The sequence below is a fragment of the Asterias rubens genome, chromosome 16 (genome assembly GCF_902459465.1).
Source record: "Asterias rubens chromosome 16, eAstRub1.3, whole genome shotgun sequence".
In the NCBI taxonomy this organism is placed as follows: Eukaryota; Metazoa; Echinodermata; class Asteroidea; order Forcipulatida; family Asteriidae; genus Asterias; species Asterias rubens.
The window spans coordinates 7,264,360-7,330,547 of NC_047077.1; the positions used below are offsets into that span (position 1 = coordinate 7,264,360).

At 39.2% G+C, this 66,188-nt stretch overlaps 4 protein-coding genes and 1 long non-coding RNA gene across 5 annotated transcripts; 1 reads left to right on the forward strand and 4 right to left on the reverse strand.

Moving 5' to 3' along the window:
• Positions 1–3,967: 3,967 nt before the first annotated feature.
• On the reverse strand, positions 3,968–10,627 carry LOC117301070 (nucleoporin NUP42-like). The gene is made up of 6 exons (XM_033784950.1): positions 10,475–10,627; positions 9,404–9,767; positions 7,963–8,134; positions 6,895–6,981; positions 6,066–6,151; positions 3,968–5,942 (listed from the first exon to the last, which is right to left on the reverse strand). Exons 1-6 carry the CDS (start codon positions 10,554–10,556, stop codon positions 5,339–5,341), a joined length of 1,395 nt encoding a protein of 464 aa, XP_033640841.1. The 5' UTR covers positions 10,557–10,627; the 3' UTR covers positions 3,968–5,338.
• A 56-nt stretch (positions 10,628–10,683) lies between these two features.
• Positions 10,684–23,408, forward strand: LOC117300799 (germinal-center associated nuclear protein-like). The gene is made up of 11 exons (XM_033784610.1): positions 10,684–10,825; positions 13,476–13,578; positions 14,252–15,475; positions 15,763–15,962; positions 16,724–16,844; positions 18,180–18,347; positions 20,014–20,112; positions 20,527–20,669; positions 20,911–20,961; positions 22,218–22,429; positions 23,198–23,408. The coding sequence occupies exons 1-11, from the start codon at positions 10,790–10,792 to the stop codon at positions 23,406–23,408; spliced, it is 2,568 nt and encodes an 855-aa protein (XP_033640501.1). The 5' UTR covers positions 10,684–10,789.
• Positions 23,409–25,815: 2,407 nt separating this feature from the next.
• On the reverse strand, positions 25,816–47,646 carry LOC117301071. Its single transcript, XM_033784951.1, has 3 exons — positions 47,468–47,646; positions 36,039–37,872; positions 25,816–29,146 (listed from the first exon to the last, which is right to left on the reverse strand). The coding sequence occupies exons 1-3, from the start codon at positions 47,560–47,562 to the stop codon at positions 27,320–27,322; spliced, it is 3,756 nt and encodes a 1,251-aa protein (XP_033640842.1). The 5' UTR covers positions 47,563–47,646; the 3' UTR covers positions 25,816–27,319.
• Positions 47,647–54,844: 7,198 nt separating this feature from the next.
• On the reverse strand, positions 54,845–65,711 carry LOC117301076. The gene is made up of 3 exons (XM_033784959.1): positions 64,601–65,711; positions 63,884–64,524; positions 54,845–56,785 (listed from the first exon to the last, which is right to left on the reverse strand). Exons 1-3 carry the CDS (start codon positions 65,709–65,711, stop codon positions 54,869–54,871), a joined length of 3,669 nt encoding a protein of 1,222 aa, XP_033640850.1. The 3' UTR covers positions 54,845–54,868.
• LOC117300579 lies at positions 62,559–63,455 on the reverse strand. Its single transcript, XR_004520176.1, has 2 exons — positions 62,798–63,455; positions 62,559–62,686 (listed from the first exon to the last, which is right to left on the reverse strand). It is a non-coding gene; the product is annotated as an uncharacterized LOC117300579 (long non-coding RNA).
• Positions 65,712–66,188: the final 477 nt, after the last annotated feature.

The following is a 66,188-nucleotide window of genomic DNA, read 5'->3' on the forward strand; positions in this document are numbered from 1 at the left end:
TATTTATCATTTGGGTATTAATATATGGGATATGGCAGGGCTAGTATGCTTCGTTTTTGAAAGAGCAAGGGCACCAAGGCATCTTCTTCTTGGTAAAGGGCACCCTATGATGAAATTGCAAATTTGTACTGGAGCATTTCTAGGGCCAATGACCAGGGGACACAGAGGCAATCGCCTTCATTGCCTCCGTGAAGTATCAGGCCTGATATGGGTATGATTTGTCATACCTTGTACAGAATGTCTGAGTGTCATTTGACTTTGGTTTTGATTTGGTTCTGACAAAGTTGTTTTGGTTTTACTATTATTTGTCAGGGTTCTCAATGTGTGAGTGTGCGTGTGTGAGTGTGTATGTGATTAACCGTAACTGGGGACGATTTCACAAAGAGTTAGGACTAGTCCTACCTTAAGACTAGTCCTAGGAGATATACAAAATGTATGCGTAGTCCTAAGTTAGGATGAGTTGCTCGTCCTAACTCAAGATAAGACTAGTCCTAACTCTTTGTGAAATCGACCCCAGCGTGATTAATTGTATAAAACATCAAATTTATTTTATTTACAATCAAGGTGTAAATTATTGGGATATTTTATGAGAATGTGATTACCTTAGAGTTTGTATTGCTGGCTTTTATGTAGAATTGTTGTCATGCAACAAAAGGCACCTTTGAGTGACAGTGAGAAAACTGACTGAGGGGACATTGTATTGAAGAAAAATGAAGGTTAGTGCTGAACAGTTTTGTCTATGGTTGTAGATAAACCCGATGAAGTATTTATGAATTTAACTTGTAATATAGCGATACATTTAACGTATGCTAATATATTGGTATGTAAAAAGTTCAGAGTAAACTATATTGGTAGAATTTACATCCGATCTTGGTAAACAAAATCTAACAGATCTAAGAATAGTTGAGTACTTTCTCTGTACTTGTGCGAGCTCACTTAAACTGGTACCAACAGGAAAAACAAAAGACAATATATATATTTGACTTAAACCTGAATTGTGGCTCTTACTCAAGAAAAATGATTTGGGCTCATATTCAAGAAAATAATTTTGGCCTATACTTGGGAGAAAATAATTTGGGCTCGTACTCAAAGAAAAATTATTTGAACACCGTTCATACTCAGGAAAATAATTTGGGCTCATACTCAAGGAAGGAAAGGACTACTAGTTTTCTTGGGAAAATACTTGTAACATAAGACGATTACTTTTATCGGTACTAGCACTTGAAATCATAGAAAGCACTTGCACTATTGCACACCAATAATACTTGTATTCACATATTTTTTGTTAAAGGTCTTGTTCCAAGACTTGTATTTTTACTCCAGCAAGTACTTGTACTTGTACTCGTGGAACCCAGCTACAATTCTAGGCTACTCACAAATATTTAAAAAATCACAGACATGCTTGGCCATGACTGCAACTTTTAGAAGTAAATGAAAGAATGAAAGAAAATTTCTGTTTTTGAAGGTGGGTTTGGGGCATAGAGTTATATATAAGAACTAGAGGGCACACTGGTGATGCTTCTTGCACAAACGCATCGAGGACCGCAAGGATACACGCGCGCGCCATTCTGTATGCATGGAACACGTTGGAGTTTGTGTTTATTGAATGCTGACGCGATGCTGTTTTGTCAATTTAAAAAATGGCTGCACAAACACACACTGTGCGATGCCTGTTTTGTCAACTTATAAAATGGCCGCCTGCGTGCATGCCGGGTCGCGTATATAGGCCAGTGCTCCCTCTAGTTCTTATATATAACTACATGTATGTTAAGTCATGGCATTTTAAAAAGGATGAACACAAACACAATATTGCAAAGTATAGATTTCAATTTTTTGCCTTTTATTTGTAAAATCTCTATTTATTTTACACTTGCAATCTTTGCATTATTTATGGAGAGGGCTCTGATGTGCATATATAATGTATGGTACTTGAAAGGTAAACCAGTACTTGGATGCAAAGTATATGATTCCATATTAAAGTTCGGGTTTAGTTATGGTTCCAAGACCATGGTGTTTTTTGAAAACACACAACCAACGTTTGGCAGATTATGTAGTTAATGAGTAAACCACAACAACTGGCTGTTTGTTCGCAAAAACCGCATGGTCTTGATGGTCTTGTAACCAAAAACTAGTTATTTAATGCCTCAAGAGAGGAGTGTCTATAATCAGGCTCCAATGTCATAGAGCTGCTTAAAGGCAGTCGACACTATTGGTAATTACTCAAAATAAATATTAGCATAAAACCTTTCTTGGTGACGTGTAATGGGGAGAGGTTGATGGTATAAAACAATGTAAGAAACGGCTCCCTCTGAAGTAACGTAGTTTTGGAGGAAGAAGGAATTTTCCACGAATTAGATTTCAAGACCTCAGATTTAGAACTTGAGGTCTCGAAATCAACCATCTAAACGCACACAACTTAGTGTGACAAGGGTGTTTTTTTCTTTCATTATCTTGCAACTTTGATGACCGATTGAGCTCAAATTTTCACAGGTTTGTTATTTTATGCATATGTTGAGATACACCAACTGTGAAGGCTAGTTTTTGACAATTAGCAATAGTGTCCACTGCCTTTAAATGTCTCAAGAGAGGAGTGTCTATAATCAGGCTCCAATTTCATAGAGCTGCTTTTATCACAAAAAAATAGCTAAGCACAACAAAATTATGCTCGCCAGATATGGCCGTTACCTTGCTGATTTTTGCTAGTTAGAAAGTTGTGAAGCAATATTTTCTGCTTTTTGGGCCAAGTGTATGATTTAATAATTCAGGGACCAAACATGGGTTTGATATTTAAGGTTGTAAATTGAGTACCTTTTGTACCTAGGTGGTAATCTAGCCTTGTCCGCACACACCAAGCAATGACAAAATGTCACTGCCAGTGCATACATGCACTTGTTTATACTTTCATAATGGGCTCTTAGGAGCAACCGATTTTACAAGGTGTCTCTTTTTCAGGGGAGCAAAGAAAAGGAATGCCCGTTTAGTGTTTTCATAAGAATAATCAATGGATTAAAATCAAATTACGAATTTAATCATGGTTTGTATATTGTACAGATAGTATGAATTTTCAATTACATTATTCGTATTTTTTTCTTCTTTTTTTCTTCTTCTATGAACACAGTGCCTGATTTTATAGAGCTGCTCGAGCAGAACAAAATCATGCTTACACCAATAAGGTAACCAACTTAAAATACCCTGCACATTTACCATCTGTGACTGGTATTGTGTTTGTTTCTGCTTAGCAGAAATTTAAGCAGCTCTGTAAAATTGAGCCAACGGGCTGATTTTATTGAGCTGCTTAAGCATAAATTAAAAGTAGCTAAGCACAACCAAATTATGCTCCTCATCACTAGAATAAGGTATCTAACCCCCAAAAAGATGCTTATTTCCGTAATAGTTGTAAAGCAATATTTTCTGCTTACGCAGCTCTTTAAAATTGTGGCAAGACACTAATTTGAAAAGTACACGAGAGCTGATCAACATGCATTCATCTTTTTCAAGACACAGTATTCAAATGGAAAACAAAATAATTGTAAGACAACTTTCACACTTTATGCGAACTGCGAACCTGATTGTTTGCGTCGTATAAGTTGATTTGCATTTGCTTAACCGGGTGAAGTATGAACTAGGCTTTATGCGTATAAACATTTCACAAACGATTTTGCTGCTTCTGACTTTCAAAGCTTACATATTAAAAAGCCTGGTTGATAATTCACATGTGAATGCCTATTCTTCTTATAGATTGCCTGGAATTGCTGTGTTGTGGCCCTTAAAGCCATTATACACTTTCGGTAAACAGTATTGTCCAAGTCCCACACTTCGTGTATCACAACTTATATATAAGATAACAAACCTGTGAAAATTTAGGCTCAATCGGTCATCGGAGTCGGGAGAAAATAACGGGAAAACCAACTCTTGTTTCCGCACGTCTCGCTATCGAGAATTGATATTGTTTTAATGTTTTCTCAAAAAGTAAAGCATTTCATGGATTAATATTTCAAGAGAAGTCTTTCAACACTACCTTCTGTAAACCCTGTAAATTATTTCAGTACCGGAAGTGTATTATGGCTTTAATGCGCACGTGTAATGTGCACATATTTCATGAGATGGGTATGTTGTTGGTAGTGAACTCGAATAGATCAGTCCATTAAATTGAGCCCTACCCACCATAGCAACTGTCAATCAACATCACCAACATGCTGGACTTTTTGGACGGTGTTTGTGATTGGTCAATGCATTAAGGAAGCGGAGCTTAATTTACTCTGTCACACGTCTTCCTAACACAATGCATACAAAATAACACTCTGAGCATGGATGTAGAAACTCATACAAGATGTATTTAAAATCAGGTTACTTGTACATAAACATAATATTATAATATCTGCCAATAACTTTAACTGAGTATTTTCAAATTTTATCAAAACTATGTACCAACAAATTGTATTTATTTTGCGCCAACTTTTGTATCTTGCAACAAAGGTCGTTATTTCTTCAATAAAAATAAATGTGTGATTTACCCCAATATTTGTTTTCCAGAGAAAATATTAAGTTAATTGAAAAATATTTGTTGATGATATCCGCATGCCATATCCAACTTGCCCTTTGACCTTGATGGATATGGGATGCAGAAGCACTAAAAGTTTCTGTACTTCACTCAAACTTAGGTGAAAACTTAATAACATGATTTATCAAATGTATTGGTTTACGAGTCTTGCTCATAATGGTAAAGTGTGACTTGGTGTCTTTCGGAAACAATTTTAAAAAATTGGACATATAGATATGACGGAAGGTTTGTATGGCAGGGGTGAGAGCTAATGTTGACCAAAAGAGTTTGAAACTGGGATCCAAATTTCAGGAGGTACGTTGAAATGATGGCATTTTTCATCTTTTAGTAACCCCCGGAGTCAAATATTTTGATGAGCTTTAAGGACCAGTGCTAGAGAAGTGTGTCCAATTAGGAGCAAGATTTCTATATCTTTGTTTGTCGTGTCTGTAAACCAGGCAGACGTATACACAAGTCTGAATTCTGGTTAAGTCTACAATTTCTTATCCCTGGTACGGTGAATGTACAATGAGATGAGGGTTTGTGTAGACACTCACACTATGTAATCTAACCTTTTGAGCAGTATGCTGTTTGGCCGTCTCCACCGTTGCTTCAAATACATGATTGTCAAACAAGCATTCCACTATTTTATTTACATGAATACGTTGACCCTTTTAAATTGAAAATGTCACCATTTGATAGCGTCTTTGCAATAACTCATGAATATTTTACATTTGCAGTCTAGTGTGAGAGCTATACTCTTGTTGTATAGACTTCACTTTCAATAAAGGACTGTCATCATCTACACAATTCCAGGGGTGGTGGCCTTGTTGGGATCTTTCCCAGTGTAAAAGAGTTTGCCTGGAACTGTTCCTTCTCCTCTGCGGTGAGTTCCTCAAGAGGTGTGTACACACCCACTTTGTTGCCTGACGATGCTCCTCCCGATGCACCGCCCGATGCACCCTGCGTGTTCTTCCCAAATAAACCTGGTTGGGCGTTCGTAGAAGACGCAGTGTTCCCAGCTGGAGCAGGCTTTCCAAAGAGACCTACATTGCCTGTGCTGTCAGTAACCGTCGCACTGTTGCTACCGAATATCCCACTGCTGCCACTGAATGGCGCTGCAGCAGCTGTCTGTCCAGTAGCAGGTTTACCAAAGAGTCCTGTTCCTGTTGGTTCACTCGGTGCTGCTGGCTTACCAAACAGTCCTGTACCTGTGCTGGTTGCATTTTGTGTCTGCTGGTTTCCGAAGCCGCTACCGAAGGACCCAGGTGTAGCACTTGCAAAGGCATTGCCACCAAAACCTGTTCCAGAGGCGGTTGATGTAGACATGGACCCAAAGCTGGAAGGTTGGGTTCCAAATCCACTGGCTCCAAAACCTTGACTTGTTGACCCGAGTGAAGTGCTGAGGAAAGGATAAAAACTAAAGTCAAATTTCTACCTTTCGAAATGGCAGCTGTAGTCTGGTTGTACAAGAAAAAGAATCTCCTTTTAGATAATATAAATATATAAAAAATTCTTAACCTACCTATGATTGTACATAGCCATGACTGGCGACTCGGTGATCCCAAAGATCGATTGTGGCATTTGACCACCCCCGTTGAAGATAGCCGTCTAGAATTCAAAGAAAAGATACAGAACTTGTTTTCATCATCATTCTTTGAAAAGCATTTTATTACTGAACCAATGAACTACTGAAATATTGCAGGTTGTTGCAATAGTCCAATGCAACAGACTGAAGTTTTGATGGCTTAATCACCAGAATGTCAGTTTGAATCTTGGTCTGGCCAACATTTTTATCTTGGAGCAAAATACTTGACTATTGCTTCTCTGCACACAGGAGTATATGGCGCCCTTTGGGGGCAGAGATGGTTGTTGTGACTGGTTCAGCTTAATGGGCTACAAACTTTGCAGCACATGGTTTGAGGCATGTATTAACCCAAGCGACAACAACCATGTTCCATGAGCGCCAAACTGCACTGACAACAAAATACTTTATTATCATCGTCCAATAAAATTTATTGCTTGGACTTGAACTGAATAAATGTCCATTCCATCCTCAATTTGAAATTATTGAAACGGCCCAATTTCATGGTGCTGCTTACCGCAAAAGTCTGCGCTTACGATCACCTTTCTCTGCTTACAGGGCAAGCTATGTAGCCAAGAATGTCTAGTAATGTGGAGTCACATGGGGACCAGCACTAACTCCAGGAACATGCTTGACGTAAGCATTGAATTCCCTGCTTTCATACAAGCACAGATTATTTGCCTACAGTAAGCAATGCCATGAAATTAGGCCCAGAATAGGAGCAGACAAGATGGCTTGACCACGATTGTGGACTTTGGTCTAAACTTACCAGTTGGGATGTGATTTCTTGCGAAGGGCTCATTAGCTGGTCTCTCTGCCTCTTGTAAATATCAGCCATAGCAGCAAATGATGCTTTCTTGAATAGTGCAATTTCACAAAAATGAAAAGATCAATTAGGCCTTACTCAATATATATTTGGTTTGCGGTAACACCATGTGGGTATCTACTTGCCAGGTAGAGTTTGTTCTTAGAGAACTGTCTTGCTTCATTCTACTACCTGCTTATTAACTATTACCTGGGCGGATGGTATAGTCGTCAACACTACCGAGTGGGTCCAGGTTTAGTGAAAGAACCAAAATCTGTCTACTCTTAGTAACATCATTCAACCATTTTAACAGCACAGATTGTGTATGGTGGCACAACTGTGCATAAACTTAATATGTATATCTGTACTGTTTAAATACACTCACATGAGTCATAACTATGCGTAAAACCATGGAGGAATAAGCTCATGATAAAACTTAATGTGTATGTTTTGTTCACCACATATCATAATAACAGACTGGCATAGTTTGTCCATCATTCAAAACCGAAAGTGAATGATATTGAATGGTCAGACAGTAGGAGGGTTGACTGCATACTATACACTCGCCACTAACATTTATTGCAGGATTACCAATTATTCAAAAGCAGTGTGGATGGTATTAAATAGTGAGAGGGGCCCTATGTTCCGACACCCCCAGGGCATTTTCCTAACCCTATCCCCAACCCCAACAGAAACCTTAACCATAACCCTAGCGTGTCAATCGTCGGGGGGTTTTCGAACATAGGGATGTCAGAATAAAGAACAGTCACCAAATATACAAGCTTTCTCAAATAAGAATCTCGCTGCAAAAACATAGGATTCGAACTGCCTCTAGCTACCGGGCAACCTTGGTAGTGTAGTTGGTAAGACACTGCTCTAGAATTGCAAGGGTCGTGGGTTCGAATCCCACCCGAGTAACATGCCTGTGATATTTTTTCACAGGACTCGGGAAAGTACCGAGTATACAGTGCTATCGCACATCGGTGTATGGGTAAAAATCCAAATTAATAATCTTAGGAGTAGTTCTCTTACATGTTGGTCAAATTTACTCTCCTTCACTGCAGTGTACGCAATGAACCGGATCTCTTCAGGCGAGATGTCCTCAAACCCTGGTACGCAGCCTTGAGATGTTTTGGGTTTGTAGCTGGAAAATGGCCACATCTTACTGCCCTCCCACTCTTCAACGTCATGCTTGATTGTATCTCTGTAGGCAGAGACAAATATATGGTTTTGGATTAGCTAAAGGGTTTTGGTACCTTTTTGTACATCAAAAATGATCAAGTTCAGGGGCCAATTTCATAGAGCTGCTTAAAGCAAAAAATTTGCTTAAGCACGAAAACATCTCGCTTATTTTACACATGTTACTGGCCAAAAATTTCATGCCATATACATTGCTTGTGACTGGTATTTAGCAGTTGTTTACTTATCATAACAATTGAGTGGAGTCTTGGCCAGTAATCTGATTTTACTAAGCAAGGACTTTTTTGCTTAAAGGCACTGTACACGTTTGGTAATTGTCAAAGACCAGTGTTCTCACTTGGTGTATCCCATCATAAGCATAAAATAACAAGCCTGTGAAAATTTGGGCTCAATCGGTCATCGAAGTTGCGAGAAAATGATGAAAGAAAAAACACCCTTGTTGGACGAATTTGTGTGCTTTCAGATAGGAATAAAAGACTTCTAGCTAGAAGTCTTTTGTTATTTTAGTAAGAAATAACCTCTTTCTCAAAAACTATGTTACTTCAGAGGGAGTCGTTTCCTACAATGTTTTATACTATCAACAGCTCTCCAATGCTCGTTACCAAGTCAGTTTTTAAGTTAAGATTTGTTTTGAGTAATTACCAAGCGTGTACCTTCCCTTTAAGCAAAATTTTGTGCTTAAGCAGCTCTATGAAATTGGGCCCTGGTCATGATATGAAGCCCTACTCACCGTACAAGAAGATGTACATAACAAAATTTTCCTGTGGAAGTTTCAGCTTCATTAGTCGTCACATTTTTGAGAAAACCAGTGAAAATCACAGAGCAAGTTCATAGACACTGTGACCTATGTTTACATTCAAACCGCCCTCTGTTGAAAAAACACTGTATCACATGTTTCGCCGGGCAATAAGCCCCTAGTCATGGTAAGATTGCATACACTTTCTAGCTGGCTGCCAAAACACAAAGGTTTTGCCCGGCGGTATGCGCGCGAATCATGTTATGGTTTTCGTGTGACGTCAGAGGTCACATCCTCTATAGGAGAGTCATATAAATCCGTACATGCTAAAAAATAATTTTTGTATCACTGAGACGAAAACCCATTTCTCAAAACTTGTAACACATTCGAGTGATTTACCTGTGGATGTTTTTCATAGAACTTGGGAAAGTACTGAGTACAGTATACAGTATTACACTGCCATGAGTGTCAGGATAAAAACCAATTATATGATCAAATGATACGGAAGGAGGTATTTGTGCAAAGATGATATCTTACAGAACATCGCTGTGACTCTCAGCCAATCCCGAGGCGGCACCCAGAGCGTTAAAGCGGTTCTGGTTCTGGTTCTGGCTCGTTCCAAATGAGTCTTTAAACTGGACGCGTTTCTTCCCTCCGCCTCCCCCACCACGCCCATCATCGTCCAATCTTCCTTGCCTATTGTCATAGGAACTGCTGTTTTTGTTGATGTAAACAAAAGGGTTATTTTGTTGGTTGTAACCACCTCCACCTCCCCCTCTTTGATCATAGCCCCCGCCCCCTCCTCCTCTTTGATCATAGCCCCCGCCCCCTCTTCCGTAGCCTCCACCATCTCTACCTCCTCCACCGTCTCCGTAACCCTGGTAACCACCTCCTCCTCCTCCTATACATGATCAAAAAAGGTACAAGTTTATTTAACAGTTGCATTAAAAATACAATTTTAAGAACATTTTTACCAAGCACACTTACTTCTGTCTGATCTTGACAATAACAGCTAGACTACAAGTACTAGAGAACTAAAATGCTGATATGTTTTTGATCGACCATGCGTTTTTTTATTCCAGGTTCCCACAAGACAATATCAAGATTCACAGTGACCAGTAACCACCCAAAAGTCTGTACAAAGTCTAATTAAATAAAGTTAACACAGTCCTAACAACACTGTGTCTGCATGCGGAGTGCCAACTGCCATGACTGCTGGGCCCAATTTCATGGCTCTGCTTACCGCCGAATTCTGTGCTTACGATCACGATTCACCGCCTACGTGCAAGCGCCGAATTTCTGCACTAGCGTTGAAATGAATGCCTAGTAACGCGGAATACGCACGCGCAGAAGCCAAAATTCACCGCTAACCCATGAAATACGCTTGCTGTAAGCACAGAATTCCCTGCTTCAGTAACCATCGATTCTGTGCTTACCCCTTACACTCACAGTGAGTTTACAGTAAGCAGAGCCATTAAATTAGGCCCTGCTGTCGTGCTGATCTGCAATTTTGCAAAAAAAAAAAAAAAAAGTATTTATTTCTACCTCCTTTTTTAGTTAGTTAGTTCATGATCAATCAAATTCAACGGATTAATTATTCTTTGTTACCTTGACCGCCTTTTGTGTGTTCAAAACGACACCGATCACCAAATCTACATTCACCTCGAAGGAAAAATTTACAAACAACCATTTTCTGAATCAGAGATATCGTGCATGGTCATGTCGTGGGGTGGTGAACCGTTTTTTGTTTTCCAAGTAGTCATCTAGAACAGCGCCACCAATTGTCAGTAATAGGAAACGGACAGAAATGAGCATGTGACATTGACCATGCATTGACGAAAGGACAGAAATTTCCATAACTTTGTTTCACCATGGTTTCACAGTGTCAATTTCTTTGAGAAAGTTCTCAAGCAAAATATAAACATGAACCCCAACAGGGGCTCATACAGCCAGAAAAAGGTAAGGAACAAGTGCTTAGCCATTTTCGTTTGTGTTAAGTTTTATAGCTCCGAGTCCATGGTTGTGTTGACTTTTTAGTTTGAGTTTTAATGCAAGTCTGAAAATGTTGTTGTGGTCGTTGGGCGCAATCTTTGAAGATGGACTTTTTTCAAATTCGCGCAAGCTACCATGTTTTTTTTACGCAAACCTTGTCCTTTTCTTACATGATTTTAAAGTTGCGCAAGAATAGCTCGCTTGCGAAAACTTTGAACACCGCGCGAATTAGTAAGATCTGTATGTATCCTGGGGTCAATGGGTTTTCAGTAGGATAACACAATATTTACAGGAAAATGGTTCACAATCAAAAACTAAAAGATTTTTTTTAAATCGTCTATCCAACCTTTTTACAATGACCCCAGGATACATACCAAAAATTAATCATTTTATAAATGTTTGCGCATATGATTACCTACGACAGGAAACTTTATTCTCAGCATGATTTAGACCGTGAGTAAACAGCAGAGCTTCTGTCACCGGTGGAGCTTGCACAGTCTCGCGGTAAACGGGAATCAAAGTTGGGGGTCGAAAACATATGACTATTGAGGGTTGATAACATATGACCCTACGATGTGTAAAGTAAAAAACGGGGTTCCCACTCTCAGCCCAGTTAAAGTGTGAGAGATGCCAAGTCGAGAGGATCAGATTCAGATTATAAGCGTCAGATTTTTCAAAAAAAATATTTATTTTATTAAAAACGGAATTATTTAAAACGGAATTATAGTGTGTTTTCAGTGGTTGAAACGCAGTCAGGTGGATTTGAAATAACAACTTAATTTATAATGGGTTGGTGTAGTTGATGTCATAAACTATACAGCAAAACAAGTTTACAAAAATAAACTACATGTACGTACAGTGTGAGTGTCGCCCTCTTCATTATACAGAGAACCAATCATTCCATTTCCAATGATAAAAAATGGTGCGATACATTTAATAATAATAAATAATAATATTTATAAACTTATAACGCGCACATATCTGTCTCAATAGAGACACCCAAGGCGCACAAAAAGAAAATTAGAGTAACATTTAACAGAAACACTTGGGCAGGTGGAATGCACCCTGGGTGAGACTTGGTAGGTCTGGCTTCCTAATTTCATTTCACAAAGGATGCTTTGCAGTTTTGTGCCTTTGTACAAGTACGTGATCGTGGTACGACATTCCCGCATACATGTACACCCCAATAAACTAAATAAACTCCTGCGACATGCTGTATACAGTAAAAAATAAAAATTACTGTTCAAAGTTACACTTACCCTCACAGCTTTTGACAATGTAAAGGAAATATTTTTCATATCATGATTGAGTCTTGAACTTTTATTATCTGCTCAAATTGATGTGGAGTGCCACCGTGCCCAGGACCCGTCGATTAGGCCATCGATTATTCTTCCTCCAAAGTCCAAAGGTGTAACTTTCCAAACATCAATCTTGAAAAATGTCTCTATACCTCTCATCAAACTGGACGGATGTCAGACAACTCGTCCCTCGAACAACTAGACCGTTCGGACACCTCTCGGTGTAACTTTCCAAACATCAATCTTGAATAATGTCTCTACGCCTATTAGCAAATTGGATGGATATCAGACAACTCGTCCCTCAAACCACTAGACCGTTCGGACAACTCGACGGTTGAGACAACTCTACTTTACCTTTTTTTAGTGAATACAAAATTATGGCTGGACTTGGACAGCTCTATTAGTAGATTTACTCAAAACATATCATTAGAGTCGTACGTACAAATTATGTTTTATTTATTATACTTTATTAGCAACAACATTTAAGTACACATGGTAAGTGGCTCGGGATATTCAAGCCAACTACCAATTTTGTGTGTGAAACCTCTATTGTGTCATGTCCCCTGGCCTGTGAGCCCAGCACAGACAAAGTCTTTATGAGATTGTAGACCTCAGTTAGCATTGTCTAAACATACAACAAAAATGAGAAGGGAAAAAAAAGATCGTCAGTTCAAGGTGTTGGTGACAACATGCCTGTTTCAACCTGAATAAGAGAATAAAAGGGTAGCGACGAGTTCTTACACGGCCATTTAAAGCCAGCAGGGTCGAATTGCAGTGTGATTTAGCGCCTGGCATCGACCCTGCAAGGTTTTAAACAAACGTTTAAGAACGAGTCACTACTCTTTAATTCCCATTCATAAATGCCCTTTTGTTAAAAAACTTTTAAAATATACAATTACAGACACTTTGACAGTTGAAAATTTGAGGTTTGAAATATTTTTTTCAAAAACTTTGTTTCACGTGGGTTGCTTAGAAATAGATTACGCGCGTGCGCTTAGATGTAGGTTACGCGCTGTTACTAATAGCTATGAATTGTGTTCCGCATGATAATCTTGCGTGCCTGACATGTGGAAGCCAGCCGGTTATAAACACTGTTCATTATCAACCGTTTAAACACCCCCCCGTGACGCACTCTCCACCAATAGGAATAGAGAAACTGTCTGGGGTATTTATGAACACAAGTTTGTAGTCGAACAGCAAAGTATTGAAGGGCAGACAAAACCAGGATTGGGAGAAGGAACTTTTTCTTTGTTAATACCTTCATGTAATAATAATAAGAAAACAGTTTCCTGGACACTTTTATATATTTTGTTTTTCAGAAGAAAGAAGCAGTTCGTCGGCTTTCTCAGGGTGGACCACGGGGAGGAAGGGGGAGACGACAGGCCAATCCTGAGGACTCCAGGTCGTTTGGGCGTGTGCCAAGTAAGTCTTCAGTAAATATATTGTCAAGTGCTTAAAACCTCTTGAAGACTAATTATTTCTGTATAGGGCCTTATCATCACAAAATGCCAAGACACGTGTTACATTTTGGATTTAAAGGCAGTGGACACTATTGGTAATTACTCAAAATAATTATTAACATAAAACCTTACTTGGACACAGGTAATGGGGAGAGGTTGATAGTATAAAACATTGTGAGAAATGGCTCCCTCTGAAGCAATGTAGTTTTCGAGAAAGAAGTAATTTTCCACGAATTAGATTTCGAGACATCAGATTCAGAATTTGACGTCTTGAAATCAAGCATCTGAAAGCACACAACTTCGTGTGACAAGGGTGTTTTTTCTTTCATTATTATCTCGCAACTTCGACGACCGTTTGAGCTCAAATTTTCAAAAGTTAGTTATTTAATGCATATGTTGAGATACACCGAGCGGGAAGACTGGTCTTTGACAATTACCAATAGTGTCCAGTGTCTTTAACAAATTTGGTTAACAATTTTTGGTGAAATTAATTGAAATGGCTATTGTTGAAAATGAATACAACAGTTAATATGGCATTGCCGTCTCAAAGATAAAATTCCAGGTCTGAGGTATTGAAGTTGATTTCAGACCAATGACCCTAATCCCGGAACGCTATTATGATGATTTTATTTCAGGAAGGGCAAGGCGCTCTCGCGACTCACTGGAAGAAGATGGTCAAAGCTCAAGTAGAGGGCTGTTCAGTGGACGTACAGTCTTCGCTACAGATTCCCCGTCGTCTGGTACTAACCTGGTCATCCAGAGAACAGTAGAGGGCCTCTCACAAGGAAGTGATAGTAGTCCTGATCTGGCGAAAACCTCCCAAAGAAGGATCGTAGCTGCCGCAGACAACTCCAGTCTGAGTGGTACTACTTCCCTGTTTGGGAAATCCACTGAAGCTGGACAAGGTGCTTACTCGGGAGCTACTTTCTCCTCAAGAATGTTTAGCTCATCACAGAAGCCTTCAGATGATTCTGCTAAGCATGAAAGTGGACACCCGTTCCGGGGTGTCTCTCCTCCGAAGAGTTTGTTTGGAAAACCAGAACATGTCTTCGGGCGTGTCTCCCCATCATCCAACAATCCATTTGAACGTCTGACTCGAGGAGTACCTTCGACAGGTTCCATGACATCGGGGATTCCTGAAACACTTTTTAAGACCCAAGAAGCTGTTCCCGGACGAGAATCAGTGACCAGAAACCTCTTCGGGAAGGCACTCCAGACAGCAGATACTGTTCAATCCAAGTCTGCAAAGCCGGTGACAACCTTCACAGACCAACCTTCATCCAAAGTTGTCTTCAGACGAGAAGGTCCAGCTTCGGGGAGTGCGCCGCTTGAAGCTACTGCAGCGGTTCAGGCAGAACAAAAACCGCCATCACAGACACTTTTCGGAAAGGTAAACGAACCTTCAGCTCAGCGCGAGGCAAAGAGGCAACTCTCTCCTAGTAGAGCAGAAGCCGCCCGCAAACGGACACTCACAACTTTTGATGACCCTTTCTCATCAAGCTCTCAAGGTGACATCACTGATTTGGAGACCTTTGGCGCCTCTAAGAAAGAACCCAAGCCTAAGAAGCCAGTTATCAAAAGAGCTGGGTTATTCGGGAAAGCGCTCGCCGAGGCTAGCGGAATGGATCGTGACCCTCGGTCCAGGACAAGAAGCCGCAGCCCGGATAGGAGACAAGGACACAGTCCCGACGAAAGAAAGCGTGTCGACGAAAGAAAACGTGTCGACGAAAGAAAGCGTCTCGACGAAAGAAAGAATCTCGATGAGAGAAAGCGTCACAGCCCTGTTGAGCGGAAACGACCCAGCCCAGAAAAGCAGGCTGAAGATGTGAGGAAAAAACATCGGGATGAAAATAAACCAGGTAAGAATGCTTCTTCAGACTGAAACAAATAGGCGGACAGCGTCATTTTATCTTATGGGGGACTAAGTGTTATTTTTAGACTGTTGTCATCTTGAGATTGCACTGTATCTACAGCTGTTGCTGCGGTTTATTCGCATGTTTAGATTTCAAAATACACAATGTCAAACTTTGAAGGCGGGTGGGGGCGGTATGCGCGTAATAGGCAGGGCGCCTTCGGGTCGTATGAGTGCTAAAGGGTTATACGAAATTAAAAGTCTGGAAGTAACCTTGCTTTTTTTCTTCCACAGCTCGAAGGACTTCCACATCCTCACGGCGATACACCAGTCCAGAAGAAGTTAAACATTTAACTTCTATTCACATTAAGGGAGTGCCCCCATCGGTCAACTCTAAAGAACTTCTTCGGGGGATTTTCACCAAGTTTGGTTCTGTCAAACGAGTTACACCAAACCCGAGTAAGAATTCTGCCACAATCACGTTCGAGAATCACGTAAGTGTATTTCCCTACAACATTAATAATAATAATAATTAGTGATTAAGAACTGACTCCGCAGTAGTGCAGTTAATTACGATCCTCCATGTATAAGCTAAAGTAGTGGTCCCAGCCAATTTTCTATACCTTTCACCCCAGTAGTAGTTAAAAATCAAGACAGTTCTTTTCAGAACTGAGAAGTCTCCCGATCATCGGATAGTAGAATAAAGAAAGACAGTTTTCTTAGAACAAACTCTATCTGGCAAGTAGATACACACATGGTGTTACCGCAAACCAACGATATAATTGATACCTCGCCATGCAATTCCTCAAATCACATATATCTTTGTATTGTATTACTTTATTTTTGTCTATATGATTCTGTCTTTTCTCATTGTGAGTACAGAAATAAACTTACATTTTCATTGAATTGAAAAAAAGAAAAAATTGTGCAGGTGGATTGCACCCCAGGCTTAAGAACATGATATGGATAATCTTAACATGGGAGAACATTACGCATCTCTTTGGAACTCCTTGCCTGGTGCATGTTTCCCTTCATCCTATGATCTGCCATGTTTTAAGAGGAATATCAATTCATACATTCAGCTCCATTGAGTTTCTGCATTAATTTCTATGTTTTCTTCCTTGTAGCCCTTTACCTAAAATTTTTTTTTTAATTCACATATAATTTGTTAAATATTGTAACATGGTTTTACTAGTTCAGAGCCCCCAGTCACCTCTATTTGTGCTATAATGTAAACCTTTTGATGTTCCTATAGGATGCTGCTGCCAATGCAAAGAGGAAAGTTCGCGTAATGAAGCGAGGTACCGATCCTGTCAGCATATTCTGGAGGCAAACTGAGCAGGGCACCAGATTGGAGAACAGACAATTAGTGGATGGTAAGTCTAACGGAATTGTTCCTTAAAGGCAGTGGACACTATTGGTAATTACTCAAAATAATTATTAGCATAAAACCTTTCTTGGTGACGAGTAATGGGGAGAGATTGATGGTACAAAACTATGTGAGAAACGGCTCCCACTGAAGTGCCATAGTTTTCGATAAAGAAGTAATTTTCCACGAATTTGATTTCGAGACCTCAAGTTTAGAACTTGAGGTCTCGAAATCAACCATCTAAACGCACAGAACTTCATGTGACAAGGGTGTTTTTTCTTTCATTATTATCTCGCAAGTTCGATGACCGATTGAGCTCAAATTTTCACAGGTTAGTTATTTTATGCATATGTTGAGATACACCAACTGTGAAGGCTAGTCTGTGACAATTACCAATAGTGTCCACTGCCTTTAAAGGGTTTGGGTACTTTTTGTACGCCACAAAAACATGTCCACAGATTTACATTAAACTTACGGCCCGGTCGCACAGGCCTCGATAATGAGAACGAAAACAAGAACGTTAAAAATGCACACCCTCGATTGGTTGAATAAGCGTGGGCATATTCTGCGTGGAGAAATTCAACCAATAGAATACGTTCTCTTAGAGTCGTGAACGTTTTCGTATTCGCTGCAGTGTGACTTGGCCTTTACACGATTTGAAGAAAATGATGGTAGAGAGCTTCCCTTTAAATATCACTTGCTGAGGTGCTGTAGATTTTGAGAAATGAGTGAAGCAATGTCAAACATTTTTTTTTACCCAACTCTCCTGAAAAAATTGCTTTGTGATTTTCACCTTTTTATCAAAAACCCGACGACTAATGAAGCTGAAACTTGTACAGGTAAATACAATTATATTACATACACCTTCATTCACCGTGAGTAGGGATTCATCTCGTGGCAAAAAAATACAAAAGGTATCGAAACCCTTGAAACAGATAATGTCACTTAACAATTTACTGCTTAGCAGAAATTAGCAGGGCACCAGTCACAAATGGTGCATGTGACATGGTGTTTTGGTAGGTTACCCCATTCTAGTGAGCATATTTTGGATGTGCTTCGCTCCTCTTTATGCTAAAGTAGCTATGACATTGGGCGCTGTTTCTATGGTTTTACCCTAGCACTGTATACTCTGCACTTTCCGCAGTCCTGTGAAAAATACTACAGGCATACTACTCGGTTGGGATTCGAACCCTCGACCCTTGCAATTCTAGAGGCTCAGTGTCTTACCCACTAGACTACCAAGGTTGCCCGGTAGCTAGAGGTAGTTCAAATCCTATTTTGTGGCAGCGGGTACCGCAACGATACATAATAGATATCTAATTATCAAGTTTTCTTGTTTTAGACGAACCATTGTCAAGTGTTAGAAGACCACCGACCAAGCGAGATATTCCTAGACAATCACTGGTACCCTTCAATCGCAAAAAGGATGCGAATCTTAACCCGGAAGATGGAACCAGCATCATGCGGCAGGGTGCAGGGCAAGCCAAAGTGAGCAGCCAACAGAAAACAAGTGAGGAAACCTTATTCAAGTTACTAAAGCATTGACTCCCCACATATGTCTGTGGTGGAACTTTTTCTGATCACCAGTTCCTTTGGAGTGAAAAATATCTCTGTTTTTGGAACTGTCTGATCGTTTTTATAGATATGCAAGAAAACTAATCTTTGAAATTTTCATTTCAAAAGGTGTTTATGTTTTTTAGATATCACCGAAAATCCAGAACAATTATGTCCATGCAGGAAGAATAATCTGTATTTGTAAAACACAATCTGGGTAGACATTATTGTCAGTAAAGCCTCTCGGATTTAAATTTTGAAATTTTTGTTTTGTTTTATATCAGCCACATTACCTTTTAAAGGATTTGTCTACTTTTTCAAAATGTCCATTGATTTACATTAAACTTACAAGGTTTGAAGATAATGATAGTGGAAAGCTTCCCTTCAAATATTACTTAATGAGGTGCTGTAGTTTTTGAGAAATGAGTAAAACAATGTCATAAAAATACGTTTGGTAATGCTTTAAAAAAAATTGGGTCTCATGAGACCAAAATTATTTTCATGCCATTGTTTTTACTCATTTCCCCAAAACTACTAATATTTTCAGGGAAGCTTTGTACTATCAATATCTTCAAACTGTGTAAGTTTGGTGTAAATCTGTGGACATTGTGTTTTTTGTCCTACAAAAAGTACATACACCCTTTAAAGTGAAATGTTTCTCAAAATTTGTATCCTACAAAAAGTTGTTATCGGTATTAGTTTGACTAAACCTTTCCTTGAAGGGTACAACAGACTGCCACAAAGTACTATAACTGCAAGGCTAGAACTTGGTGCATGTGTGTTTCTCCTGTTTGTACGGCCGGTGTCCCAGGGAATTTTGTCCGCTGAAGATTTGGTCCCCCTCATGGGAAATTAACATGGGCTTAGGAGGATGATTCAAAAGGGGGCGCTATCGGAAGAAGTTTGTACACAGTTTGCCTAATGGGGGGACCGAATCTCTGATGGGGGACAGAATCTCCGGGGAAACAGAATCTCCTGCCACACCGGTATTACATGGAAACCCCATGGCTAGTGTATTGTGCATTTGGTTTCCACAATGGTATTTGTTATATGTTCAGTTCGCATAACAGTTACTTTTTAAACAAGTCAAAATCAACTAGTCTAATTTTGCAGGAACTTGTTAAACTTGGGCCATTGACTGCTACTACACAAAATAAATTTCATAGAGCTGCTCAAACCCAAAATGAGCTAAGCACAACAAAATTGTACTTACCAAAGTAAGTACATGTACCATCCAACATGTACCAGCTGTGACTAGTATCCTGCTAATACTTGCTTAGCAGAAAACTGTTTAGCAAGTTTTATAAGCAGCTATATGAGATTGGGCCTAGCGCTTGGTGAAAACCCACAAGACTGCAGGCTTGCAGCTAGAAAAGTGTTTCTGGACAGGAAGTTTTTGTACAACACCAGAGTAAAAATGCTACACAAGTGATGATCCTGATCATTGTTTGCTTAGCAGAAAACTGTTAAACACTATTTGCGGTCTAAGCTGCTGTAGGAGACTGTACCAGGGCTTGGAGCAAATCCATAAGACTGCAGAGCTTGCAGCTACGGGTTTTACTGGTCCAGATTTGTTTGTATAACAGCGGAGTACAAATGGATTTGATTTTTTCATTATAAAGCCCTGGCTGTACCTGCGCATCTGCTGAGCAAGACAGTGGGACTGACGGCCCAAGAAAGATACGACATCTTGGAGAACAGAGATAAAATAGCCAGACAAGGTAAAGTAACCCTGCCATGTTATTTTAGTGAAATGAGGTCACACAATCCTTCAAGGCACTGGGCCAATTTCGTAGAGCTGCTTAAGCACTAAATTTTGCTTAAGCAAAAAAATCTTTGCTTGGTAAAATCAGATTAACGGCCAAGACTCCACTCAATTGCTATGCTAAGTAATCAACAGCTAAATACCAGTCACAAGCAATGTATACGACATGAAATTTTGGCCAGTAACATGTATAAAATAAGCAAGCTATTTTTTGCTTAAGCAGCTCTATGAAATTGGCGCAAGTTTACTTTTTATTCATAGTTTCTTCCTAGTTATTGTTATTGGTAAACATGAATGATTCAACTCTTCCAAAGACTAAAGATGTATTATCCTTTTAATGGAAATTCTCTTCTTCTTTTTTTTACTCCAGGACTTAAGAAACAATCTAACCTAGCCTCAACCAATGCCATCAAGGGAACCTGCCCAGATATGTGCCCAGAGAAGGAACGTTATATGAGGGTGGTCCAACGCCGGCTACACCCATTTGAAACCTTATCAGGAATATCCGACAAGGTAGGAGAAACGATACATTAATTAACAAAATTAACCAATGCTTCTGCATTCTCCAGAAGACGATCAGAGCATACTGATCGAAACGTCGAGTTAAACCAACGGTTCTTTTCAGAACCACCTCAACTCATTAGAGATAGTCATTACATGGTGTTACCGCAAACTCTTCTATATCTTATTTCCACCATGCAAAGTTTCAAATCCTACTCATTATCTTACTGTTTTCTGTCTTATCCTTTCTAAGGTCAACCATGAAACAGCAGTCAAAGAATACAGCAGGTCCTCTGCAGATCAGGTAGGTTTCATTTCCAATTTTGTAAATTGCTTCTCTACACCTATTTTGTTATATATTTTTTTGTATGCAAGTCGCCAGACACTTGAAGGTGTGGGTTACAATCAATTATTTTTCCAGGGGCCATTGCCACATACTCTTGGGGCTGAAACAGGGTTATCAAACACCATTGTTTGAATTCGGTGGTCTTGACCACTAGGCCATGACACGACACAAATGGTAAAGGAGCTACAGGGGTGTCATATGTCTTGACTGATTGGTCTAGCGCACCTCACTCGAGCTCTGGTGTTTCTTATCAGCAGAGTGTGGGTTTGAGTCCCAGTTGTGATACTTGTGTCTTTAAGCAAGACACTTTACCATTATTGCTTTGCTGTTCGGATGGGTAGAAAAGCTGTAGGTCCCTTATAATGCACATAAAAGAACCCACTTATACATTTATCGCTAAGTAAAGGGATTTGCCCCAATAATTCTGTAGGATTAAATAAGATTTCTTTGGGGAGAAAATGGTCAAGATGAGTCAACTTGTTCCATAATGTAAGGTGTCTTTGTGAGATAATCAAGACTTGGCGACATTGCTGGAGCTATGCTTTATGGTATTATCTCCATTAAGATTAACTATTATTGAGCATTGGCGCCCTCTATATTTGGATTTGGGAGAACATTGGTGCTTTCCCACATACATGTACAATGTACAGGTATCAGTCTCAGCATTGACATGTTCCAACCTGTCGAAGTTTCACTTACACGGAGACCATGAAGGCCATGGCCTCTGTTGTCCCTGGTCTTTTGGCCTTGGTGCCCCTCCAAAAGTTTCCCATAGACTTCAAGATTTTCCCAATGGAAGTGCCCTTTACAAAAAGGAAAATGGCCTTGCCCTTTCCAAGATGAAATTCCAGACCTGCTAATGTGAATGTTAAAGCGTTAGAAATGGTTTTATCTTGATAATTTTTGTAAAGTATTAGACAGTGCATACCAGCCGAAATGTGCGCATATTGACAAGCAATTCGCTTTAATCAGCCCAATACGCTTGCTTGTACATGGAGAGAACCGCGACTGCTACTTTCGGGACGCTTGGTGGCAGCAGACTTACCAGGTAAAATCCATTGTTCTCGGTAATGCGTGCATGCTCAGAACTACGTGAACAATGACAACTTACCTGGTATAAGTCTGCTGCCACCTAGCATTCCAAAGTCTCCCAATCAGATACGTCTTTACTAGTGCTGTACTTTATCTGAGCCGTGTTGTATTCTCCTTCTCAGGAAGAACCCTTGCCCCATGACATGCGCCCTGCCCCAGTTCTCACCATGACTATGAACTACTTGATGCGCTACATCATGAATAACGGACGGGACGGCCATTGGGAGGAATGGTTTGACTTCCTCTGGAGTCGGACGAGAGGAATCCGGAAAGATATTACCCAGCAGGATCTGTGTAACCTGACGGCCATTGATCTCATGGAGAAATGTGCAAGGTGGGTGAAGTTTGGTTTGGAAATTTGTGTTGAATTTGCAGAGGGGATAAAGAACATTATTTGGTTTTAACCTTGGGAAACTCTCATCTCTATGGTCTGCCTAATAATCAAATTAAACGTTTGTGTCGCCTTCAAAATATTGCTGCTGGAATTGTAACCCGGTTTTACACTAGAGAACACATCACACCAATCCTGAACGATCTACATTGGCTACCCATTAAGGACAGAATTATCTTCAATGTCCTTGGTGTATGTCTGTCGCTCATTAATAAATCTTTTAGAAGGACTCCAACCCTATCTTTCCAACCGTCAGTTTATGAGATCTTGTAACAAACATATTTTAAGGAAACCTATGGCCAAAATATCATGGGATGAAGCATTGCTGCCCATTCCTTTTGGAACGACTTACCATATCATACTAATCTTTCTCTATTCCAATTTGGGATTGAACAAAGGCAAAATTTCCTAGAAGATGAACCAACGACCTCTGGTTCAACATGCCGGTGTTTTACCAACTGATCAATCTATCCCTATTTTGTCATTTCCCCTATTTAGTCAGTATCTTAATTTATTTTAACAGAAGTGCCCATTGCAATGTGAAAATGTACTTGCCCTCTCAAAGATGAAATTCTAGGCCTGGCATTCTTGTGTCTGCCGACTTTGAAAATAATCTCGGAGGGGCAAGCTGTAAATGGCACACTTCAATGAGACTCGCCCAAATAAAAAAGGTAAATTCAAATAAAATAAAAATTTCCACCGATCTTTCAGATTTCATATCTTCTGTTCACATCGTCTTTGCGAGGAGGACCGCAACACAATCGACCCCAAGATCAACAACGAGAATCTCACCAAGTGCATGCAATCCCTGAAGCAGTTCTACCACGACCTGGCAGGCGAGGGAACTGTTTGCCCGAACGAAGCCGAGTTCCGAGCGTACGACATTCTCCTGAATCTGAACGATAGAGACATTCTCAGGTAAGTGATGTTTCAATTTTTTTTCTGCCAATAGACCTTATGCATATTGGCGTCATCCAGTCAATCTTAGAGGTAAAATATCATAAACAATTATCAAAATGAATATGATCGAAATGCACAGATTTGTACACGCGGCGCACAGGTTACTTTTTTTTACCTCTAGGTGAGGGCGCTCTACTGATATGACATCATGTGCATAAGGTCTATAGGTATTATTTGCTTTGCAGATTTTGTTACTACAGAGATAGCAAGGGCTGTAATGTTAAATTCATTGGCATTTCATAGTTAAGCGATCCAGCAACGCCAATGTTGTTCTGGTCATCATGAGGTTGGTTTGAATCCCGCCAATGAGGCCTATTGGAGTGAGTGGTGTAGCTCGTTGGACTCAAAGTTATAGTGGTCTAGTCACTGGATTGTTTGTTTATTTGTTTGTTTGAAGGTTGAGATGATCTTCCCGTCAAGGGAACTCGGCAAACTCCCACAATGGGAAATAAACACAAAGCTGTCAACGGCCAATCTCTCTCATACAAACATTGGTTTAACTTCTGTTATTATGAATTGTACAAATCAAGACATTGTGATTCAGTAACTAGACAACAACAAGTCATTGTGAAATCAGCAGTTAGTTTGGTAGGGTTCGAACCCTCAACCTTGTGATTGCAAATTGTGTAAGTTATGCAGTCTAACCTTACGACCACCTAGACGAAAAGAAATTGTCAGTTTAAATCCCTGTCCCTGTCGTAACACATGTGTCTTTCAGCCAGACATTTAACCATAAATGGCTTCTCTTAATCCAGGTGTACAATGGAATCCAGTAAATGCTTGACAGTTTTATGTGGAATTATATAAATAGCTTGAGGTCGTATGCTCCCAAGGGAGTTGAGAAATTTTGTGGAATAGCATGATTAAACAGGGAATGTGAAGTGTCGTGAGCTACAGTGATCTAGCTTCTGGAATGTGTGAAATGTAAGAACCCGAAGTATTAGTATGATGATGCTTGTGTCTCTTCAGGAACACACCTAACAGTAACTGCTTCTAGTTACTAAGGCGTTTCACTGGGGACCTTATAAGGACTTCATGCTATCATAATTTATGTACCAAAGTACGAGAACCATGTTATCATTGTTATTGAGTACATCAATCAATCAATCAATCATTCAATAAAACATTTATTTCCACATTCATATCACATGGAGGCATCATCCTAAAAGCCGAGGCTTGTGGCGGATGTGCCTGCTACAAGATTACAGAACAAAACAGGAAAACAGCACTAAATAGATAACTACACAAAGGTTTAACCATGGTTAAACAATGTAAATATAACTCTGAAGCAGAACATGTATGCGAGGTAAACAAAGGGACAGCAATTAAACAGACAATACAAATTAGAAAACATAGACGAGTAAGTAGGTATTAAGTAAGTAAGTAACGGCTAAGCCAACTACCATTATAAAAAAGCAAATCGATCAATTATGTTGGGAATTTAGTTTTAAAAAAATTTAGTCGGTATTTAAACAAGCTAATTATTTAAGTTTGTTGGTCCAGTATTAGAAATTGTGTGTTGGGAAAGAGTTGATCTACATACAGAAGCTTTGCATTTCAAATGCCATAGCCACAATCCAACACTATGGTGACATGAGAACATATTTCCAATATGGAATCATTTACTTTTTTGTTCATACCAGCGCAACTATAGTCCAATTATTGTCCTTGCCTCTAGCCACCGGGCTAGCTTGGTGGTCTAACGGTAAGACATCTGCTCTAGAAATGCAAATGTTATGGGTTTGAATCCCAGCTAAGTGATTTGCCTGTGGCTCGTTTCACAAAACTCAGGAAAGTATACAGTGCTTGTACCACATTGATGTACGGGGAAAACAATTTACTGCAACCATTGCTTTTCAAACCTGTTTAATAGCTTTTTTCCCCAAAACAGTTTGAAAAAATGGCTTTCATGTAGTAAGTCCAACTGTTTAATTCTCATATTTTTGTTTTTATGGTACATAAATCAAGCGGAAACTCCCACGAAGTTGTTCCAGTGATCAAACATAAAGTTGTAACTTCCCCTTGAAACGCCCATGTTTTGTGTATGTACTATTTTTACGCCTTTGTTATTACCAATAGTGTCCAGTGTCTTTAAACCATTGCACATCGCAGGGGAATTTTTTAAGCACGCAATTTAGATGCTGGTGCCTAATACAGGTTGAAATGACCTGAATTAGACATTTTATGCTGGCTGTGCTGAAATTTTGTTGATAATAAAACCTACATAAAATATATTTGGTTCGTAGGATTACCGCAGAGTTAAGTTAAAAGCACTGGACACCTTTGGTAATTGTCAAAGACCCAACATATGCATAAAATATCAAAACCAAAGCAAATAATGTGATAAAAAACACCCTTGTTGCACAAATTTGTTGTATTTACATGCATGAGAAAGGCTTCAGGCCTGAAGTCTTTCTTAAATTCAATTATTTTATTGAGAAAAAACCTCTTTCTCAGAGGGAGCTTGTATCTCACAATGTTTTATACTATCAACAGCTGTTCTATTGCTTGTTATCTTGTAGGTTTTTATGCTAACATATATTTTAATATTACCAAACGTGTCTATTGCCTTTAAGAGTTATGTTTTTGTAAACCAAAAATGATGGACTGTTTTCCTGGTGCTCAACGAAGCAATTTTTTAATTTTTGTTTGTTAAAGTTATACATTATGGCCTACCCCCACACATTCTCAAAATATTTATTGACAAGCATCACTTCCGAAACATAGAGCTGTCAACCCCACAGGGAGTTCAATTTTGAGGCCAAACCCATTGTATTTTTACCCATTATTTGTTTTAGCAAAAACCCCAAGTCTGTAACAGAATCATGGTTAAGTTTTGATCTGAAAGCTATTTGATTATAAGCTACATAAGCTACATAAGCTATTGTAAATTGCTACATAATTGGGTTTCAGAATTCAATACTTCAATAACCTATCTTTCTGAAAGTTTGTATATTTACTCAGCGCCTCGAGTACCTCGTTTGTAGATACGTGCGCTATATAAGACTTTAATATTATTATACTATTATAAATTTTATACCAGTACCTTTTCACAAGAAATTATACTATGTCCGTCCGAAAGCCGTTTCACTGATTATAAATATCTCTTTTTGAAATACTGTACAAATTTAGTCATGGCTGTTGATTTGATAGCACTAGAAGCAGTCAAAATAAACAAGCATAAAATCTCTGAACATTAATAATATTTAAAACATTTAACAGAAACCTACCTTACTGAAATATAGTCAAAAGATATTTACATCCACATACAATGTACAATGTAATTTGATTCATTTATTGTTTTCCTTGATGTGTTTATTGAAAACTAATTGCACTTTTCGTAAAATCAATGTTACACCATAGTTCATGATGTTTGTTGAAAATTATTGGAATGAATGTACCCTCCAGAAAAAATAATGATGTGCTACAGTACATTCACGATTTGTCTCTTGAAAACTATAGGATTGGAATGAATTTACTCTTCCAATAATCAATGATGTACCATCCATTTATAATTTTTTTTTCTTGAAAACTAGAAGATTTGAATGAATGTATGTACTCTTCCAGAGCCAACCAATGATGTACTACAGTGTACATGTACCTCTTTATGACATGTTTCTTAAAAACAATTCTCAGATTTTGTATTCCCAGTAGGGATTATTCTTTCTGTGTGGACGGATTTTCTGCGGATTTTCAGCAGTTTCTCAAAGACGTACACACCTTTTGAAATTGAATTTTCAGATTTTTGTTTTTATACAGGATTTAAACAATGTTTTAAAAAACAATATTTTTAAGAATGAATACTGGTATTTACAGTCGAGCTACATATACACTAGGGCTGATTTTCTACCCATGTACAAAAATCTTAATCATTTAATCCTTTTGGCTGAGAATCTGAGACATATAAGTATGATGAATTGGACTGGGGATGTTTTCTGTCGGCTCCTGGGGTCGGAGTTCAGAGGTTATCCAAGATGCATCTTGGACAAGTTGTCGGTGGCGACTAGACCTTTCATGAACCAAGGTTGTTTTTCGGAAGTCCTGATGCATGTAACTCGCTTCAACCGTGCCAGGAGCTCTCGGGCATTCTGAGACTACCGTTGAGGGTAGAGTATAACAATGCTGTACCTGTGGTACGGGTGAGAAGTCTTCTCTACTAGGCAGTTCTGGGAGACGCCTATCTTGACGCAAAGGTCCAGTGAGGTGGTCAGGCTTGATGCTTGGGACTAAATATGGAGGTTCCTGCGAGCAAGCGGGACTCAAATCACCCTGAGAGCTGGAAGAGGAGTACTGTCCTACTTGGCTGTAGAAATCTTCCACTTGGTTCTCGTTTTCGTAGACGGGGAGTTGGTGTGGTTGCATCGGCAGGTTCTGCTGTTGACCACTGATTTGTGCCTGTTGGAGGTACATGCGAGTGCGATGGGCCAGACACTTTAAAATAATGCCAAGCACTAGGACGATAACCGTGAAAGTTGTCCCCCCTGCAATGACATAAATGATCTCATCGCTGAGAGCGGTGTCTGATGATGGTGTATAGGATGACCAGTCTATAGAGTTGTACTGTTCGGTAACAGGTGAATCTGTTTTAGTGGAGGTGATTGTTGGCGTAGAATCTTCTGGTTCTTTGCTCGTGGAGCTTGGGATCAGCCTTGTTAACACTTGAGGGCGACATAGATCAATCCTTGAGATGTTGGCGAGGTTTCGGCCCTGTAAGTTCAACGGGCGTTGACATATCATGTTTGTTTCACTCTCTGCCTGATGATAAAGGATCCACTCACGCAGTGGACTCATTGAGCAAGTGCATGTCCAGTTGTTTTCCCCAAGGTAGAGCTCATCGAGTCCATCAATGGATAAATTCCCAATTCGCTGTAACTTATTGCCGTAAAGGTACAACGTCGTCAATTTTGGCAAGTCTGGGAAGTCTGAGATTGAAGTGATGAGGTTTCCTGACAGGTTCAACTCCTCCAGGTTTTGTAAGCCGTCAAAGACCTTCCCGTCGAGGACTCTAAGTCGGTTGTTCTTCAAGTCGAGGTAGCGAAGCTCCGCCAAGCAACCGAAGATCCCTGGAGGTAGATCAGTCAGAATGTTACTGCTGAGGTGAAGAAACTGTAAGCTAGGGGTGTGCTGAAAGGTTGTATTGGATAGCAAACCAATTCTATTTGCATAGATGTTAAGATTAGTGAGCACGCTTAAGTCTCTTAGAGCATCCGGGTGTACGTCAACGATCTGATTTTCGCTCAGGTCAAGTACCTCCAGCGATATCGCTCCTTGGAAGATTCCGTCCTCCAACGTCTCCAGCAAGTTGTTCTGCAGATACAGCTTGATCAGAGAATCACAGTCTTGGAAAGCTCCCCTGGTGATGTTGCTGATGATGTTGTTCACCAGCGACAGGATGCCAAGGTGTCTGTATCCTCGGAAGCAACCTTCACCAAGGACGCTTAAGCGTCCATCGCGGAGGTCTAAGCTTGTTGATGTTCTGCAGGCTTCCTGAGCGTCAAACAAACAGCGGTTTCGACAGTTGTCCGAAGCTTGGGTTTGGTCCTCACAGATCTCATTGCAATTAGCTGTGCTGGTCGAGACAACTTCACGCATGACACAGAGGAGAGTTGCGCAGATGCCAACCTGGGATACCAGGTTTGAAATCTGACCTGTCGATACCATTATGGAGGCCTTGAACTTCACTCTTGAAGAAGCACAGCAATTTTCCTCCAGCAAGGGACACAGCAATTTTCCTTTAGCAAGGGACACAGCAATTTTCCTCCAGCAAGGGACACAGCAATTTTCCTCCAGCAAGGGACACAGCAATTTTCCTCCAGCAAGGGACACAGCAATTTTTCTCCAGCAAGGGACACAGCAATTTTCCTTTAGCAAGGGGCACTCTATGAGGGTAATGTCAATTTGTTTTGGAAATTTGCAAAGTGCTCCATAGTTTTGGTTCCAAAATCTTCGGAACAACGGAATTAGTGAAATGTTCCAATTGAAATGTTCCAGGGCAAGTTTTTGTTACTCTGTTACAGTTGCCTTTTCAGGAAAAAAATCAGGCCTGTCCTCGAGAGAACAGAATAATCATGGGCAGCACATGTGGAGTCCCCTTGATGCCCTTTGAAATGTTCGAAAGGGCAAGTTTTTGTTCCACTGTATGAGTTTCCCTTAAACAAGACCAGGCTTGTCCTCAAGAAAATAGAAGAATTATGGGCAGCACATGTGGAGTCTAAGCAGATTGCTATGTCCTAGTCGTAGGTGTTAATCAGCCATAGCAAAACACTTGCAAAGTTTTGAAGGTGAAGTACAAACAAACTCTGAAACTTTTCATTTCCGTAAAAGTCATAGTTGTGGACATATTGTCCTTTAGCTGAAAATCAATACGACATTTAGATAGAACAGAACCTTTAAGTTCTACAAATGATCAAACACCCTATTAATCCATTGAAGATTTGTACCTGATATGCAACCAACCAGTAGTGCTTGGAACTTTCGAAATTTATTTCAGTCATTTGATACTTAAAAAATGAAACGCCCCCTGATATGGCATGATGTACTAGAACTTGGCAACTGACACTATGATGTACCTCAAACAAAAACATCAAAACCTGTCCAGATGATTCATTTTCAGCTAATTTGGTTTTGTATACAAAAACTTCTACAAAATAAAGTTCCCACAGAAAGATATTTGGCTGTGGAAAGTAAAAGTCTGATAAATGCGTGGGAAAAAGAAGTTTTTACTTTCGGAGTGCCAAATCCCTCAAGATTTATGTCAAGAGAAAAAGAGTTTAATCCCAAAGAACCTGAATAAAAAAAAATAAACTGCGCCACGAAAGTGACACCAAAATATCAGTTTAGAGTTTTTTGACATAGTGTGAGAATTTTTTTTTACATCGGTTTCGGTTTGTCTTTAAACTTCAGAGTTATGGAGACTTCAATGTGTTTAGAATTAACAATAACATCTTTAAACCACATTCGAACTAGAAAGAAAAACACAACTATGAAACTGATTTCCGCTTCGCTTAATTTTAATTTATTTATTTATTTATTTCAATAAAAAAATGCTACTTCCTTTGTTTATGAATTTTTGGTATTGGTTTATTCACATTCCTCTTGTGGCCAATAGGCCAAATTCCGACTATGCTGCAATAGATGTTTAAATTTGCATCTGTGATAAATAATATTTATTTTTGTTTTACGTTCACATATTTTATATATAGGATTTGAGGCATTGCATGGTGAGGTATCAATATATATTTGGTTTGCGGTAACACCATGTGTGTATCTACTTGCCAGGCATAGTTTGTTCTTAGAGAACTGTCTTGCTTAATTGTACTACCGTGGAGTAGATAGATGTTCGGGGGTTTTGGAGACTTCTTAGTTCTGAAAAGAACTGTCCTGCTTTTTAACTACTACCCTGGCGGATGGTATAGAAAATAGGCTGGGACTACTACTTTAGCTTATAGGATTGTGATAAACTGTACTACCGCAGAGTCAGCTCTGAAATTGGTCTCAAACATATTTTATACCGATGATTATGAAAACTTTTTTTCCAATTGGAAACTTGTAGAATTTTTTTCCAAATTATGTCTAATATCTTCCTGCGGAATTAAAAAGTTGTCCTATGAAAAGATCAGTCAAACTTACACTGGTTGTTCATGTATCCAACACAGAGATTGTTCATACTGTGGAAAGGTATTTAGTTAGCTACTTTTAAAGGCAGTGGACACTATTGGTAATAACTCAACATATTTATTGGCATAAAACCTTTCTTGGTGACGAGTAATGGGGATCTGTTGAATAGGATAAAACATTGTGAGAAACGGCTCCCTCTGAAGTAACGTAGTTTTCGAGAAAGAAGTAATTGTTTGACAATTACCAATAGTGTCCAGTGTCTTTAACTGTATTCCTTCTTCATGTCTACTTGATAAAAACCTTGTGTCTTTCATTCCATGGCATTTACTGGCAGGCAAGATACTACACAGGACATAGGAGAACGTTTCAGTTTTCACATTTCAGTTTTCTTTTATTGCGCAAGAATTAACCTTACAAAACCAAGAATTGTACAAAATAACAGCTTTCTTTGAGACAATAACGGCACATGTGAATTATTAATTTATAGACATAACATCGTTTTTCAGCTCAGAGCTGATTTAAAGGCACTGTACATGTTTGGTAATTGTCAAAGACCAGTGTTCTCACTTCGTGTATCCGCAATCATAAGCATAAAATAACAAGCCTGTGAAAATTTGGGCTCAATTGGTCATCGAAGTTGTGAGAAAATTATTTAAGAGAAAACACCCTTGTTGGACGAATTTGTGTGCTTTCAGAAAGGAATAAAAGACTTCTTGCTAGAAGTCTTTTATAATTTTAGTGAGAAATTACCTCTTTCTCAAAAACTACGTTACTTCCGAGTGAGTCGTTTCCCACAATGTTTTATACTTTCAACAGCTCTCCATTGCTCGTTACCAAGTAAGGGTTTTATGTTAATAACTATTTTCAGTAATTACCAAACGTGTACCTTCCCTTTAAGTGAGTTGCAAATGCACAAAAACTCATAGCCAGAATATTAACAACATTTACTGAGCTTAATATTACGTTTCTAAGTGCAATGGCCCTACAAAACTACTGGGTAAACCTAGAAAAACGCCAATAATTCTTATTTATAATGTACATTATTTATGAAATGTTCCAGATAAACCTTTTTAAACCAAACATTACATATACATCATGTAAAAAACAAATTCAACGTTCTACTGCCAAACTTGCGACATTTTGGTCCAGAGTGCTCCACATTTCAATCTGAGAAACATTTGTGCTTGAAACGTTTCTCAGACTGTGTATTCCATTTATGGAATATTCTTCCTGTATGGTCAAACCACTCCAGATTTTCAGCGAAATCTCAAAAACACTAACACCTTTTAAAATGAAGCATTTAACAGGAGTATGCCAGTTTTCATGCCCCAAATTTTGAATCTGAGACTCAGATTGTGTAGAAGTCCTATTGAGGTTTATTCTTCCTGCTTGGATGTAACAGATTGTCGGTGATATCTCAAGAACACTTCCATCTTTTGAATTGAAGAATTATACAGGAATATTTCACTATGAAGTAATGTGGTAAACATAAACCAGTTTTTTATGCCCCAAGATTTACACAATCTGAGACTCAGGCCGAATCCGAATTGGCGGCTACAGCTACGGCTACGGCTGTTGCTTAGGGTATTGCTAAGGACGTCCTATACCTAAACGCAAGGTGGCGCGGAAATCTAGCTGTAGCCGTAGCTGTAGCCGCTAATTCGGACACGGCCTGAGATTGTGTAAATCCTAGGCTGTATTGAATAACCCCATTGTTGCTATGAAAGTGGCCATATTGTAGGGCAGGCCATATGCACGTCAAAACGCACACATCAATGAAGCACACAGCATTCCCGGTTTGATTTTTATGGCACATGCACGCACATGTACATGCTCACAGACACCATGTTGTGGGCAAGTGTTTGAATGGTAACGTCATATTCGATACGGTCTATTGAGGTTTATTCTTCCTACGGTCTATTGAGGTTTATTCTTCGACATAACCACTCCAGACTTTCGACAAAACATGTATCTCACAAACACAACCACCTTATAAATGAAATTTTCACAAGTTAGTTTTATTTATACGTACATTATCTACAAGTATAGCGTTAAACAACCGAACAGTTCTAAAAAACAAAGGCGTACTTTGCCGAGCAGAGAAGAGCTGTTGATAGTATTTATAAAATCTTGCGAGAAATGGCTCCCTCTGAAGTAACATAGATTTTGGGAAAGGGGTAATTTCTCACTTAAATATTTGAATCTGAGAAAGACTTCAGGCCTGAAGCCTTTCTCAGGCATCTGAAAGCACAAAAATTTGTGCAGCAAAGGTGTTTTTCATTCATTATTTTCTTGCAACTTCTATGACCAATTGGGTCCAAACTTTCACAGGTTGGATATTTCATGCATGTTGGGACACCAAGTGTGACCTGTGCCTTTTAAGAAATATTAAACTGGTTTAAAAAGCTGGCATATCTGGATATGAACTAAAGCTACTTTTAGTAAAAAGCATAGCGATATACTACTTACAAATGTATAAAATTATAAATTCAATTGATTTGATTGGTTTTCCGAACTAGAAATTCATTTCAAAAACAGGAATTCTCTGGTTGCACAAGTTGGTCAAGTTCAGAAAGTATAAAATACAAAACTTAAAGGCAATATTAAAAGTATTCAAAAGTTTCAAAAAAGTTTGACCTGAGAACACATCTATTTAAAACCTTTTTTCTTATAAAACTATATTTATCAAATAAACCACAAGGGATACAGACTAGGAAAAAACTTTAAACAATTTGGCATTGACAGAGCGGGATTTGAACTAACGACCTCCAGATTAACAATCCAAAACTATAATTAGAAATGAAAAGTTAAAATTCTTAAAATCTAAACTATATTTTTAAAGGAAATACTTATAAAAAAGCACAGCATTCTTTGTAAACCTCTAAAATTGTATTGGCGGAAAGTATTACATGATGTTAAATTATTGGTAAAAACAATGTGATTAGTTTCAATCTGAGAGTTTGCTCATCAATTTCATCCCAGTACCAGTCCTCCGGAGAAATATGTCCATCTGTTGATCTTAACAAATTATTGCTATGTAGATTACTTTCATATATAGGATTTGAGGCATTGCATGGTGAGGTATCAATGTATATTTGGTTTGCGGTAACACCATGTGTGTATCTACTTGCCAGGTAGAGTTTGTTCTTAGAGAACTGTTTTGCTTTATTCTTCTGCCGCGGAGTAGATAAGTGGGTGTTCAGGAGACTTCTCAGTTCTGAAAAGAACTGTCCTGCGTTTAACTATAACCAGGGCGGATGGTATAGAAAATAGACTTGGACTACTACTTCAGCTTATAGGATCGTAATTAACTGTACTGCCGCGGAGTCAGTTCTGAAATGGTCTCAAGGTTTCGACTAGCTTGCTCAAGTCATCGTCAGGATTACTTTCTCTTTTGAGAACTTGTCTTGCTATTTATCGCTGAGTAGATTTTCGGATTTTAGGGAGACTTCTCAGTTCTGAAAAGAACTGTCCTGCTTATTAATTACACTTAAATAGGTGTCTGGGCAGAAGGTAGGAAGTCAGCCAGGACTAGTACCTTTTGCTTCGGATCAAGGAGACTATTAACTCCACTGTCATCAAGGGAGGTCTTAATTGGTCTCAATGTTTCCACTGCTATTTCTGTACCCGATCTCAATTTCAAAAAAAAAAACCTTCAAAGCATGAAATACATTTCTTTTTTTTTCATCCATTCGTAAAATATTGCTTATAAAAAACAATGATTGTATACTGAAAGTCATTGCGTTTTAATCTTAATTTCAGTCATAATGAATATTTTGTACAACATTTTTGTTTAAAAATCAGTTTGTTTATATTCTTTAATTTGGCAAGATACTGCACTTATGATGGACTATTTGTACAATTGTTAACAGTCAACACACATGTATATAAAACAAAAATTACAACCTTTTTTTGTAAAGTGTTAATTATTATAATCAAAAACTTAAGTACACAGCAAAAGGTAAGTCAAAATATAACTCACAAAAGACAAGTCAGTAAAAGTTAAAAAATTATAAAAAATACTCAAAGCCTTCATTACAAATTACTTGAAACAACTTTTTAAAACCCTGCCAGAGGCAATAAGCTAAAAATACAGTAAAGATATGTTAACTGATGGTTGAAGGGCGAGGTTACCAGCACATACACCCTGGGCCTTCTATATTCAGGACACTCTAGCCATTACAAGATCCTCTGGAAAATGACATGTACGACAGTGTGGACTTCATCCTCTAGACCATGGAGAAATCTTTACCAAAGCAGTACTGAGGGATTCATTCTCTAGACCAAGGGAAGACACAGACCCACTACCCTAGCCCTTTAATTGCCATCAAGCAAAGAGACTTCAAACCCTCTGCAATGTTACACCAACAAGTACAGTGTTTCTTCATTCTCTAGACCAAGGGAAGACCCAAGCGCCAGACCCACTACCCTAGCCCTTTAATTGCCATCAAGCAAAGAGACTGTAAACCCTCTGCAATGTTACACCAAAAAGTACAGGGGTTCTTCATTCTCTAGACCAAGGGAAGACACAGACCCACTACCCTAGCCCTTTAATTGCCATCAAGCAAAGAGACTTCAAACCCTCTGCAATGTTACACCAACAAGTACAGGGGTTCTTCATTCTCTAGACCAAGGGAAGACCCAAGCGCCAGACCCACTACCCTAGACCTTTGATTGCCATCAAGCAAAGAGACTTCAAACCCTCTGCAATGTTACACCAACAAGTACAGTGGTTCTTCATTCTCTAGACCAAGGAAAGACCCAAGACCCAGACCCACTACCCTAGCCCTTTAACTGCCATCAAGCAAAGAGACTTCAAACCCTCTGCAATGTTACACCAACAAGTACAGGGGTTCTTCATTCTCTAGACCAAGGGAAGACCCAGACCCACTACCCTAGCTCTTAATTTAAGTGTAAACCCTCTTTATATGTAACAACACCCAGGAAGAACCTGGGGGTGCTGCCTCCTTTACACCTGTTGGCCTTGGGTTGGGATCCAGAATTGGGTGAAGTGCTCATGTTTGATTTGGCTTGGACTGTGCTGTGGGGTTTCTAGTGGACTTGGGCTCAGATCTGCTTCTATCCCAAGGTCCTGATAGTCATATCCAGGGAGCGCAGGAGCTGGATACATCATATCGAGGTTGCTGCTGTACCCCTCTGGTATGGTAACAGCTTGATAACCATCTTGGGTATGCTTGTAGGATGGGGCTCTGTGAAGCTGTTCTCTTTCCAGCTTAGGTATTGGACCTGACGGTGGTAGTGGCCTGAAGCCAAACAGTGGTTCGCTGGATTCAAAACTGTTGATGTGGTGTGGATATGCATTCCAAGACCCTGGAATGGCATTATCATTATTGCTGAAGCCCTCGTGTAATACGAAGGCGGGGTCACGGGGCGGGGGTTGAGACGGGATGGATGAATAAGAATCCTCGGTGACGTGCTTCTTCTGACGTTTCATCGTCGCCGCATCCAGCTGCTGGTGGTATCGCTCAGTGCGCCAGGCGAGGCACCTGATGATGACACACATGGCGAGGACAATAACAGAGACTGTGACACCAGCGGCAAGGACATAGACAATGGCATCATCGAGCCCAAGAAACAGGTACCTCTTCTGGGGCACATGAAGGTCTTGATCGTCATTATTGTGTCCGCTGTCTACATTGTGCCTTCCGCTGGTTGCTGACGTCCGGGGCATCAATGTCTGAAAGGGCCCTTTATTAGTGCGCCTTGTAGCGGCTTCAGACTTAGTTGGTGTAGATGCAGGGATATGACCCAGCCCAACATCTCCCCGACAGAGTTCTTCCCTTAAGATCAAGTCCAGGAGTTTGCCTTCTAGATGTTGCGGCGAATGACATGTCAAGTCTACTTTACTGGCGTCAACACCCTCATCTGACTTATGACGTTGGATCCATTCACGAATTGAGTTCATGGAACAAGTGCAGGATAAGTTGTTCTGCCCCAAGTAGAGTTCATCAAGTCCTTCTACCATTTCTGACAAGCTGCTGATTTCCCGCATCTCGTTATTATAAAGGTCAAGTATCTTCAAGTTGGGTAAAGTTGGAAAGGCGTTTATTGAAATGAGGAGATTACCAGACAAGTCTAACTCTTCTAGATTCTGTAAAGGATCAAAGGTTCCACTCTCTATGATGTTAAGGTTATTGTTCATTATGTTCAGATAAATAAGATCTGACAAATCGGCAAAGATTTGTGGAGAGAGATTTGTCAGTAAGTTATCGCCCATGTGGAGATATTTCAACAAAGGGGTGTGTCGGAAAAGCCCTGCGGGTAATTGACTTATTTCATTAAGACCAATGTACAGACCAGTGAGGGCGCCGAGTCCACGAAAAGCATCTTGATGAAGTTGATTTATGCTGTTCTGATTCAGGAAAAGTCGTTCCAGAGATGAACTGCCCTCAAATGCTCCCTCCTCTACGCTTTCTAACAAGTTGAACTGCAAGTAGATGTACAATAACGAATCGCATTCATCGAAAGCTCCACTGTTTATCTCGGAGATGGTGTTGAACTCCAGGTCAAGATAGCGCAGATCTCGAAATCCCGTAAAATTTCCCACCGTGAGGATTTTAAGTCTGTTGTTCCGAATATCCATGGATACCGCGGTCTTGTACTCAAGCGGGATCTCCTCCAAATCGCGGTTGCGGCAGTTTGCGTCTAACGCCCATTCGGTGAACTCACAGGTTTGATTGATCGTAACATCTTCAGATGCTCCTAGATGTGCTGCAGATACAAGACTCATAAAGACTAAGGTGAGGTTTCTGATGATGCAATATGTCATCTTGCATACTAGATGCTTCCTGCTGGGGGGAAAAAACAAAAAACAAAAACAATCTTTTTAAAACTAGGTTTTCGCATTTTTTGCTGTCTCGAATGTTCGGCCATTACATGCTGAGTGGTACCACATTGCTATAATCAACAGTATTCTGCAATTATGCTGTAAACAGAAGAAAAATACCCGGATGTCAGACAAAAGAGTAAAATTTCACAAACTCGCGTGTAAGTCCAAATTGTATGTTTACTCGCGACTAACTACATATATACTGCAGTTTGGCGGGTCAATGACGCAGTCTTCGCGTAGGTGGTGTGGCATGTTTGTCTGACAGCCTGGTATTTTAAGAAAAAGTGACGTCATTAGTGCAGGGTGCTATTGGAAATGCACAAAAGAGTTACCTTGTGCGATCCAGAGCATTGCCTGGCAGGCAAGATACTACATCCATGTTTAGTGTAACGTAGTGTATGGAAAGGTTTGCGGTAACACCATGTAATGACTATCTCTAATGAGTTGGGGTGGTACTGAAAAGAACCGTTGGATTAACTCGACGTTTCGATCAGTATGCTCTGATCATCTTTCTCTTTCTTTCTCTGTCTATTTCCACCATGCAAAGTTTCAAGTCCTATTTATAACGTATGGACTGGTGTAAAAGCTAACAGACTAGTGAAATAACAAGCTAACTGGTACTGCTGGCCAGACTCTAAAAACATCTCAAAGTTCTGCTTAGCAGCATTCGATTCATACCTTTAAAAGGGGTAAAGTTAGATCTTTTTCTCGTGAAATTCTAGTTAAGCCGATCTTCATTCGGATAGTTGTCCAGAAGTGGATCCCAAATATGTCAAGCACTGTCCTCCTTGAAGACCTAAGAGGATGAGACAAATAATTGATTAGTTTAATTCTTGGTTCTTAGCACTAGTTCGTTCTGCTGTTGTGAAGTTAAAGGCAGTGGACACTATTGGTAATTACTCAAAATATTTATCAGCATAAAACCTCTCTTGGTAGCTATAGTAATGTCGAGAAGTTGATAGTATAGAACCTTGTGAGAAACGGCTCCCTCTGAAGTGACGTAGTTTTCGAGAAAGAAGTAGTTTTTTACGAATTTGATTTCAAGACCTCAAGTTTAGAATTTGAGGTCTCGAAATCAAGCATCTGAAAGCACACAACTTCGTGTGACAAGGGTGTTTTTTATTTTCATAGTTATCTCGACGACCAATTGAGCTCCAATTTGAACAGGTTTGTTATTTTATGCATATGTTGAGATACACCAAGTGAGAAGACTGGTCTTTGACAATTACCAATAGTGCCCATTGTCTTTAATAACTAGATTCCTCCTCGATCCACTAAGCAAAAGTAGTAGTATTCCCAGTCGATTTCGTACCTTCTGCCAATGTAGCAGTTACAAAAGCAGGACAATTTTTGTAAGAACTGAGAATTAGTCTCCTGAATTCTGAAAATCTACTCAGTGGTCCTAGAGAAGTGTCCCAATTTCCGAAAAATCTACTCTACTGTACATAGAGTAGATAGCAAGACAAGTTCACCAAATAACATAATCTACCAAGCAAGTAGATAAACATATGGTGTTTCTTCAAACCAAATATACATTGATACCTCACCATGCCATGCCTCAAATCTCATTATAGTTTTAGTTCTTAGATTCTAAGTTTTATTTATTCGGATGCAAATTTAACATCTAATAATTTGATTATGAAATCTGGTTATATAAGTTCATACCAGCACCAATTTTCCAGAGAATTATTTCCATCTGAAATATAAGTCAAGGAAAAAGCCGTTAAAGACTCCCCTTTCCCCAAATCACAAATGCTTATTTCTATTGCCGCAATCAAAATAACAATGTTAGTTGACATGCACAAAATCAACGAAAAATATGTTTATTATTTCAAACACACACACACACACACACAAAAATATATCAAATTTGATGAGGTCTTCACCTGCCGTCGATTTCACAAAACTCTTCCTAACTTAGGACGAGTCCCAACCCTGCACTGTAGCATGCAGACCTTAAGATTAATCCTAAGTTAGGAAGAGTTACTCGTCCTAACTGGAGATAAGACGAGTCCTAACTCTTTGTGAAAACGATGGCTGGTGGTTTAAAGGTAGCTTAGTGATAATAAAGAAAAAACATTTTAGTAACTCATCCAAAACCCATAAGTAGTTTACCTTTAAAACATTCACAACAGAGAACAACTTCAGTTTTAAAGTTGAGCCAAACTTGGCAAGAAAACAACTGGGTTATTTCCCGATGAACCAGTTCTGTTAATTCTACACTGGCTTTATAGTATAACAAGAACTTTTGGGGCAGTTTCATTTGGTTTGATTTCAGTTGTTGTGGGTGTGAAGCCAAGGACTCTCAGAAAAGCGAACTAAATCACTGTATTATAGCCAAGAACCCAATGGAGAGAAGACAAGGAATGGAGTTTCAGTTTTAGATGTGGAAAGAAAACCCTAGAAGAGGGTATTGAAACTCAACAATATACAATTGATCTCTGTACTGTTTGGTTTTAAGCTACGAAACCGAGACTCGAAAGGAGGAAGTTTTTTGCATTTAATAATAATGGTTATAACAATTTCTTATAGACCGTGACAATGCGCTTTACATTAAGTGCCCTGCAGTAATGAGTAACGAGTACCCCAACCTAATGAGTAACCCAACCTAACTTAGAATGGGTTCAATGTGTTCTAACGTCTTCAGATACGGAACTGAACTCGTCCTAAGTCTTAAGATTAATCCTAAGTTAGAAAGAGTTTGGTGAAATCTACAGCAGTCCATAGTGTACATTGTTGTGACTTATATATGCCCCACCCACTTTTTGCTTAGCATAGAAATTTGCAAAGCAGTATTTTTCTGCTCAGCAGCTTTGCGTAATTTGGCCCTGATCACTCAAGTAAATGGGACCAATTCCATGACTACATTGAAATATTAGAAGAGTGTTAAGTTTAAGATAATGCAAGAATGAGTATAAGAAGCCAGAGAGATTTTCTCAGCCGCCGAGTTTTGAATGACTTGAATGTTTCAGAGTTGTGAGTTTGGGCATTCCATTAATGAAACTAAGGCAGTAGTTCTTTTGCAAAGTACTTACCAACTGTGGGAGTTCAGAAAATTGTACAGTTTGTTGGTCAAATCCTAGCAGGTTTGTCTTTCTCAAGGTAAACTATGAATTGGAAACACCCTGGAAAATGTACTGTAACACTGTACATTGAGACCACGCAGGAAGCTAAATAAAAATTGACAATTTGAACAAGGCACTCCATTGGCTCATTGCAGAAGAATGCCATGCGTAGGTTTCACTTCTCTGGTCATAAATAGTATTTGTATATAGCTCACTACTCAATAGTGGGAATTCCCTCTCAGCAATAACAGGAAATAGTGGTTTGATAACTGGTAACTCCAAAACCAAAAGCGGCAGCAAACTAAAACTTTGGATTTATTTGTTTGGTATGATGATGTATCACTCTAATTTTTTAGAAGAAGATCTGAGAACCCATGAATCACCACTTGGTACACTATTACAGGGACTCTTAAAGAGACTCTTAAACATCCAAAAACATCCAATGACCGAACAAATGGGTCTGTTTTATTTCTGCAGTGTTGGTTTCTTCCTCGGTTGCAACAACAACCCCCGATGGGTTGGTTGTGACAATATTTATGTGCAGAGAATTGCTAGTTCATTCCTAAATTTCCATAATATTCAATCTAAGAAGTGTTGAATTTGACCTTTTTCAAAGTATAATTTCCTGGGCGATGTAAAGGACCATTTATTTTTGACAAAGGCCTGGAATTACACAACTGAGGTAAAACAACATAAATTCTCGTTAGCACTAACAAAATTCCTTGGAAATCCCCATAAAAGTTTGTTTGACCTTGCTAACACTAATAACAGTAACAGGGCATTTTGTATTGTCTAAGTATGTGAAGGGGGCAACATTGGCAGCCTATAACATACAGTATTTTCCTGCAAGGTGTACATGTGGGACTATGTTTGAACTATGAGACCTACTCCTTTTTATAACTGTCTGGTTGGGAAACCACAAATATTTGGGGATGATCTCAACTCAAGGGTTTTTCTGAACTTCTAGGAAAACAATTCCCTGATTAGAACCATTGAAAATAATATCAAGGAAAAAAAAGAGTTGGAAATTCCCAATGTTGCCCTTGCCCTCAGGGTTGAAACATGAAGAAGGAAATTAAAGAAGTTTCTTTTTCCTCGATTTGTTTTTAATGTCCTGTTTGTATCATAGGCAGGCCTCAAATAACCCATGGCACCCACAGCAATTTCCGAGGTGCCCTTTGCAAAGTACCAAAACAAATTTACATTTTCCTCATAGAAGTGCCCCTTACCAAAGGAAAACTGCTGTGCCCCTTCAAGAATGAGATTCAAGGCCCTCATAATTATATGCACTTCCTATTTTCCAATCAAAGAGGAATACCACCACTTTAATTACAGAAATACATCTGTGTTTAAAGCCATTATACACTTTCGGTAAACAGTATTGTCCAAGGCCCACACTTCGTGTATCACGACTTATATATAAAATAACAAACCTGTGAAAATTTAGGCTCAATCGGTCATCGGAGTCGGGAGAAAATAACGGGAAAACCCACTCTTGTTTCCGCGCGTTTCGCCGTGTCATGACATGTGTTTAAAATAAATCCGTAATTCGCGCTAACGAGAATTTATATTGTTTTAATGTTTTCTCAAAAAGTAAAGCATTTCATGGAAAAATATTTCAAGAGAAGTATTTCACCATTAACTTCTGTAACCCTGTAAATTATTTGTAAATCTGTCAACTTTTTTCTTTCTGTACCGAAAGTGTATAATGGCTTTAAAAATAAATTCCATACATCAAGTGTGGACATTCTATTTATATCTTGTGGTTAAGAAAAATACCTCCTTCAGGGCTGTATGCTTCGTTTTTGAAAGGGCAAGGGCACCAAGGCAATTTCTCTTTGGCAAAGGGCACCCTATGAGGAAATTGTAAATTTCTACTGGAGCATTTCAAGGGCACCAAGGCAATGACAAGGGGCAACGGAGGCAATCGCCTCCGTTGCCTCCGTGAAGTATCAGGCCTGCTCCTTAGAAAAACCACTCCCATTTCCATATGAGAAGTTGATATGAGATGCGAAGTGACTTTGACTTTGAGAGGTCAAGACCCAGTAAATTCTTATGAACACGCGTCATGTTTCTAATATAGTTCTGGAAAGAATTGGTCCAAGCAAAATTTGAAGCTTGTTGTGGTCGAGAGGTCTCGTACAGAGACAATCTCATGTCTTGATGGCTGAGTCATCAGAATGTAATTTCAAATCTTTGGTAAGATGGTTAAGTAAAATTGCTTCTCCGGACCCAAATACGTAATACAGCAAGTTGGTGGCTCTTAAAGGGAACATGCCATTGGTGTTTCTGGAAAGGTTTGATTGTTTTAATGCTATGTGAACATTTTATTTCAAAAGCTGGTAGCAGAGAGGCTGTTAGGAGAAATAATCTGTATTGGAATAGAAAGAACCACAACCAAAGGATTGTTTCTGACAGTAATATTCTCAAATTCGTATTTTGGGGGATACAAATGATTCTCAAATTACTTCAAACTATCGCTGTATTTTTAACCAATTAAGTTTTTATTGCAATTAATTTTGGGAGTGATTACCAAATGTAGGCTATTGTATACCTTCCCTTTCACTCCTGATGCTTTTAATAATGTCTTGACCACAACAATGGTGATGACTCAATCCATACATAAAGGCCCATGTAATAAGCAAGACAATGTACCGCACTGTGTCTGTGAGCTGACAGCTGAAACATTAATATTCTACCTGAGTGAAACGCTATGATCTATAATTGATGGTTCATATATGAAACTTGACAAGGTTTTTGTAATCCCTTTCATTTCCATTAAAAGAGAAGCATGTCATTTGTTCGTTTGGCATTTGGGGACTTCCTTCTGGCTTTTGGATGAATCATAATGATCTATGTATCATGAATGAGTCACCTACAGTATGTCTCCCAACATTAAGATTGTTTTTACTAGTACACTGAGTCAGAGACGCCAACAGAATCATGCCAACATACATGATTAGCCATTACAATTTTGAGTTGTGAGTACACCGCTACGATCATACTCAAATAATGATAAACACGCCGTCCAATGGAAATATACTAATAAACAATGTATCATGATAAAATAGAAGAAAAGCTTTAAATGTAGACTGCTGTGTGGTATGATAGCACCGAATTCATACAGGTTTTGGCCTTTAATAGGTTACCAATTCTTTAAACTGTTGCTCTCAAATTTGCGACCACCTTTTGGGAAATGAAATAAACATTGTTGGTAAAAGCTTTTAATGTTGAGTTATGTGTGGTAGGATAGCACCGAATTTATACGCCTTTTCGTGCTTATTTATGTACCAATTCTTTAAACTATTTCACTTGTATAAAAAGCAACCACCTTTTTAGAAATGAAATTTCACAAGCTGGTTTTATTGTAAAACCATCAAATGGTTCCAAAAATCAAAGGTACACTAGCTTTCCCTTTAATATCAATACTTGTGTAGTGGTTTCACGCATTACTTGATGTATTCTATATGCTCCGTTGTAGCGTATATGGGAGACATTTGGGGACTGGTAGGGGTGTTGTGTTGGATTAACCCCTTTGCACCACTTTTGGCAGCTTGGGGTTGTATTATGCTCCCCAGGGAGTCGAGAGAGTTAGGAAAATGGTTTAGGTATCTGCCTGATGAACAGAAATAATAATATTGTAAAGCGCTTTGATCAAGCTTCTAGGATATGTGTGCTATATAAGAACCAAGCATTATTGTTATTTGCACCGTATATAGAAGGTATCAGGCCTTGAAATAACCCACAGTACCCACAGCAATTACAGTGGTGCCTTGTGCATTTGCTATGGTGCCCTGTGCATTTGCTGTGGTGCCCTTTGCAAAGTTCCAGTACAAACTTAAACTTTCCTCATATAAGTGCCCCTTATTACCAGGGCCCAATTTGAGAGAGCTGCCTAAGCATAAAACAGTGCTGAGCACAAGAAAATTATGCTAACCAGAATGAGGTTACCAGCCAAACTACCTTTCATGTGACATATACACATTGTGAAATTGAAATTGGGCCCAGAGGAAAACTGCTTTGCCTCATCAAGAATGAAATTCAAGGACCTGAGCAAGTATTGTTACAGTAAGTTTAATGAAACATTAGCAGACTTAATTATGTACTACATTACAAACTGTACAAAACTTACCGGTTTCTTTTTCCAACCTTCTTGAGTGACAGAAATAATTATAATTCTGACTATTCGCACAGAACAGTACTTCTTTAAAAAGCATCCACTGTTGAACACTTTCAGTAAACATCACATGGAAATTGTGACATTTCAAAAGAAACTGAGTTTGTTTCCTGAATTAGCATCTGACACCAAAGGTGAGGCAATTTGAATTGTTTGTCAGGATGATTTGCACAACTCATACACTTTGTATTTCTCTACAAAATGTGTTGTTTTAGTCCACAATCTGTCCAGGGTCGCCGAAAAACAATCTAGGCTGGTGATGGTGGGATAGTCAATAAGGCACGATATTCTTTCTACTTTAAAGGCACTGGACACCTTTTGTAAATGTCAAGTACAAGTATTTTCAATAGGAGACTTTCCAACACTAGGTGGCAGCAGACATACCGGGTAAATTTCTATTGTTTACGTAGTTCTGAACATGCGCATAATTATGAGAACAATGGATTTACCCGGTAAGTCTGCTGCCCTCTATCGTCCCAGAAAGTCTCCCATTGGTTTAACCCAACATATATGCACAAATAATGCACAATGATAATTTTGGCTCAGTTGGTCAATGAAGTTGCAAGAGAATGATGAAAGAAAAACGCTTCAGCTGAAGTCTTTTATTATTTGAGTGAGAAATTACCTCTTTCTCAAAAAGTATGTTGCTTCAGAGGGAGCCATTTCTCACAATATTTTATACTATCAAAAGCTTTCCATTGCTCGTTACCAAGATGCTAACAACTATTTTGAGTAATTTTCAATAGTGTGTAGTTCCTTTAAGTCTAACTTGCTTTTTTGTTTGTCCCGTTTAATGGTAAAAAAAATCAACAAAATTGCAATTAAAAGCAGTAAACACTATTGGTAATTGTCAAAGACCAGTCTTCTCACTTGCTGTATCTCAAAATCTATGCATAAAATAACAAACCTGTGAAAATTTGAGCTCAATCGGTCATCGAAGTAGAGAGATAATAATGAAGGAAAAAACACCCTTGTCAGACGAAGTTGTGTGCTTTCAGATGCTTGATTTCGAGACCTCAAATTCTAAATCTGAGGTCTCGAAATCAAATTCGTGGAAAATTACTTCTCTCTCGAAAACTACTCCATTTCAGAGGGAGACGTTTCTCACAATGTTTTATACTACCAACCTCTCCCCATTACTCGTTACCAAGTAAGGTTTTATGCTGATCAATATTTTGAGTAATTACCAATAGTGTCCACTGCCTTTATATCTATCCTGAAAAGTCTAATCCATAAAAGACTATGTAGGTCAGCCCCTGTACTCATTAAATGTTCCTACTGAGTATACAGCGCAATTGAAACACAATATAAGTTATCACACAAGCGCGAGTGGAATACGGAGTTGGATATGGGACGCAGACGCACTATATTTTTTACGAATTTATCTTCCAGTCCCACATGCAACGCGCCAAGTTTAAAATTTCAGAACGTTATTTCGCGATGAACAGCATGCTCGCACACAAAGTTTAGAATGTATTTTTTGCACTGTCCGTATACGGAGCTTGACGCATTGACATTCACAATACGCACTGTGTAATAAAAACAGAGGAAGTAGGATACAAAACAGAGGAAGTAGTATATATGTTTTTATCCCCCTAGTAGTTCGAGCATCTGATTGGTGGATTAGCGCGTACTGGAAGATAAATAATATTATTCCTAATTTTTTAACCTTTCAAGGGGCCTTGATGCAGTGACTAATCAGGGTTTTGGAGGCAACTGCCTCTGTTGCCTCCATGAATCATCACACAAAAATCATGAATTATTCATAAATTACTCATAATTTTTGCTTTTTACATTATACACTTAAACTAGATAAGATACAAACTTTATTACACCACACTAGGGATATTAAAACTGGCCTTGATTCAAGCAGTTCAGACAAAAACACTATGTCAAATTAAGAACAAAAACTGATGGATAGATTCAACAGATACAAGAAAGACAAAATACAAACATTCAATGTTGGGTTTAAAAGATTTCTAATTGGGTTTTTTTAGTATACAAAGTTCCATATTCATGAAGGAGAAACCAAGTCCAATGTGGATAATTGAGCAGGTTTTTATCTTGTAGTAATACAAAAATTAATTAAGACATGCTTCTAGTCTTTTAAGTTAGAAGATCGACTTCCTTTGTTTGAAGCACTGCATGAAACAAAAGAATTAGTACAAACTATGTAGAATAGAGGGCAGTGTAATTATCATTATCGTATATTTTGCTGTACTGAATATTACAAAAACTTCAACAACCCCAAATAAGCATAGAGCTAAAACAATTCAAACAATGTATCCAGTGAAATTCAACATTAAACTTACCCTAATGCCTGCAGAATATCCGAACCTTCTAATGTTGTTGGCAACATACATTTTGTATGGGCGGGAAACCATGAATTATGGTCGGATTGGACCATTTTGAAATGGGGGCGATTCAGTGTTAAAGTGATGATTGTTTATTCTTCCCTGTAAGTGTTCCATCCAAACATTATAGAGTGACCCTTGTGAGCGTTTAGTTGAAATGTATTTTGATTGAAAGAAAGCAGGCTGTGTCCAGCTATTGTTTTGAAATTTGAATCTAAAATGCTCATAATAGATATTAAATTTGCATCGGGATAAAGAATATTAATTTGGTTTTTACCCATACACCGATGTGTGTTAGCACTGTATACTCAGTACTTTCCCGAGTCATGTGAAAAACTATCACAGGCATGTTACTCGGTGGGATTCGAACCCACGACCTTTGCAATTCTAAAGCAGTGTCTTACCAACTAGACTACCGAGGTTGCCCGGCAGCTAGAGGCAGTTCGAATCCTATGTTTTGGCAGCGGGTACCGCAATGATATTATAGATGTTAAATTTGCATAAGAATATTAATTTTGTGTTTTTACCCATACACCGATGTGTGTTAGCACTGTATACTCAGTACTTCCCCGAGTCCTGTGAAAAAATATCACAGGCATGTTACTCGGTGGGATTCGAACCCACGACCTTTGCAATTCTAGAGCAGTGTCTTACCAACTAGACTACCGAGGTTGCCCGGCAGCTAGAGGCAGTTCGAATCCTATGTTTTGGCAGCGGGTACCGCAATGATATTATAGATGTTAAATTTGCATAAGAATATTAATTTTGTGTTTTTACCCATACACCGATGTGTGTTAGCACTGTATACTCAGTACTTTCCCGAGTCATGTGAAAAAATATCACAGGCATGTTACTCGGTGGGATTCGAACCCACGACCTTTGCAATTCTAGAGCAGTGTCTTACCAACTAGACTACCGAGGTTGCCCGGCAGCTAGAGGCAGTTCGAATCCTATGTTTTGGCAGCGGGTACCGCAATGATATTATAGATGTTAAATTTGCATAAGAATATTAATTTTGTGTTTTTACCCATACACCAATGTTTGTTAGCACTGTATGAGTACTTCCCGAGTCCTGTAAAAAAATATCACAAAACATCAAAAATATATAAAATGCTAAAAAAAATTTAGGTTCACTCTTGTTGAATACATAAAATCAATCATTTGTGTACCATTTACGTACTAAAAATAGATCATATGTGTACAACCTTGGCTCTGAAAACGTCAACAGACTATTTTTTAAGAGGGGGACAAAAATGTTGGGTCCGGACACACTGGACCCACCCCTGGACCCACCCCATGGATCCGGGCCAGAAGTGAAGCTTTCTGGGGGGGGGGGGGACCAATCAGCATTATCTTCAGTTTCAGATTACAATATCATTGAGAGCTAAATATAATAATAATAATAATAATAATAATAAGAAATGCTTATATAGCGCAATTCAGTACTGCAAGTACTCTCAATGCGCTTTACAAAACAAATAAACAAATTAATTTATACAAGAGAAAGCAACAATTTAACTAAACAATACAATATTACAAAAAAGATTTAGTGAATAAGTGAGTTTTGAGATGGGATTTGAAGAGATCCGGGTTTATCTGGGAACAGAGAGTAGCAGGAAGAGAGTTCCAAAGTGTGGGTGCGCTGAAAGCAAAGGTTCTTTTACCGTACGTTTTTGTTCTGTATGGGGGAACTTGTAGGAGAAGCTGTGAAGAGGATCTAAGTGACCTTGTTGGGGTGTATGGCGTTATCAGTTCAGAAATGTAATGAGGGGAGAGACCATGGACAGCATTGAACGTGAGGAGCAGGACTTTGTACTGTATATAAGTTTCTTATCTTCCAGAATGCATTGTTATGCTGTTTTTGTTGTTGTGTGGGTTTTTTTTCCAATTAATGTGAGCTAAATATAAGTTTCTTATCTTCCAGAATGCATTGTTATGCTGTTTTTGTTGTTGTGTGTTTTTTTTTTCCAATTAATGTGAGCTAAATATAAGTTTCTTATCTTCCAGAATGCATTGTTATGCTGTTTTTGTTGTTGTGTGGCGTTTTTTTTTTCCAATTAATGTGATTAATTATTTTATCAAGCGATAATGTTAAATGATTAGTCCACTTCATGGACTTCTGTTAAACAATGATTGGAGATCTCAGTCAGTGATTGGAACTTGCCCTCAGTTGGGCAAGCTGGGTAAACTCATTGGGCTCAAATTTGGGAGAACAATCCACAAGATCCAGCCATCGTTTTCACCAATTTTCACCGTTTTCACCGTTTTCTGTCATTTTTGTATTAATTATACAAAACACAAGACTTCGTCAAACCATAAGTTTATACTTACTGGCCCAGCACTAAAAATTTGAGCCTGTGCTCTCGTGTAAAATTCAAGCCCTACCTCTTTTATAGTTTGTTCACTCTTGCATGTTATTTTTATGTCAAATATGCACTGATTCGCCATCAAAGGAGCAAAGTTTTATTTATAGTCGTGGCCTCACTTCACAGGCATGGCATTATTATTTTACCACACACCCACAGTCACCGTTGGCAAGCTGAGTCTGGTCACCATGACAAGGAATGTGGTCATTGATTGTTTTCATCTTTGTACCACATTGGGGTATATTGGTAAAACCAAAATTAATATTCTTTGTCCCCGATGCAAATTTCCATCTACATGTATTTGTTCATCTTTGCTCTTTGTTTTATGCAAAAGAGTTCTGGTTGTTTATTCATAAATGTTGCCTCTTTGAGGTGCCCTTTAACCAAGGAGAAATTGCCTTGGTGCCCTAGGCAAAAACGAAGCACAAGGCCTGTGATTTTCATCATCTTAAAAGGTGCCACACTAGTTTTGTTTCCACTCAACCTCACTTTGGTTGCAGTGATTTGAATGGTAAGTGAAGAAGAAAAAAAGATGGCCGAGCCTTGATGAAGGTTGATTTCTTTCAAACCTTAAATATAATAATGTAAATTTGTACAGCGCCTGTATCCGTCAACTAATAACACTGATGGCATTTGAAACAAGTAATTGCAAAGCAAGTTAACAGTACCAGGGTTTGCCCTTGAATGTTGTTGTGACGAGCCAGCAAGATCAATTAGCTTGTCATTTCAATTTTGTCACTGGTCCATATTTCATTAAATATAGGGATGCTTTCCAACTCAACTAGCCAGCTTGACCACCTAGCAGTGAATTTGGCTGATCCTCGTTTTTTTTTCAATTGGCATTTGGCCAGCGAACCACTATTAAAGTAGAACGCTGAGTTCATTAATAGAGTTCAAAAGCATAAATAAAAAAGAATGTTTGTAAAGGCGTTCGGTAATTATCAAAGACCATCAGTCTTCTCACTTGGTGTATCCCAACTTATGCATAAAATAACAAACCTGTAAAAATTGGGGCTCCATTGGTCTTCGAAGGTGCAAGAAAAAAATGTAAGAAAAAACAACTGTGTTGCACAAATTTGTGTTCTTTCAGGTGCATAATAAAAGGCTGCAGTCCTGAAGCCTTTTTTTATTTCGAGTGAGAAATTATCTCTTTCTCAAAAACTATGTTACTTCACAGGGAGCCGTTTCTCACTGTAACCAACAGCTCCCCACTGCTCGCTACCAAGTAAGTTGTCATGCTAACAATTATTTTGAGTAATTACCAATAGTGTCCACTGCCTTTAAGCTCCTCCTGAAACTTGGCAAAAAGCACATCAGAAAGTTCATATCTCAGTGGGAGAGCTTTTCACTGGCTTTAAACATGTTAAACACAAAAGGTACTGTTGCCCTGTTTTATTAGCTTTTTGGGTAAACAACACAGTGGATGTATTGATGGGATTGTTTGTGATACCAACAAACTTTTACTTCTTAGCAACAGGGAAATACTCTACCCATTTCTGACATGACAGCACACGCCCTCCCACTATGCACTACTCACTCGACATTTTGCCTGTCATAACATATTCCCCAGGAATCCATGGTTTCCATGATCAAAGGCAAGAAGCTTTATTGACTACAATCCCAGCCATTCTGTATCTCTTTGAGCCCCCTCAACAAAAAGCCTTTGTTTTCTTCTTTAGCTTTGTTTAAAAAAAAATGTTTACAAAAAATTGTTTTAAGCTAATTGAAGCCCACACCCTGTACAGTAGGTCAGCCTTTGTACTCAATAAAACATTCCTACTTTTTTCGAAGGACCAAAAAACGCCTATTTATGGTTTTTTTAGTCAATGTTAAATGAAGACAATCACAAAGCACTCATGTTTAAAAAACATTTTATTTTGGAACTCACTGGACTTGATTTTTACAGTAAGACTTGTTTCTTATTTGCTGATTTTTTACTTTTTTTATTTAGATAAGTAATAAAACCCATACATTGACTGTATATACAAATACAGTGGCAAGTGAGTATAGTAATTACAAATTAAATACAAATTTACTCAATTAATCTTGATAAAGGTTAAGACAAATGTTTCCATTTTTAAGAGACTTTCTGAACCACTCCCATCACACATTTATCAGTAAAAACTGTTGTCAAATATACAGATATTGTAAATGCTTGTGTACTTTATGTAGTACCTCTCACAATCAGAGAGATTAGGCTAGCTCAGTGGTTTCTTTCCCTGTCTTTCATCTGCGTGGACCCCAGTACGAATCCCACCTTAGGCCCTGAAGCTTGCTTGTGGATTGGGTTTTCAGTCCCTACCTCATTACATGTTCATGCATTTTCCCAAAAATCTAAATCTAAAACTTAACATTTCCTTCTGTTTCCTATTCATCCTGGTATTGGCAATTGGTACTTTGCTTAGTCGTGCAAGCTGATAACACTAACATATAAGTTTACAAGATCACATACTGTACATGTAATTACAAGTTGTACTAAAGAATTTTTTAAAAAGACACTCATTTAATACAGACTAAAAATAGTATTTACAAAAAAGTACATTCTCAGAAAATGTTTGGCATAATTTTGTTTGTAAAGTAAGAAACTACTGGTAAGTTTATCCACCACCTATTTCCTTGCCTTACCCACCAAAAACTTATTAGAAAATTAGAAGATAATTATTTACATTAAAATGAGAAACTCTAGCACTCACTCCTGATGTCATACCCCTCTCCCGTACCCCTCTCCCGAACCCCTCTCCCATACCCCTCTGCCGTACCGCTCTCCCGTACCGCTCTCCCATACCCCTCTCCCGTACCCCTCTCTCGTACCACTCTCCCGTACCCCTCTCCCGTACCCCTCTCCCGTACCCCTCTTCCGTACCCCTCTCCCGTACCCCTCTCCCGTACCCCTCTCCCGTACCCCTCTCCCGTTACCCTCTCCCGTACCCCTCTCCCGTACCCCTCTCCCGTACCCCTCTCCCGTACCCCTCTTCCGTACCCCTCTCCCGTACCCCTCTCCCGTACCCCTCTCCCGCACCCCTCTCCCGTACCCCTCTCCCGTACCCCTCTCCCGTACCCCTCTCCCGTACCCATTGGTGCCCTCTTGGTTGCATTGCCCACCAGTGCACTGCAGTGCTTTGGGGTTTACCAATCAAAACTATTGCAATCCCTTACAAATACAATGCTCCAAGTCACAATTCCCAACAGCACACATGGCACACTTGTTTATTAATAACCACTTTTCACTAGTACTGATTTATTAAAAAGTATTCTATATAAAAGTACATATTTTTAGAGTTATTGTTTTTAATGTAATTGTCTTGGTTAATTTACATGTATTCAAGAATGCTTAAAGGAACACGCTGCCTTGGGTCGGTTGAGTTGGTCTTTGAAAAGCGTTTGTAACTGTTTGCTATAAAATGCATATGATTAGAAAGATATTTTAAAAGTAGAATATAATGATCCACACAAGTATCACTCGAAATTGGGTGGTTTTCCTTTTACCTCGTCGACAAACACGGTCGGCCATTTATGGGAGTCAAATTTTTGACTCCCATAAATTTATATTGTAGGCTTTCATATTTTGTCTAATATTTGAAACCACACTGAAGATGATATTGAATGGTCAAACAGTAGGAGGGTTGACTGTGTTCTGTGTAGATGCAATTACCTCATTGTAGGTTTGTGAAGTTTATCTATCATTCAAAACCATACACTGAATGACCATACACTGAAAGACCAAACAGTAGGAGGGTTGACTGTGTTCTGTATAGATGCAATTACCTCATTGTAGGTCAGTGAAGTTTATCTATCATTCAAAACCATACACTGAATAACCATACACTGAATGACCAAGCAGTAGGAGGGTTGGCTGTTCTGTGTAGATGCAATTACCTCATTGTAGGTCAGTGAAGTTTATCTATCATTCAAAACCATACACTGAATAACCATACACTGAATGACCAAGCAGTAGGAGGGTTGGCTGTTCTGTGTAGATGCAATTACCTCATTGTAGGTCAGTGAAGTTTATCTATCATTCAAAACCATACACTGAATAACCATACACTGAATGACCATACAGTAGGAGGGTTGACAGACCTTTGAAAAATCTCTGGCATAGCTGGCCTCTGGACTTGGCATCTTTGGGTTGACTGTGTACTATACAGATTCAATCTCCACATGGTATCATGTTGTATGTTAGCAAAGTTTATAAAATCCTTCAAAAAAACACAATGAAAGATTAAACAGTAGGAGGGTTGACTGTGTACTGTATAGATATAATCACCAACAGCAAAGTTTATATATCCTTCAAAACCACTCATTGAATGATTAAATAGTAGGAGGGTTGACTGTGTACTGTATAGATGCAATCTCCAAATCGTATCATATTGTAGGTCAGCTTAGTTCATCTATCCTTCAAAGCAACACAGTGTGTAAGGTTCATCAAATCATGCAGCAAACATGAGTTTCAATTTGATATTTGACATGCGTTTTGGATTGCACATTGATTCATCTTTATAGAATGTACAGGAACTTTTAAAAGCGAAATGATAAAGTGAACATCGAGGCAGTGATGCAAGAAAACGAAGCTTAAAGCCATTGTACAATTTCCGTAAGCAATATTGTCCAAGTCCCACACTTCGTGTATCACAACTTATATATAAAATAACAAACCTGTGGAAATTTAGGCTCAATCGGTCATCGCAGTCGGGAGAAAATAACGGGAAAACCCACCCTTGTTTCTACACTATTCGCCGTGTCATGGCACGTGTTTAAAATAAATCCGTAATTCTCTTGATATTGTTTTATGGTTTTCTCAAAAAGTGAAGCAGTGCATGGAATAATATTTCAAGAGAAGTCTTTCATCATTACCTTCTGTAAACCCTGTAAATTATTTGTAAATCTGTGAACTTTTTTTTGTTCTGTAGCGAAAGTGTATAATGGCTTTAAAGCTGTGTACAATTTTTCAATTTTGAAGTATTTAATGTTGTTTGAGTAGCCAAAACAAACTCTAAATCGTAAAGGGTTCCGTCCTTTTCCTCTGATTTTCATCAAGAGAGTTTTCTGATTCAATGTGTATGTCTTGGTTTAGTGGCATGTATTGTGTCTTATTTCTTGTGTCCTTTTTGTAAGGGTACTGTGTTTTTTTGGCCACTCCCCTCTGTTGGGTTTGGCCCCAGGGGTAGATGAAGTACTCATGTTGGATTTGTTGTGGGCTGTTGTCAGATGGTTGGTGCTGCTCTCTTTGGTTTGGAGGGTCTCGAGAATCAACTTTAATGATTGTATATTTTGGGATGTTACCATTAGACAATGAATCAAGCACATCTTCGAGGATGCTCCCCTCTGGTGCGGTAACAGCCTGAAGATGTTCCCTTGCCAGTAGGGGTATTTGACTGGTTGGTGGTGATGAGTGAATCTGCCTCTGTTCATGAGACAGAATGCCAGAGTCGCTGGAAGTAGCGCTCTCTGGATAGGCCTGTTCTGAAGGAGGAGCGACCTCATCGATGTTGCCAAAGGTGTCTCGGGACCCGAAGGCGGAGTCAAGAACTGGGGATTGAGAGGGGATATACTCATAAGGATTTTCGTCTTCGTCATTGAAGGACTTGTTATTATCGGTGATGGGAGTGACTTGGGGTCGCCTGTTTGGCGGTTTGACCACCTGAACCTGGTGGGGTTTGACTTCCTGCAGCTGAATCTGCTGGTGGTATCTCTGGGTCCGCCAGTTGAGACACCTAATCAAGATACTCAATACGATGACAATGACAGAGACTGTGGCCCCAGCGACGAGGACATAGATTATCACATCACTCAGCCCAGCAAACAGGAAAAACTGATCTTCATTTTGTCTTGAACTTGTAGACTTAGGCGGTGTGGATGCAGCAATATGACCCAGCTTAACAGCTCTCGGACAGAGGTCTTCGTCTGAGATTGAGTCCAGGAGTTTGCCTTCCAGATGTTGTGGCAAAGGACATGTCAAGTCTACTCTGCTGGCGTCAACCCCCTCATCTGACTTATGCAGTTGGATCCATTCACGAATGGGGTTCATGGAACAAGTACAGGATAAGTCGTTCTGCCCCAAGTAGAGTTCATCAAGTCCTTTCACCAGTTCTTCAGACAAGCTGCTGATTTCCTGCATTTCGTTATCATAAAGGTCAAGTATCTTCAGTTGGGGTAAGGTTGGAAAGGCATTTATTGAAATGAGGAGATTACCGGACAAGTCTAGCTCTTCTAGATTCTGTAAAGGATCAAAGGTTCCACTCTCTATAATGTTAAGGTTATTGTTCATTATGTTCAGATAAGTAAGATCTGACAAATCGGCAAAGATTTGTGGAGAAAGATTTGTCAGTAAGTTATCGCCCATGTGGAGATATTTCAACAAAGGGGTGTGTCGGAAAAGGCCTGCGGGTAATTGACTTATTTCATTATGACCAATGTACAGACCAGTGAGGGCGCCGAGTCCACGAAAAGCGTCTTGATGAAGTTGACTTATGCTGTTTTGATTCAGGAAAAGTCGTTCCAGAGATGAACTGCCCTCAAAAGCTCCCTCCTCTACGCTTTCTAACAAGTTGAACTGCAAGTAGATGTACAATAACGAATCGCATCCATCGAAAGCTCCACTGTTTATCTCGCAGATGGTGTTGAATTCCAGGTCAAGATAGCGCAGATCTCGAAATCCCGTGAAACTTCCCGCCTTGAGGTTTTTAAGTCTGTTGTTCCGAATATCCATGGATACCGCGGTCTGGTACCCACGCGGGATCTCCTCCAAATCGCGGTTGCGGCAGTTTGCATCTAACGCCCATTCGGTGAACTCGCAGGTGGCGCTGCTGTTGACATCTCGTGAAGCGTCTACTCCTGTCATGCAAAGCAGGAGCACTACGCTAGCATGAGACGTCAAGATTACAACCATAAGTAACACCATGATGTCTGACTCTCAAAAGGCTAAATGGCACTTATCTGATGAAGAAAATAAAAACAATCAGAGAAGACATTTAGTGGGATGTAAAGTTTTGGATGGGAAGGATGTGACGCAGTCTCTAAGTGTTAATGGTTTGAAACAAAATGGAGGAGTCCCAGGTCAAAATTGCAGTTGAACCCAGTTAACTGGGGTCAACTGGTTCAACTGGATAGCAGAGCTGCCAACTCTTCCGGATTTTGCTGAAGACTCCCGTATTTGACGGCAATCTTCCGTCATCCCGCAAGCAGTCAAAATCTCCCGGATCCCCAACCTGTTAATGACAAAATAATAAAATTGACGAATTTCCTAGCCCTCCGCCGTGGCCCATGTGTGTATAACGTTTGCGCGCGTGCATATTTAATTGCATAGATGCGCAGAAAAAGTTGTTCTAACCGTAGTTTCGTCTTCTGCGCATCCATACATGTGCATGCACTGATCAACCTCGCCACCATGGGTAGCGCGCTATATCGATACCTCTCGTCACTAACCCCTGGAATAGATGTTTGCACTTATAGTGGCGTATACTCGTGTGGGATCGTTCTGACGCACTGCCCACGATCGAGCAAATGACGCTGCTACATCGTACACCACTGGGAACGTGGTTGGAAATGTAAAGCAAAATGGCGCCGCCCAGTAGAGCAACTGGTAAGTCGCTGAAGAAAATTAAATACGCTCAAAAATACAAAGAAGACTACCTCAAAGAATGGCCTTGTATAAAGAAATCATCAAAGGATGAAAACCATGCCTTTTGCACTACGTGCAATTCAGAGGTATCTGTGAAATACGGCGGACGAAACGACATATTGAGACACATAGATTCCGACAAACATTGCAGTAGTGCAACAGCACGATCCAACACGCTAGGCATTGCAGATTTTTTTAGAAAATCAGGCTCTGATGACAGCAGTATAATAAAGACGGAAACTTTATTCACAGGGTTTATAATTGAACATAACTTAAACGTTGCATCTTCTGACCATGCTGGTCCTCTTTTTAGACGAATGTTTCCCGACAGTGCTTCAAAACTAGAAACATGTGCAAAACATTTAAAATATAAACAGTAATATTCTTTAGTAATATTTCAAATGTATATGTCTGTACATGAATATTGGTTTTTATGTCCGCAAAAATCGACGTGACGCGTGCTGAGATTGAGTCTTTCTGACTTAAAAATAAAATCTTCCTGATTTTCAAAAACCAATGTTGGCAGCTCTGGGATAGTGACCAAACTCGCTTTTGTTAGACCAACTCGTCCGATCCAAGGCAAAGTGTTCCTTTAATTCTTGAGATGCTTTCCAAAATCAAACTAGCCAGCCGACCACTTGGCACTAAATTTTAGGTGGTTTTGGCATTTGGCCAATAAGCTACTGTTAAAGTAGAACGCTGATTTATAAGTTCATTACTAGAGTTCAAAAACATCATTGAACAAAGAATGTTTTTAAGCTATTCCTGAAAGTTGGCAATGATGGAGAATGACGTACATATACATCAGATGGGAAAGTTCATATCTCAGTGGGAGAGCTATTTAACTGGCAAGTAAATCTTTAAACACAAAAGGAAACCATTAAACTTTTTAATAGTTGGTGCATTCACGGATATTGTTGATGATATCAACAAATTTTTACATCTTAGCAACAGGGAAATACCCTACCCATTTCTGAAATGACAGCACACATCTCCCACTGTGCACTACTCGTTAGATCATTAAAAGAACATTTTGCCTGTCAAAGCATTTTCCATGGTTTCCATGGTCAAAGGCAAGAAGCTTTTTTTGTTGACTTCAATCCCAGCTTCACTGTATCTCGTTAGGGCCCCGTCAAAAAAAAAGCCTATAGTTGTTTTCTTCTTTAGCTTCTTTAAACAAATTTTTTTTAAAGCTAATTGAAGCCTACTCCAAGTGTTGTACAGTATAGGTCAGCCCTTACTCAATAAAATATTCTTACTTTTCTTCTAAGGACCAAATATCACGCCTGTTTATGTTGTTTTAAGCGGATGTTAAAGGCAGTGGACACTATCGGTAATTACTCAAAATAATTACTAGCATGAAACATTACCTGTTATCGAGTAGAGAGAGGTTGGTATGGAGAGGTTGATGGTATAAAACATTGTGAGAAACGCTCCCTCTGAAGTGCCATAGTTTTCGAGAAAGAAGTAATTTTCCACAAATTTGATTTCGAGACCTCCGGTTTAGAACTTGAGCTCTCGAAATCAACCATCTAAACAAACACAACTTCGTGTGACAAGGGTGTTTTTTCTTTCATTATTATCTCGCAAGTTCGACGAATTTTCACAGGTTTGTTATTTTATGCATATGTTGAGATACACCAACTGTGAAGGCTAGTTTTGACAATTACCATTAGTGTCCACTGTCTTTAAATGAAGACAATCAGAAAGCGCTCATGTTTAAAAAAAAAAGCATTTTATTTTGGAACTCACTGGACTTAATTCTTACAATGTGACTTGTTTCTTATTTGCTTATTTTTTACTTTTTTTATATTTATACACAGTTTTCCCAGGGGATAACGATTTGATAAGTAATAAAACCCATACATTGAAAGTAGATACAAATACAGTGGCAAGTGAGTATAGTAACTACAAATTAAATACAAATTTACTCAATTAACCTTGATAAAGGTTAGGACAAATGTTTCCATTTTTAAGAGACTTTCTGAACCACTCCCATCACACATTTATCAGTAAAAACTGTTGTCAAATATACAGATATTGTAAATGCTTGTGTACTTTATGTAGTACCTCTCACAATCAGAGAGATTAGGCTAGCTCGGTGGTTTCTTTCCCTGTCTTTCATCTGCGTGGACCCCAGTACGAATCCCACCTTAGGCCCTGAAGCTTGCTTGTGGATTGGGTTTTCAGTCCCTACCTCATTACATGTGCATGCATTTTCCCAAAAATCTAAATCTAAAACTTAACATTTCCTTCTGTTTCCTATTCATCCTGGTATTGGCAATTGGTACTTTGCTTAGTCGTGCAAGCTGATAACACTAACATATAAGTTTACAAGATCACATACTGTACATGTAATTACAAGTTGTACTAAAGAATTTTTTAAAAAGACACTCATTTAATACAGACTAAAAATAGTATTTACAAAAAAGTACATTCTCAGAAAATGTTTGGCATAATTTTGTTTGTAAAGTAAGAAACTACTGGTAAGTTTATCCACCACCTATTTCCTTGCCTTACCCACCAAAAACTTATTAGAAAATTAGAAGATAATTATTTACATTAAAATGAGAAACTCTAGCACTCACTCCTGATGTCATACCCCTCTCCCGTACCCCTCTCCCGAACCCCTCTCCCATACCCCTCTGCCGTACCGCTCTCCCGTACCGCTCTCCCATACCCCTCTCCCGTACCACTCTCCCGTACCCCTCTCCCGTACCCCTCTCCCGTACCCCTCTTCCGTACCCCTCTCCCGTACCCCTCTCCCGTACCCCTCTCCCGTACCCCTCTCCCGTACCCCTCTCCCGTACCCCTCTCCCGTACCCCTCTCCCGTACCCCTCTCCCGTACCCCTCTCCCGTACCCCTCTCCCGTACCCATTGGTGCCCTCTTGGTTGCATTGCCCACCAGTGCTTTGGGGTTTACCAATCAAAACTATTGCAATCCCTTACAAATACAATGCTCCAAGTCACAATTCCCAACAGCACACATGGCACACTTGTTTATTAATAACCACTTTTCACTAGTACTGATTTATTAAAAAGTATTCTATATAAAAGTACATATTTTTAGAGTTATTGTTTTTAATGTAATTGTCTTGGTTAATTTACATGTATTCAAGAATGCTTAAAGGAACACGCTGCCTTGGATCGGTTGAGTTGGTCTTTGAAAAGCGTTTGTAACTGTTTGCTATAAAATGCATATGATTAGAAAGATATTTTAAAAGTAGAACATAATGATCCACACAAGTATCACTCGAAATTGGGTGGTTTTCCTTTTACCTCGTCGACAAACACGGTCGGCCATTTATGGGAGTCAAATTTTTGACTCCCATAAATGGCCGACGGTGTTAGTTCGCAAAGTAAAATGAAAACCAAGCAATTTTGAGGCAAATGTGTGTGGATCATTGTATTCTACTTTTAAAACATCTTTCTAACCATATGTATTTTATAACAAACGGTTACGAACGCTTTTCAAATACCAACTCGACCGATCCAAGGCAACGTGTTCCTTTAATACAATATTGTTAATTTTTTTGGCTTATTTTTATAAAATATAAAACATAAAAGTAATGTATGAAAATAAAAATTATTTAAAAGTATTTTGAGCAAAAGACCCAAGATTCTACTCATGCACAAGATAGTATCAAGACATTACTCTTAAATGTTGAAACCTTTCTACATTGAGTCAAATCAATGGCAGTATTGAAGGACAAATTGGAGTAAACCTTTACACCAAACAGAAATGAGTTATAATTCTATGATTGTATTTTTCTGTCATTTTTTAATTTTATACTTTTACTTTTATTTATTTATTAAAAAATAAAATGTTAAATTCTGTGCATTTGTATGTTACATAAAACAAATATGGAATGCATTTCATTAATGCATTGTCGCAGAATATTATCTTTATTTACTGGCTTTTCTGTTTTACTTGACTTTGCCCCATAAAATGTTCTGTTGAGATATTCCGGTAGCTAGAGACAGTTTGAATTCTATGTTGGGGCTCAAATTTGGGAAAGAAATCCACAAGACTGCAGTCATTTTTACCGGACCAGGATTCTTTGTAAAAATAAAAATAATAATAATAATAATTGTGGCTTCTTATAAAGCGCACATGTCCGTCCACCCAGTGACGCTCCTGGCGCTGTAACATACTGTATTTCCTGCCAGATGTGGGACTACGTTTGAATTATGAGACCTAATTCTGATAGCACCGTGCAATGCTTTACAAGGTGCTGTGGCGCATATAGCTGCCGATCGGACCAGGAACACCGGGGCGAACCCCTTCTCTTTTCGATAAGTGCACTGGGTTCTCTTACATGCGTTACAAAACACATGGGACCAACGGCTTAACGTCCCATTCGAAGGACGAAGCAATGGTTAAGTGTCTTGCTTCAGGACACAAAGTGTCATGACTGGGGGTTCGAACCCACACTCTGCTGATCAGAAACACCAGAGTTTGAATTCGGTGCTCTTAACCGCTCGACCACTTAAATTGGGAACAAACTTCTTGAGTCCTGACAACATGCTTTTAACTGATTTCATGTGAACAATTGAGCACTTAGCACATTACACATGTACTAGAAAATAGCCGTGTCTTATAGATACAACAAGGAAGGCAGATACAACAAGGAAGGCAGTGATAGCACTTATACATGTATGACTTAAAGACTAACTAATAACATAAACAAACTGCATGAGCTTTTTCAGCAACAACTACTTCAGCTTTTTATGCACTAAGACATGCAAGAGAAGAATTATCTTCCGTGTTAAGTAGATTAGTATATTCTGTGTAAACTGTAACTGCGTATACTGTACATGCTGTATGTGTGCACTGTGAAGAACATGATATCATATTGAAGGCTGAAATAGTTTATCTGATATTCGGCGCATAGTTGAATAGAATTGCGTAGTTTATAATCCATGCTGGCTTACTGCGTACTGTGTAGATGCATTCACCACATATTTTATATTGTAGGCTTTCATATTTTGTCTAATATTTGAAACCACACTGAAGATGATATTGAATGGTCAAACAGTAGGAGGGTTGACTGTGTTCTGTGTAGATGCAATTACCTCATTATAGGTTTGTGAAGTTTATCTACCATTCAAAACCATACACTGAATGACCATACACTGAATGACCAAACAGTAGGAGGGTTGACTGTGTTCTGTATAGATGCAATTACCTCATTGTAGGTCAGTGAAGTTTATCTATCATTCAAAACCATACACTGAATAACCATACACTGAATGACCAAGCAGTAGGAGGGTTGGCTGTTCTGTGTAGATGCAATTACCTCATTGTAGGTCAGTGAAGTTTATCTATCATTCAAAACCATACACTGAATAACCATACACTGAATGACCATACAGTAGGAGGGTTGACAGACCTTTGAAAAATCTCTGGCATAGCTGGCCTCTGGACTTGGCATCTTTGGGTTGACTGTGTACTATACAGATTCAATCTCCACATGGTATCATGTTGTATGTTAGCAAAGTTTATAAAATCCTTCAAAAAAACACAATGAAAGATTAAACAGTAGGAGGGTTGACTGTGTACTGTATAGATATAATCACCAACAGCAAAGTTTATATATCCTTCAAAACCACTCATTGAATGATTAAATAGTAGGAGGGTTGACTGTGTACTGTATAGATGCAATCTCCAAATCGTATCATATTGTAGGTCAGCTTAGTTCATCTATCCTTCAAAGCAACACAGTGTGTAAGGTTCATCAAATCATGCAGCAAACATGAGTTTCAATTTGATATTTGACATGCGTTTTGGATTGCACATTGATTCATCTTTATAGAATGTACAGGAACTTTTAAAAGCGAAATGATAAAGTGAACATCGAGGCAGTGATGCAAGAAAACGAAGCTTAAAGCCATTGTACAATTTCCGTAAGCAATATTGTCCAAGTCCCACACTTCGTGTATCACAACTTATATATAAAATAACAAACCTGTGGAAATTTAGGCTCAATCGGTCATCGCAGTCGGGAGAAAATAACGGGAAAACCCACCCTTGTTTCTACACTATTCGCCGTGTCATGGCACGTGTTTAAAATAAATCCGTAATTCTCTTGATATTGTTTTATGGTTTTCTCAAAAAGTGAAGCAGTGCATGGAATAATATTTCAAGAGAAGTCTTTCATCATTACCTTCTGTAAACCCTGTAAATTATTTGTAAATCTGTGAACTTTTTTTTGTTCTGTAGCGAAAGTGTATAATGGCTTTAAAGCTGTGTACAATTTTTCAATTTTGAAGTATTTAATGTTGTTTGAGTAGCCAAAACAAACTCTAAATCGTAAAGGGTTCCGTCCTTTTCCTCTGATTTTCATCAAGAGAGTTTTCTGATTCAATGTGTATGTCTTGGTTTAGTGGCATGTATTGTGTCTTATTTCTTGTGTCCTTTTTGTAAGGGTACTGTGTTTTTTTGGCCACTCCCCTCTGTTGGGTTTGGCCCCAGGGGTAGATGAAGTACTCATGTTGGATTTGTTGTGGGCTGTTGTCAGATGGTTGGTGCTGCTCTCTTTGGTTTGGAGGGTCTCGAGAATCAACTTTAATGATTGTATATTTTGGGATGTTACCATTAGACAATGAATCAAGCACATCTTCGAGGATGCTCCCCTCTGGTGCGGTAACAGCCTGAAGATGTTCCCTTGCCAGTAGGGGTATTTGACTGGTTGGTGGTGATGAGTGAATCTGCCTCTGTTCATGAGACAGAATGCCAGAGTCGCTGGAAGTAGCGCTCTCTGGATAGGCCTGTTCTGAAGGAGGAGCGACCTCATCGATGTTGCCAAAGGTGTCTCGGGACCCGAAGGCGGAGTCAAGAACTGGGGATTGAGAGGGGATATACTCATAAGGATTTTCGTCTTCGTCATTGAAGGACTTGTTATTATCGGTGATGGGAGTGACTTGGGGTCGCCTGTTTGGCGGTTTGACCACCTGAACCTGGTGGGGGTTGACTTCCTGCAGCTGAATCTGCTGGTGGTATCTCTGGGTCCGCCAGTTGAGACACCTAATCAAGATACTCAATACGATGACAATGACAGAGACTGTGGCCCCAGCGACGAGGACATAGATTATCACATCACTCAGCCCAGCAAACAGGAAAAACTGATCTTCATTTTGTCTTGAACTTGTAGACTTAGGCGGTGTGGATGCAGCAATATGACCCAGCTTAACAGCTCTCGGACAGAGGTCTTCGTCTGAGATTGAGTCCAGGAGTTTGCCTTCCAGATGTTGTGGCAAAGGACATGTCAAGTCTACTCTGCTGGCGTCAACCCCCTCATCTGACTTATGCAGTTGGATCCATTCACGAATGGGGTTCATGGAACAAGTACAGGATAAGTCGTTCTGCCCCAAGTAGAGTTCATCAAGTCCTTTCACCAGTTCTTCAGACAAGCTGCTGATTTCCTGCATTTCGTTATCATAAAGGTCAAGTATCTTCAGTTGGGGTAAGGTTGGAAAGGCATTTATTGAAATGAGGAGATTACCGGACAAGTCTAGCTCTTCTAGATTCTGTAAAGGATCAAAGGTTCCACTCTCTATAATGTTAAGGTTATTGTTCATTATGTTCAGATAAGTAAGATCTGACAAATCGGCAAAGATTTGTGGAGAAAGATTTGTCAGTAAGTTATCGCCCATGTGGAGATATTTCAACAAAGGGGTGTGTCGGAAAAGGCCTGCGGGTAATTGACTTATTTCATTATGACCAATGTACAGACCAGTGAGGGCGCCGAGTCCACGAAAAGCGTCTTGATGAAGTTGACTTATGCTGTTTTGATTCAGGAAAAGTCGTTCCAGAGATGAACTGCCCTCAAAAGCTCCCTCCTCTACGCTTTCTAACAAGTTGAACTGCAAGTAGATGTACAATAACGAATCGCATCCATCGAAAGCTCCACTGTTTATCTCGCAGATGGTGTTGAATTCCAGGTCAAGATAGCGCAGATCTCGAAATCCCGTGAAACTTCCCGCCTTGAGGTTTTTAAGTCTGTTGTTCCGAATATCCATGGATACCGCGGTCTGGTACCCACGCGGGATCTCCTCCAAATCGCGGTTGCGGCAGTTTGCATCTAACGCCCATTCGGTGAACTCGCAGGTGGCGCTGCTGTTGACATCTCGTGAAGCGTCTACTCCTGTCATGCAAAGCAGGAGCACTACGCTAGCATGAGACGTCAAGATTACAACCATAAGTAACACCATGATGTCTGACTCTCAAAAGGCTAAATGGCACTTATCTGATGAAGAAAATAAAAACAATCAGAGAAGACATTTAGTGGGATGTAAAGTTTTGGATGGGAAGGATGTGACGCAGTCTCTAAGTGTTAATGGTTTGAAACAAAATGGAGGAGTCCCAGGTCAAAATTGCAGTTGAACCCAGTTAACTGGGGTCAACTGGTTCAACTGGATAGCAGAGCTGCCAACTCTTCCGGATTTTGCTGAAGACTCCCGTATTTGACGGCAATCTTCCGTCATCCCGCAAGCAGTCAAAATCTCCCGGATCCCCAACCTGTTAATGACAAAATAATAAAATTGACGAATTTCCTAGCCCTCCGCCGTGGCCCATGTGTGTATAACGTTTGCGCGCGTGCATATTTAATTGCATAGATGCGCAGAAAAAGTTGTTCTAACCGTAGTTTCGTCTTCTGCGCATCCATACATGTGCATGCACTGATCAAC

Bases quoted from the DNA above. Each gene is read 5' to 3' on its own strand.
- LOC117301070 (XM_033784950.1), bottom strand. From the start codon at position 10,556: ATGGTTGTTTGTAAATTTTTCCTTCGAGGTGAATGTAGATTTGGTGAT. The intron at 9,768-10,474 runs GTAACAAAGAAT...GATCATGTATAG, and splicing joins ACACACAAAAGGCGGTCAAG to GAGGAGGAGGAGGTGGTTAC. The intron at 6,152-6,894 runs GTAAGTTTAGAC...TTTGAATTCTAG, and splicing joins AAGAAATCACATCCCAACTG to ACGGCTATCTTCAACGGGGG.
- LOC117300799 (XM_033784610.1), top strand. From the start codon at position 10,790: ATGAACCCCAACAGGGGCTCATACAGCCAGAAAAAG. The intron at 10,826-13,475 runs GTAAGGAACAAG...TTTGTTTTTCAG, and splicing joins GCTCATACAGCCAGAAAAAG to AAGAAAGAAGCAGTTCGTCG. The intron at 15,476-15,762 runs GTAAGAATGCTT...TTTCTTCCACAG, and splicing joins TCGGGATGAAAATAAACCAG to CTCGAAGGACTTCCACATCC.
- LOC117301071 (XM_033784951.1), bottom strand. From the start codon at position 47,562: ATGGTCCAATCCGACCATAATTCATGGTTTCCCGCCCATACAAAATGT. The intron at 37,873-47,467 runs GTAAGTTTAATG...TCCCCCCAGCAG, and splicing joins GATATTCTGCAGGCATTAGG to GAAGCATCTAGTATGCAAGA. The intron at 29,147-36,038 runs GTGTAAAGGAGG...CTGGAGGAAAAT, and splicing joins TCCCAACCCAAGGCCAACAG to TGCTGTGCTTCTTCAAGAGT.
- LOC117301076 (XM_033784959.1), bottom strand. From the start codon at position 65,711: ATGGTGTTACTTATGGTTGTAATCTTGACGTCTCATGCTAGCGTAGTG. The intron at 64,525-64,600 runs GTGATGTGATAA...TATCTTGATTAG, and splicing joins TTTCCTGTTTGCTGGGCTGA to GTGTCTCAACTGGCGGACCC. The intron at 56,786-63,883 runs TAAACCAAGACA...GCCTTTTGAGAG, and splicing joins TAAGACACAATACATGCCAC to TCAGACATCATGGTGTTACT.